The 72,089-nt window shown below is 42.9% G+C and overlaps 2 protein-coding genes across 2 annotated transcripts; one reads left to right on the top strand and one right to left on the bottom strand.

The window, feature by feature from the left end:
* Positions 1-22,233: 22,233 nt before the first annotated feature.
* CCNE1 (cyclin E1) lies at positions 22,234-34,482 on the bottom strand. The gene is made up of 10 exons (XM_082005887.1): positions 34,171-34,482; positions 33,860-33,928; positions 26,588-26,730; positions 26,374-26,509; positions 25,381-25,527; positions 24,460-24,555; positions 23,961-24,095; positions 23,757-23,868; positions 23,514-23,671; positions 22,234-22,733 (listed from the first exon to the last, which is right to left on the bottom strand). Exons 1-10 carry the CDS (start codon positions 34,204-34,206, stop codon positions 22,611-22,613), a joined length of 1,155 nt encoding a protein of 384 aa, XP_081862013.1. The 5' UTR covers positions 34,207-34,482; the 3' UTR covers positions 22,234-22,610.
* An 800-nt stretch (positions 34,483-35,282) lies between these two features.
* LOC309409585 (uncharacterized protein F13E9.13, mitochondrial-like) lies at positions 35,283-62,291 on the top strand (the record flags this gene model as incomplete). Its single annotated transcript, XM_082005755.1, has 6 exons — positions 35,283-35,355; positions 37,128-37,210; positions 44,246-44,426; positions 52,339-52,489; positions 55,858-55,985; positions 62,101-62,291. 6 exons carry the CDS (start codon positions 35,283-35,285, stop codon positions 62,289-62,291), a joined length of 807 nt encoding a protein of 268 aa, XP_081861881.1.
* Between the last annotated feature and the right edge of the window lie 9,798 nt (positions 62,292-72,089).

Here is a 72,089-nt window from a genome sequence, read left to right as displayed (position 1 = left end):
AATCAAGTGTGTTACGAGAAAGGAGGTGGATGAGTCCTCCACCCTGCTCCGTTCTAGCATTTAATTTCGGGCAAAGCATGGGCACAATGGCATTCTACTCCCGCCTTGGGTGGCAATACACCATTTTAAAAGACTGCAAGGAGCGGAGAAGTGAAAGGAATGAATATAGCTTGAGGTTATTGCTTGGGTGGGCAGGAGAACATGAAAATTCAAAACATCCCAGCAGCCTATGGATGTAGGCAAACTCCCGGCTGTTCAGGCAACTGATTGTTCATTGAATGCAAATGGACAAAGCAAAGCATCACTGAACTTGAGAGATAAAGGTCCTAGCAATAGAGGCATTTTACAGTGTAAGTCCAATTTTTTTGCCTGTTTATGTAAGTAAAACCCAATTTGAGCAACTGGAGCATCAGCTCTTTACAGTGAAAGATAATTTGGCTGGAACAGCCAGTAAGATCATGTAAGATCCTCTAAAGAAAGCCCAAAATATGAATGCTCGTTTCATTAATAAATGGCTTGAATCCAAGCATAAAAATGATGTGACTTTAATGGTTTCTCCAACTGGTAGCCACATTCCTTGTTAGCGAGAGATCCCACATGGGAACGTTAAAATAAGACATCCCCACACAGGCTGGGAGTGATGAAACACGACCTAGCAGCTTCAGCACGCATCAGAGGATGGAGCTTGGTAATAAAATATTCAAATAAGTAATTCAGCCCTAAATGTTTCTGTACCTGCTGGGTGTCCAGATTTTGAAATTGGGATTTAAAGATCTTTATATTTCCAAGTGCCAAGTTTCCATAAGTAAATATGAAACGGAACGTCAAAAGCTGATAATTATGACCCAGTTTGTAGCTGGAAGTCTAACTGGATAATTTAAACCTGTGTTTTGGCTCAGTTCAGGAAAACCAGCAAAATCTAGCATCTCTTTGTGAATAAATCTTTGTGAAGTTGGCATGCCACAGGTAGGAGAGAGACCACGTGGTATGGTAAGGTTCTAATTTTTTGCTTCAGTAGACTCATTTTTTATTGAATAGCAGAGTAAATATTTAAGCAAAACTCGTGTAAACTGCTGGCAGGTATGCCATGCTAAGTAGCAGTCAATTACTTTTAAATAATTAAAAGTCAATATACAAGCATAGCGTTCTTGTTGCAGTGTGGCATACGGTACTACCACTCTGCCTACGTGTCACTTCAGAGCCTGATTTACTAACAAAATGTTTGGCTCAGCTCATTTGGGAGGGGGAAAGAGGTTTTTAAAAAACAGCCCTCGCCATTGTCTATGATTGCAGGTATTTTGGCTACACAGACCCGGGTAAGGTTGAATCTGCATTACTTGTGGGGCTGATAAGGAAAGCCCTAATTTCCTTTGCATTATGCATAGTGGAAGTGTCAGGATGGCTCTGATGGCGTTTAATTAAATATTTGGCAGTGTTTAATTAATTAAATATTTAAACATTAAATACTAAATAGGATGTGATATCTGCTTAGTGGACATTATGTCTCAATAGCCATTAGTCATTAAATAGGACTCAAATTGGCCCTAGAAGACTCCCCTTAGCTAAGCGAGGTCTTAAGTACATGCACTTTTGGATCTTCATTAATAAGTAATGGAGGCCAATTCAGACCATGTAGCAACACAGAGATCCCTATTAACAGAAATGTTAATGTCTCTGTTTGAGACCAAGCTCTCCAGTCCAGACAGCAGATGAGATGCTCGGAGCGGAGGGGTGGGATGCGGCTCCTGGGGTGATATACGGGGCAGCGGCTGGGGTGGGAAGGCAGCAACGGGGGACGCCTGCCACGGCCACGGGGCGTCTGCCAGCACCTTCGTGGGGAAGGACAAGGGCATGGCGCTCGGATGCCTGTGGTCTACCAGCCCCATGATGTCTACATGGGACTATTTTGGGTTAACTTCAGGGGATTTTAAATTAATTACATGGTTTAGCGTTCGCACACACTTATGCTCGCTGCAAGAGCCCCGCTCGCCCGGGGAGCCGTGTACAGCCGCCTCAGCATAAATGAGAATCAGGCTCCGCACACCCACCCTCTGCCAGATTCCCACAAGCGTTGGCCATGGGCTGATCCAGCCAAACGTTACCACATGCCAGCGCTCTAGGCGTGTGCTCCTCCCATAGCATCAGCAGAATGGCTCGCATGCTGAAAACTAAACGCGTGCGCTAAGCACTTGGATGAAGCGAGGTCTATAAAAAAAAGGGGGACTGATGCTTTAAAGATTTTTCCGTAAGTTATTTTTAGCAGGGAAACAACATTTTACAGGCCCTTGTGGTTTTGAATTTGCTATTTCATTATTCTCTATTCCCTAGACAACTACTAGTGGCAAACACTTCATACTTTTCATCTCAGTGATATTTTTGGTAAGATTTATCATTTTTACCATTAAATCTGAATACCACACCCAAGTACGCATTCGCAGTTCCTTTCAGCACCACTCTCCTCAGCAGTGGTTTCGCAGCCAGCACAGGCTGTGCCCAAGGGACGCCAGCACGCCGGGGGGTGGGGTGTGAGCGACCTCGGCACCCACCCCACCAGCAGCCCAGGGCATTTCAGGGGCCGTAAACTGGTTGTAATTTGAAGCAACTCTGAGATTGTTTTAAAGGACGCTAAAGTCAAATTAAAACCCGGTTCCAGGTTCCTCTTCTTTGGGGATCTGCTGTAACATGCCATGTGCCATCAGTGGGGCTTCTGGAGGGGCAGCAGTGGCCAGCTCGCAGGACCCCTGCCTTGGGCTCAGCTTGCTCCTGCCCCACGCTTCTCCCCGGCTTCAGCGTTCATAGATCTTCTGCACCTCCCAGGCTGCATACACGCCGATAATCGGATTGCACTTCTGCCTAGTAGTTTTTACTTGAAATATCATTGAGTTAGCTCTTGAGGGATTTGTGTCTGGTGACATATATATTGGTATTGAAGTCAGAGGTCGCCTATTGCAGAGATCTTCTTGATAGGATGATTATGAAAAAAGCCGCACCGGTTAGAAGACCCTCTAACTAGATTTGGTCTTCCTTCAGCCTCACATTAGCAACTCCTGGTTTCTCTCTCGGTTTTAGTGATCCGATCTTTCTTCTTCTGAATTTCTCCCCTGGGAGCTTTCTACAGAGACATTTTAATATATCACGCTATTCTCTGCAGAAATCATTTGCTCAATAAAGAGACTGGATTTTTTTTTAATTGTAACATTAGCAGTGTTCAATAGCAGCCACGACGCCCACATCTACACCTGGCACAGGCTGGGAAGGGCTAGTCCTGGATCAGAGCTACCTTAGGAGCACGTCAGTCCTTTCACCTTCATGCTTCCACCGCACGCAGCTCCCGGGGCAGCTGGGACCAGCTTTGGAGGGGCAACGTGGCTGCCGGGAGCAGCGCTCTGCGGAAGACATTCCGCCACCATTTTGCTCTGTGCAAACTCCATCTGTGCCTTCTGTATGTTTTAAGAAATTGTCAGTGATGGGATAGGCACTATAAAGCAAGCACCCTATCAAATATTAAGCAGCACAGTCGCTCGCTGAATTACCAGCTAAGTGCCAAAGGCAGGTTTATTTTTCAGTTTTAATGCTTCTTGTTGTGCAGTGTCAAGTTGTCAGAAGACACTGTCTGCAGAACACAAAACAAATATCAGTGCCACACGTCCTCGTAATTCAGACAACCTGCTCAGTATCCTCTGCCCACGCCACCTTCCCAGGCGAAGCGAGGCGAGCCTGCCCGAGCTGCAGGCGCGCCGCTCGGCTCCCCGCGCTCGCTGCTCTCCCAGTTATTTCTCCTGGTAGCTTTGCATGCTTGTTGCGTGCTGTTAAAAGGCTTTTCATTTCCTGACAATTTATAAATATGTATTGGGCCTGAAGGATGAGGGTGAAGCAACTGCTGTTTCTTTTTTTAAAGAAAATTAAACATGACAAACTTCGTTATTCATGCAAACCATCCGCCTGTTATCTCTGATTATGCAGGATCCAAATGGAGAAGCTGAGTGAATGAGTGCATTCATCAAAGTGAACTGTCAGAGGCAGGAACACCGGTTTTAACCTACCCCTACCTATTCTCTGTTGTACTTACGTTTCCTCGTCTTCAACAGGCAGTGCAGTTGCTTGGTACCAGAGAGCACCTATTTCACTACTATCTAAGGGGATTAATTAGCCTCCAGAGAGCAGGGAAGAAACCCTGTGTGTAGCACTCTCACGCTTTAAAACATCCCTTTGTCGGGATATTTTAAGCTCACAGGCCAGAACATACGGTATTTCAGGAACAGACGCTGGAAGCACAGCGCACGTGTATTCCTTCACACAGCCAGCACGGACGGAGGTGAAGCGTTTTAGGCCTCGGCGTGCGTGCCTGTGTACGTGTGCGTAGGAGAAATAAGCAGAAATAAACTTCACACACTGAAAAGTGACAGATTTCTTTTCACCCATACCACAGATACTACCCTTGATCTTGTCCAAAAGGCCGAGAAGCGACCTCGAGACCGACCCATCCACCAGCCTGGCCCACAGCAACAGTGAGAACCTGGGATGCGTAAACTTGAGAAAACAAGGAAGAGCGTGTCATGCTCTCTGAAACTCATGGCACGCGCCACAGTTCGCTTGTCTGCTTTAGTCCAGAGAAGCTGCCTCAGACATCAGTTCTTACATGCCGGAACCGCTTTGCTGTATCTTCCGAGGAAGCTTCCTCCTGCCTGGCCCGGGGAGGAGGCTCCCGGCTTGGGGCCAGGCCCCCTCGCGAGGCGGCGGTGGCCACCGGGCCAGGGCTGCCTGCAGCGCGGCCCCAACCACGGGCGGCAGAAAGAGAGCTGTCCTCGCGGCGGCCACCACGGGAGAGCCACGGTGGTTCGGGGGGAACCTCCCCGCTGTCCCTCCAGGCAGGGCCTTGCATCCCCCCTCCTTCCGACGGGGCGTTACACGCCCCAACACTCGCCTCTTTCGTACCCAGCTGTGCCTGCCTGCTCAGCAGCTTGCTGGCTGCTTTCACAGGAGGAGCCTCGGGTGCAGGTAAAATCGTTCCGAGCAGGCTCGCGTCAAGCAGCTGACAGGGTAAAGGCAGCGTTTCGGCAGCACCGCGGTGCTCAGCACGGGCTCACGCCGAGAGGCCCGCGCAAGCCCGCTGCGCACACGTGACTCTCGGTAATGCTTTTTAGTCCCTTTTCCTGTCTCTCAGGTGCACATACACACTGGGAAGGGCCAGTTACTCTTTGATGTGGCACACTTGGATCGTCTGTGCATCATTTGCAAGGTAATTAATTGGCGACAAGTCTTTTCCTCTCCCCTCCAAAACCTTGTGTTGAATGGCACCTCCCGCCCGGATGATGCTCAGGAGACCACGGAGGCCCCCCCGCCTCCGTCCCGCACCCCCCTTCACCACCAATCCCGCACACGTTGGTGCAAGCCAAGGACCAGAACCTTGAGCTTTGGGTGGCACTGACAGCAGCCACCAGCCCTGCGTGCCATGCCGTGCCGTGCCGGGAGGGTCAAACTGAGCAGGGATTTTCAGGGTGAGCTGGAGGGCAAGGAGGGCTTCTTGTGACTTGCAATGCTTTCTGTGGTACGATATGATGCTTTAGCACCAGGAAGAAGCTACAGCACTCTCTCCACCGTGATTTACACTCTGGTTGAGTCAGTGTGACAGTAGGACTACTTAACGCTACCCTCCGCCCCCACTGTTAGAGTTATGACTTTAAACGCCGAATATGAATCAAGAATTTCCTTTCCATTGAAATCTTCCTTCTGCCCTTCTTATCTGACTCACTTCCAGGCTGCCCACTGACCTTCATGCTAATTGATCGTTACTAAGAGATAAGGGTAATGCAGCTTTTGAACTGTACTTACTGCGTGCTCTATACTTCTCCATCGGCACAGACTGCATTTTTTTGCATGGACTAAGATCATCTGAAATTAAATCAGAAGCCAGTGGACAATACTTTAAGAATACCACTGCACGCTGGAGTGAGCTGCCATGCTGCTACCTGTGTTCCCCGAAATGACTGGACAAGCCCACCCGCCATCAGAGGTGGGGGTTTGCAGGAGGGTGGGTGAGGGGGGACACAGGGCGGCTCTTCTCTAACGCCCGACACGGCATGCTTGGTGTCACCGAGCCCTCTTAGTGGCACCACCACCGCATCTCCCGGGAAGGTGCCCGTACTCGCTGCGTGGACCCTAAGCGCTCACTGGTCGCGCTCCCCGAAGGCTGGGGCATGGCGCGGGTGTTAGCTCGGGAAGCCATGCAGCACCCCGCGCATCAGCGAGCTGAGCGACGTCTGCCTTTGGATACGGTGAACTGCAAAGAATTTAAGTGAGTTGTCAGGAGTTATCGGGAGAGCCCGAGGCGCAGCTCAGAACAGAGTTGCTGCCCATAGCCTCCTCTGCAGCTATCATAACACCAACCCGCTGCAATGCACGAATACCAAAGAGAACATTTTATACACAAATGGATTACTACTGGAATCTTATAAAGCCATTCATCATCTGAGGCCCTTGGGAGTGTCAGTACTTAATACATATCGCAGCAGAAAGAGATACAAAGCACGCAATACAAAGACACAGAGAGAAGCACATACAGAAGTGTTGAAAGGGAGAGAAGAACCGGAGCAGAAAAGCAAATCTGCATGAGATACACAGTTCAGCAGGTGTGCAGACAAGTTGGCTGAATAACTCAGATCTCCAAGCACTTTCAAGTGAGGTCTTCAAAAGCACCAGCATGTGTTAAAGGCTTCAAACTCCAATGGTTTGGCCACCAATTTCCTTAAAAATGCTGTCAGCGATACAGCAATGCTTGGCCCTTATATCAGGTTTGCACGGGAGCAGCGGCAGGTGGAAGTGGGTGCTGGTGACCCAGGACACCCAGCCCACCGAGCCCAGGTGTTCCCACCTCAGCCCCTTTATCCAGCCACAGGGACAACAGTCAGAGAAGCAGCCCCGACACCCCGTTTTCACTGGCCTTCATACCCTGGTGATGAGCCCTTTAAGAGCCCATTTCAGGCAGAATAGAAAATTAGTGAGGGAATAAAAGAGGTTGAGTCACACATCTTACATCTCAAATATGCCTTGCACAAATCAGCCGTGATGAGTGGCTGTACGAAGTCTGGGTAAGGCTCCTGGCTGGTCAGAATACAGATAAAGCATGTATGGGCTTCTTACATGTTAAGCAGCGCTCATTAAGGGAAAGATGCTGTTTACCCTTTTAATTCTGACCACATCATTCACTCGTCATCTTATTTAGACCCTTCCCCAGACTGGCAGGTGATACGATTGCATTGGCCGTGATACAATTGCAGCTCACACTCTGCTCGACAATCCAGCAGCAGTGACCAGAGCTTTTGTGCCGGTGCAGCTGGGAGAGGAGCGTGCCTGCCCGCAGACATCCCACCCCATCAAAACCACGCGGCCGGCATAAAAACAAAACCAGGCAACTTTCAGCCCATGAATACACATCTCATTGAAAGCAAAAAGGAGGCTCTCCAGCAGCAATGCCAAACACGCAGATTAATGACAATGCTTTGCCTGTGAAAATGGCCTTGCTGAGTCCAAACACGTTCTCCTGAGATGCCAGATTTTTAAGTTAGCAAAAATGTTGAGCTGTCTGTTTGCTTTAAACAATTATGTCAGCTCCGCAAGTAAAATATGTTCCCTTGCCTGACCTCCCCATGCTGCTAGGTAGGGCGGCATTTGGCTGTCGCTTGCTTTAACACAGATATCAGAGGACAGCTGGAGAGTTTCCTCGGGAAAAGCAGGGCACAGCCAGCAAGGGGAGAGGCAGAGGGACCAGAAGTACTGATGGGTTCCCGCAGCAATGTGCTTTATCGCCTGCTGCATCACAGCGAAGCCCTAATGCCCCAACTTAGGTGCAAGCGCTGGTCAAGTGTGGGCTTAAGTCTTAAGTGCCAAGTAAAAACAGACCTGCTTTGGGAAGGCAGCCCTTTAAATGGATGTCTGGTGCCACACTTTATTAAAAATATAGCCCTAAAGCAGACAAGACAAAGGAGGCTATTATCGCTGCTCCCACCTCTCTCCCCAAAAGGGGGGTTGCTGCAGAAAGAGATTAAGTGATTTATCCCAGGTCACAGTAGAAGTCTGTGGCAGAACTGGGAACTGCAGAGGCTCCCCCGGGTGCCTACCCAGTACATTAGGCACAAACTCAACCTCCTCCTCCCCAGCACCAGGTCGGAGGCTGGGTCAGGCGTCCCCCGTGCCGGAGCGGCCTGTCAGCGCCTGGCACAGGGCTGCCGAGCAGAAAAACGCTCGCTGTCAATAGCGAGGGCAGAACAGCAATATTTATATTGGAGCTAATGGAGGCAAGCACCGATCACTTGCTAATGATTTACACCGCACACGCCACAGCCAAGTTCAGCCGGAGAAGCCAGTCCCTCTGCCACCTTTCCGAAGGATGCTTGGCCATGCCCAGGGGAGCTACGCCGGCACCTCGTACCGACGGAACCGGGCTAGAACCAGCCTGCCAGCGTATTTTCTCATGCGAGCAAGTGCGGACTTGGATTTTTGCGCTATTCAGTAAAACGAATCACACAAGTGTAGTTCACCCTACAGCTGATACTCGATGCGAGACCACACGAGGCTCCTAGCCTGGAGGGCGCGTGGGAGCACTGCTCAGGCCACCCCGGGCTAGATGGCAACAGTCCTGAGTGAACTGCGGCAGAGGTCAGGTTCGGGAAAGCCGAAACACTGGGGGTCGCGCTGAGACGCTTGATTACAACACAAGCCGATTTTGAACAAATGGGCGGGGGAAAAAAAGGAGAAAAAAACGGGTTCTTCAGTTTTGCCGCGGGGTTGGACAGCACATCTGGGAATCCCCAGGCCACGCGGCTCCTGGACACACCGGCGTCTCACATCGCGAACGCTCAGCCTGCCGTGCGGGTCTCTGTTCGCACAGAGCTGTCTGTCCTGTAGCAGGAACCCCCTGCGCCTTTCAGCTACTAACCCATGAAAGTAGCTTCTCAGGATGCAACTGCATATAAAGCAAATAGCCACCTTGGCTCACATGCTGCGAAAAAATATGTGCGTGAGAACACACAGTGGTTCTAGAAGGTATTTCCCACGTTGTTATCACGTGAAGAGAGAAGAAATCCACACGTGAAGTGTAACAAATCCAAAAGCTATGAAACTTTTGTCTCTGATGTTTCCACTTCCAAGCTAGCAGCAGGTGAGAGGACAACACAGCTTGCTCTCTCTAATATAATATTCAGATACAGAAAGATCAAAAAAAATCTTTCGGAGTGATCACAGTCCAGGAGAATACATCTAATTCCCTCTAAAATAATTTGGAGCTTCACTGGGTAGAAAATTGCTATTTCTGCTCCAATGCCAGAGAATTCAATTTTTAATTATAGAAATTTCTGTTATGCACAATTATAATATTCTTTCATATTCTCTCTCACTCTTAGTTCAAACATACTATTAGCTTTTTAAACTACTGCTATGCATCAAGCAGACACAGGTCACTCTTGCTGCAGAGGAATGCCAACGTTCATGCCTCTTGAATCAACTCAGCCTGAGTAACAGAGGATGAAGCATCGTTTTTGTTTGCTCCAGGACACATTATCCTAACAATCAATGATTTTTGGCAGCGACCTGTTTGGATACAGCCTTCAGTCAGACGAAATTAGAACAGAAAAAAATGTTAAACACCTTCTCCAGAGCATGGATATATGGACTGATAATGCCTTGTGGAGACGCACTGAACTAGGGACCAAATTCAGTAAGCAGGCTGAGAAAAGCCACATGAGAATCCACAGCAGAAGTCAGTGAAAAATGACAAACAACCCTTTGCTACTGTCTCTGTTTGCAGGATCAGGAAATAAAGGAATAAATTCTCAAGTCCCAAACTGACAAATACAAAATTATCTTTACACAATAATTAATCATCCTGCAGAATTAATCAGCTGAAGTACCAAAAGAAAAAAAATCAACCTGTTCCTGAAGAGATAGCTATTCAAGGGCAATGGTTGGAGATACACAGTTCAGATCTGTCCCAGTTGGATGAAATGAGAGACTCCAAACACACAGGAGCTGGTCCAGACCCACATCCTGAGAATTAGCGTTCGTAAAGATACAAAGATGATAAATCAGTTGCTTTAAGCCACAGCCGCATTAAACAGATTGTCTCTGTAAGTTTAGTACCTGCTTTTTCAGTTCCGACGGGAATTTAGTACCTTTGCTGATGGGAATCGATAACTTTAATTGGTAGTTTAGCGTTAGGTGCAAGGTGCATTGACAGTAATGAAAATTAGTTGCTTAATTCGCCGGCCGCGCAGGGGAGCGTGCCAGGGAAGGCGGTGGGAAAGCAGGGGCGAGCCGCCGCGCTCCGCGCCCCTTCCGCGGGTCACGGGGCTGGCGCCGGCCGGCCGCAGCAGGAGGCAGGCAGGGGAGGAGGCAGGGCTGCAGCTGCCTGCGCTGGGCAGCCGGGCAGCGCGCGCCCTGCTGCCGGGACGCGCACCCCGTCGCGCCAGCGACCACCTCTGCCGTCGGCTCTAACGGCGGCCTCCGCTCACCGGGCTGGGGCGGCCGTACGCATCGAAACGCGCGGTAGCTTCCAGTTAAGCTCTTTCGGTGTGGATCAAAATGAAGACGTCGTCACCGTGCGGGCACATGTGAAGCCCTCGCTCGCCAGCAGCTACAGGGTCCGGGCGGGCCCTGTCGCCTTTGAAGCATGCCTGCTGGCTGTAGGTGGCTGTAGTGCTCACTTGCAATTACAGCTCTTTTCAACTTCTCTCTCGCTATTTTTTTTTAATTTAAAGCAATTAAGAGGAATTAAAAAACCCTCATCAATCAGATTTATCAAATAAAACTGTAGAGGTAGGGCCAGCTGCAGCTACACTTGTCAAACTCCGCTGCAGATAGGAAAGGAAAGGCACGAGAACTAATCCGTAGTTAGGGTGCTCAGCTTTCTGAGGCTTGAGCAGCGAAGCTAATCCCATTGCGATATTCCTAAACCCACAGAGATGCCTTACCCTGAGCTAGGCAAGGGCCCCCCAGGGTGGGTGTCTGCACATACGGGTCGGCACTCTGCACCCCGTGGAAGGCGGTATCTGCGCTGCGCTTGCTGCCTGGGCACGCTCCTTCGCATCCTGCCGCAAGGGCCCCGCTCTTGGGGCTCATGAAGGACTCCGGAGTCATTCGGTTTCTTTCCTTGCCCTTTGCCCAACATCCGTGGCTGAGCAGCGTAGATACATCATTTTATCTAAGACAGTATATGCACAGGTTACTCCGGTCGTAAGAGTTCAAATTAAGTAAAAGAATAATGGCAAAACTTCTAATTGATTTACATGGGTTAGTGTTTTATCAGCATTATCAAGTTTTGCCTCACCAAGGTCTACTTTCTTGAATGCTGTTAGTAGAGTGACAATGCAGCCAAAAAAAAATCAAAAGCCAGTAACACTCCCAGATGCTCGCACAAGGATCTTCAGGGGTGGATGAGAGGTGCCTTAAGGGGAGCAGGAGCTGAAAATGATGACGTTGAGGAATAGCTGCCATAGGAACAAGGTCAGAGGTGGAGCAGTCTTCCCTCTTCTGCCTATAATTCCTGCTGATACCACGTAACGCCCCAAGTGCCGTGGTTCTGGGACACAAATGGTGCCCATGATTCTCCTGCAGGCCCTGCTGGCCACTGCTTTGTGCAAAGTCCCTGATCATGACCCTCCTCCTGCTCTGCAGAGGGTCAGGGGAGCATGCAGAAGCCACCGGGACCCTCCCCGCTCCCCGCGCTTCGCCACACTGCTGTCCGAATGGCCAACTCTGCGCGAAGAACGTCCCAGCGATCGCCGACACTTGCAAATAACAATCCTCTTCCTCTTAAAAACCCCAGGAAGTTCCAGGACAAAGGCATGTGTTTGTGCATAATGGGACATGCTCAGGGGTGCAAAAGCATGGAGATGCTTCATGATTTTCCTCATCATTATTTTAACAAAAAAGTTATCAAAACTAAGAGAAGGGATAAGGGGTTTTCCCAGCCCACTTGGGCTGTGTGCACACGAGCCTCACGCACGGGCTCTGCCCTGGGCTCCCGCCGCTGAGCGTCCATGGAGATGCTCTCCGGCGTGAAAGAGCACAGCCCGCCTTTAGACATAGGTCGCCGTGCTGAAAGGCGTCTTGCACAGAAAGAGAAGAGCATGGCATTGACTTTCCCTTCAGACCACCCCAGCAGCTTTGCCCGGGAGTGTGGCTGTGCCGCGGGGCGGCTCCCGGAGCCCTTTGCGCCCCAAACCCCTGACCCGCTCCGCCGGGCCGGGGATGCTCGCCCAGCCGGGCTACAGCTTCCACGGGGCCCGGGCCAGCGGCCGCGTTGGAGCACACCTGCCTGCAGCCCGGCGGACATCCTCGCTCCCGCGCTTCCATGCAGCTGAACGCAAAGCCGCTAACGCTGAAAAATACCAGTGGGCTGGGCTGAATCCGAAGCCTTTCGGTTTTTCCACCATCCAGCAGAAAGCGGCGGCGATGGTACAAGCCGTCTTTGACCGCTCCTAGCCAAATCCCTTCCACCAGGGGCACAGGATGCCATACCAACTCACCCGGGTTCCTGGCAAAGCTGCTTTCCCCAGACGCCGATGCTTCAGCCTCGACCAACTTCTTCAGCAGAGGTTTCCAGACTGAATCTCACGCGGTAAAGGCTTTCAGTCATCTCTCACTTGCGAAATCGCGCTGGCTTCTTCGGCTACTGCCAGGCCCTCCTGTCCTCCAACAGACTCCATCTGCTGGTTTTTTAGACAAGCAACTTCTGCAAGGACAAAATATATCGAGTTAAATAATATATACTTCATCTTCTGTTCCTCTCAGCAAAACTGGGCAATTTTGGAGATCTTTTGTAAATTCAGATTTATTATGATTATTTTTCATACTACGGCTACCACAGTGGCCATTGAGAATTTATTGAGGTAATAATGTATTCAAATAGCCAGTTTTCAAAAAAGTGGAACCATTGCAATGGATTAACATTCAAACCATTAATATTCAAACATATTAAGTCACTTAGAGGATTTTTGTGTGTGTACGCACATTTTGGGGTATATTCTCCTCATAATACGTGAGGAGAAGATATGCTTTACTCTTGACATTTAGCACATTTTCTTTATTGCTTTTCATTTCATTATGAGTAAAAGTGTTATTTGTCCACCCAGCCTTCCCTAGGACAACTGCCATCATTTCTGTTTGCAGAGGCAACCAAAAATTAAAGGAAATATTTTAGATGTCAACATTAAATGTCAAAAAATGATTTTAAGTAATTACTAATACCCTGGCACATATGCATTTTGTTCAGAAAATCCCTGTTAAAAATATCCATCCGGGGATATTCAAATTTATTATGTAGAACAACACAGCGCTAACGTGCTAGCTTCTATTTAACTCTTTGGTTCATAGCAACAAAGATACCAATAGGAAATCATTAAACAAATACGCAATTTTCGCAGCATAATAGGTCTGTGTTTGGTATCATTTGAAAAAAAACTCACCAAGCTCAAACAGACAGAAAAAAATGCAGTGATCAGGCAAAGTACAGCAACGTTATAAATGTTAACAGCTTTCAGAAGGTGATTTTATGTTAATTCAAACGTTACTGCTGTCCGAGGCTGCTGAAAGGCGCGCGGGGCTGCAGGAGGAGATAGACGTCGCCGGCGGGGGAGAGCGCAGGGCACACAAAGGGCCGCCTCTTGGTGTGGGTGGGGGAGTTTTATTAATTATATTTCCTTTAGAGCCTTAACAATAACATGTCAGTAATCTACACATTCTGTACTTAATTGACGTTAATGATTTGGCCGGGTCCTGGTCGCCACCGGCGAGCCTCCCCACGCCGTGAGAATCCCGGCCATCTTGCGTTCCTCCAGCCCCGCAGCGCAGCCCCAATTAAGTCAACGAGTGCGAGGACGCCGAGCTGCTCCCGCCACCTCCGCGGCCCCGCTCCCAGCCAGGTCCCTCCCGGACGCTCTCCAGCCCGCTCTCCGCACCCCTGAAGCAGCGCACGACCGCCGGCGCGGCCCCGCACAAAGGAGGCATTCATGCTCCCGCCAGCCTGCAAGACGACCGCCCGGCGCCCACGGCTGCCCAGCCGCCGCCGGCAGAGGCAGAAGAGGTCCCTCCGGTTCCCCTCTGACACCAAGAGCCAGGGATTTCTCCCTCTCGCTTGTGAGCGACGGGTCCCAAAACGCACACAGCCGTCCCAAACGCAGCGTCCCACATGCCTGCGGCTGCCCTCGAGGCGATGACCTAGCGGTAAGCGTGCGGCAAAGCCAGGTACGCGACTGTAAGTGGTGACCTGACGCCTCCCCCCGCCTGGGTTGCTCTAGCTTCTGCAGCACTTTCTCGGTGCCACTCGCAGCAGCGCGTCCCAGGCTCCCGTGATTTACCTTCTCCGGAATAGAACCTTTCCCTTGCGTCAGTCCCAGGAAACGGGGCGTCTGTACAGGCGGGCTGCTGCGGAGCAAAGTCCACTTGGCAGCAGGAGGATCCAAACCCCCTGCCCTGGTGCCACTGGCAGGCAGCCCTCAGAAACCCCAGGAGAGACCTGTAGTACTACCACACTTCAGGAGAACGTGCAAGTTACATCAGTGAGAAAACCAAGTTGTTCTGGGCAGACGCATTATGGCTTCTTGGTACGTTCAACCAATGCGTTTCTTGCATCGTCCCAGCGTGACGGTAGGTACAAAGTTAAGCAAATTTCTCCACAAACACAGGAGAAACAGACCTGCTCTCATGCACAACGTTCTCTCCCTCCTTGGAGCTACTCTCAGCCTCTAGTCAGCCCCTTCGAGGCCAGATGTACATCACAGCTGCCAGTGTTACACCCTCGATCCCTTCTTCCCCTCTTCCCTCTCTTGCTTCCCACCTTTCGTCCTGCCAGCACGGAGCCCCTGCTGTCACTCATCCAGGGGTCCAGCCGAGCACAGAGCATGGTGGCCGAGTCTGTGCCTCCCCTTCGCACGGGGGATCAGCAACCTGTCTGACTCCTTTTTCTTCTTACCTATATGAGCAGAAGTCAGATCTTCTTGAAGTCATCCAATGGAGGAAGTCAACAGACAGGGAGGAGGAGGAAAAAAAACCCAAACACCCAACCCACAAAAACCACCCATAAATCCAGTTTTGATAGGAAATCAAACTAAAAAATAAGAAATCAGCAGACTCACTGCAAGCAAATCCCATCCTCTATTAGGAGGTTTCAGGACCAGCATCCAGCAGGAGCACCTCTCCCACTTCCAGCAGAACAGGGTGGCCCAGGCAGTGAAACATTCAACAAATTGTTCTGTTGCCACTTCTCAGGGGAAAACATTTGCTTAAAAACAGTCAGATGAATTTGGAGTGATCTATAGGGCACTTTGTTATGTTAATGACTGTTACCAACTGTCTCTTCTTTATATTAAAGTGTTGACTCATTGTCAGTTGGGGCGAGACAAGACAGCTTGCTTGTGCCTTGCAGTCCTTTTGCACTCATCCAAACTACTCATGTGAAGACACTTTAATATGAAAAGACACTGTCTGTGGCCATTATTAATCTCCAGGCTGAAGCCCAGAATACTAATAAAACCACGCCGGATAAGCTAACCTTTCCTCGGTGCATTCTTCATTCTGCAAGATTTTGGCCAAAATTAAAACATTTTTCTTCAATCTCACGAGCCTGTGGGTGACAACCAGACTTCCCAAACCAAGATTTAAAAAGGTTTTCACTTGCCCTCTACTGCGCCCAGATAACACCACCATCATCATCATCATTCTGGCATAGGTGAGAGGGGATGCCTCCTGTGAGCCCAGAAGCATCGGCCCCACGAACGTCGGAAAGCAACGTTTTGCAGATCTGGCTGAGATGAGAGCGCAACTTGTTTATTCTCAGACCAGCCTTAAACTGAATTGTAGCAACCAAACCTCACTGTAGCTGCTGTACAGTCCAAATATTACACTGACATCTGGTAAATACTTGGAAGATGAATGTTGGGGTGAAAAAAAAAAAGGTTATATTTTAATTCTTGTCAAAGATTCCTAATATACAGAAAAACTGGGCTGAGGTGCTGAGCTGCAGAGGCTGGCATCTTGGTAGAGTACCCCCCTCAAAAAATCCAAACACCTTAGACAGAATTATAAAATAAAGCACCATATTACTCTCTTCTGTCTGTGGTGTTACTCTGGGATTCCATCCAAGAATGCTCAAACCATTGATCCTGTTACACGCAGGGCACACAATAGGTAAGTTCATGTAACTGGAGTCTGAACACGATAACCTGGCAAATCACAGCTGTCCCTGCTACTCCTTTTGCCTGGGGGCCGGGGGGGAAACTCAAACCCTTTCCTACACAGCTTTACATCATCTTTACTGTCATTGCAGTGAATGCCTAATTTCCAGCCAAGCCACTTATTTTTAGTTCTACATTCATATTTAAGAAAAAAAGTGACGATCCTCGATCCCAGGCGTGGCGGGGTGTGCCGCCTGCTCATGCTAACCAGCGGCGGTCTCGCCCTCCCAGCTTTAGCGGAGTTTGCATCCTTACGCCATCAGTGTGCACGGTGGTTTCTTTCTGAAAGCTCACATCTGTACACAAGTTACTCTGAGCCTGCTGAAAATAAAAGAATCTGCCTCCCATGAAGAAAATAAGACATACCAAGATATGCTTCTAGTACCAGGAAAATCATGTCTGTGGCATGGCCTTCAGCTGCAGGATTTTCCAGAAAATGTTTAGGCTTGTTGCTTTTCTCCGTCAGGAAAATTGTTTAGCTCGTTATTAAATTCAGTATCATTTCCCTTTCAAAGAATTTTACTGTGTGCAGTTCGTAAAAAAACAAACATTTGATCCTTTGATTTTGCCTTTATAGTTTAAAAGTTCATTAACATATGTGGCTGAATGCTTTTTAAAAAAAACCGCAAAGTGAAGACCGACTGCAATATTGCCAAAAAGACCGTAAGTGCACCTGGATTTAGAGAACCGTTTCCCCACCACAGCCACTGTCTGTAAATGCACTTGCTCCTTCTCTTTCCCATGCTCATGGAAGTTTAAGAGAGCAACTAAACCCTTGTTTCTCTAGCCAAGCCCAAGTCTGAAATGTAACATTTGAGAGTCATAATACATCACAGGAAAACGCGCTGATGAAGGAAATATTTCCCCCTCAAAGAGAAGGTCTTGTCGGGCGACTGCGGGCTCTTCTCCATCCCAGCAGAGGCTGGTGCACATGCCTTGGGGTACAGGCACCAGTCTGTAGAAGTCAGGCCTTAGTCTCACGCCGAGGACTAGGGGATTTTCACCCCCCTTATGTGTCAGTAGCAGTCACTTCGGTTCAACCAAGCCGGTATTTAACCGAAGTGCCTGGGAAGAGGAAGAAGAGGCCTGCTCAGCCAAGGTCTACTGGCAAAGGGAGGTTGGGGCGAGGCTCTGCACATAATTTTTCCTTGTGTCCCAGGCAACCACATATTCTAAGCCAAACAGAAATAGGCCTTTTGTATTTTTCCTCCTTGAATATTATTGCAGCCCTGCTGAAGCACCAAAAAGCAGTACATTATAAAATACATTCGCTTTCTTACTGTACTAGTTACACGAGAGTGTGTTCAGCTCGGTAAAACAAAACCAGTTTGCAAATAGATACGCAGTTCCAATAGACAGTCTGCTCCTCTGAACTGCCAGCGGCTGTCGGAGCAAAGCCCCTGGCATCAGAAAGGTTTTCCTTCCTTCCTTGAAAGCCATTTGAACTAATTTGCCCTCAAACACGCCAGTCTGCAGAGTTTTGAAAACCCTGGTTTTATTCAGTGTGCAAAGAATACTTTATTTATTTTTATAATCTCAAATTCACCGTAAACAGAATTTAGAAGCTTCATATACACACTTACCCTTTTGGGCTTGGCTTGAACTGATTATTCCAAGAGACTGAAAGGAGACAGATTACATAGTATTGCAGTATTCTACAGTCTTAATTAAATGTTCGATTAAGTATAAGTTGTGTCAGTAGCGGACAATCCAAAACTTGAGAAACAGGTTTTGTACTTCTAAGGTAAGATGCAGTGTGACTTGTCTGCAGGTAGCACAGCTGGAAGAGCCCTTCACCAAAATACTTACTGTTCAACAACCCAAGCCAAGTGACTTTTTTGATGGGGTCTTAACTTCAAAGCACAGAAGTTTCACAGATTGGCTAGAAATCAAGCGCTGTGATGGCAAAAAATGGACATTAAAGTCTTCTCCCCATTTGTATAGAGTCATCACCTCCTGCCATCTCACAGACCTGAAAAAATAAAAACCAAAACACCCCTCAGTTACTCCACCTTGACTGCCCAGCCCACCCTCGGCAGGTCTGCGCCCTGCGGCACAGGCGATGCCGGCCGGGGCGAGGGCGGGAGAGGAAGGAAGAGCCATGCTGCTTTCTGCCACACGCCTCACGCGGCAGAGCTGCACCCTCCACCTCCCGGCCACGTCTGAGCAGGAGATCTCCAGAGAGATTACAACAGTCCAGTCAAACTGATCTTAGCCTTGACAGCAAGGAGGAGCGGTGCTTAATCCCCAGCAAATTCAAGCCTAGACAAAGTCTGGGTTAACCTGCATTATTTCACAGTGTATGCTAGCATGTCCCTTTTTTGAGGGCAGAGGGTTGTGGGGGAGAAAGGTTTGGAAGATGAGGGTATGAGTAATCTGATGCTTTAAATGCACGTTGTTAAATACCTAGAGGCAGCACATTCCCAAAACAAGAGAAGCTTTATGCCAACAAACAGGGCAAAGTGAGTCCATCCAATGTCAACCTGTGCACTTGCCAATTCCCCCCGCTCCCGCCCCAGTACACGCTGGCCCCCTGACTATTTCCTAACACGCTTTACCTAACCTTGCAGTGCCCTGACGGGGCATTGCTCCCATTAACGTCTGGAGGAAAGCCAGTTGCAGCCTTTGGCAATTCCCAAGCTGAAGCCCAGCTGCCCTGACGCCACCGCCGAGAGGCGACGCTGCAGCGCGCCTTGTAGCCTGCACCAAGGTCCGACTTCGCAGCCTCGCCAAACGAAGAGCGTTTTACCCAGCCGCCTGAATTCAGGCTGCCGGTGCTGTGAGACGAGCCAGCTGCGCTGTACGGGAAGGAAACAGCACCCAGGAATCGAGGGAAACCGGAGCCAGGCTAAAGGAGCTCACAGGCTCCCGCGGGATGCCTGGCTGAGCGTGTGCGCAAGCGCTCCGCTGGGCTGGCGCCAGCTGCTTACCTCCACCTATGCGAGCCGGCGCGGAACAAGCCCCGCGAGCCGCAACTCCCCAGAACCAAGCGGAGATGCTGACCCGAGACCTAGAAACTGATAGCCACAGGCAGACCGTCCTACTGCTTTATGGGAGACGAGCTATGCAGAACGATTTCTGTGAACCGCTGTTAGGTAATTACAGCGTTGTCAACAGCTTAGCATCTGGCAGACTCACAGCGCGGACTCTGCGTCTTTCATCCCTCCTGCTCACCGGCGCGCCTCCTCCCCAAACCCAGCTCACAACTGCAGCCTCAACTCACTCGTTTGTGGCTATTTCCTTCAATACGGTCACGGCTACCACCAACTTTCCATTTTATAGCAGCAGTCATAGAAAATTAGCACTGGATTCATTTCTTTTGTTCAGTTGCTCCGATGCCCCCAGCTTTCAGACCAAGGTGAGGTTTTGACACATAGTTATGACAAACCTTTCAGGAGGAGGAAGATAATCATACGCCACCTGGCTTACTGCAGAATTCAATTTACTTTGCAGCGTGCTTTATGCTGGTCTGCAGCTATTAAAGGGCAAGACAGTTTCCAGTGGAGGAGCATGCAGCAATGCACAGCTAAATTGCTTTCGGAGCGCTCCCCAGCGCCCGCGAGCCCCCCGCACTCCCTGCCCCAGGGCCGTCCTGCCCTGGAGCCCTCTCCCCCGCTCAGGGTAACATGCTGGAAGTCAGAGACAGCTTGCAGGAACTTATTATTTGGTACTAGCTCATCTTTGTTGCACAAACTGCATCCCACTTGTAAACACACTAAATCTTTTTCTCTTATCTGGTCAGGCAGAATTGCCCATCCGCTTCCCTGCGCCTGCTGTGACTCTGTCCCCAGACTGATCCAGGACCAAAAGAGAATTTACAAGAATAGGATTTCAGGCAAAAAAGTATGGAGGGAACTCCTGCTTGGTTTTGTTTTGGGTTTTTTTCTGGTTTTGGTTGGTCCTTTTTTTTTTTTTTTTTTAAAATAGTGACAACTATCTTCCTTAAAATTAGCTGCACTGTTCCTCCCTAAAGTGGTTTTCAGCCTGTGGCAACCAGTGCATAATTTTTTCAAGCTACCCTAGAAAGCCAGCACACTCAAGACAGACGTTAAGTATCCACATGCGTTGCAAGACAATCGGAAACAAAGATTCTTAAAGCACGAGATAAAGGTGAGAAAGAAAATAGCTCTTAAGGTAAGTCACCCTGCAGGAAAGTACGGCGTCCCCGGTGACTGCATTCCTCCCTGGGAAGCTGCAAAGCTGGGATTCTCCATGCCCTGAACAGACTGTCTCCCGTCGAAATAAAGCAGGTTGACCTTTCAGGAAGGGGAAGGAAAAAAAAAGTTATAAAATTAGCAGGATTACCATCTAAAGCAGAGATCCAATTTAGAAAGAGGCCTGTTACCTGAACGGTTTCATTCATAGATAAATACGTCTCTCTCAGATACAGGTTTCCCACACAGCCGAGAACACATGGAACACCTGCATTCACTCTTGAGTAAGTATTAACCAGAAAGTTGTATTTAGCTTAAACTGAAAGTTAGAGTTCATCATATATGTAATGTTATTACAGAATATTTTCTTATACAGTTAAAAGTCATAAAAAATGCAATTCTCACCTATAAGGGGCCAGTTAAATACGATTTTTTAATTATTTTTTAATTTTCTTTTTTTCAGAAATAGATGAAATACATACTAAGCACTGCAAAGTAACAGCAAAAGGACTAGCACTGAAGCTTGGCTGGTGATTTAAGAATTAAGCCTAGTGACTGCCTTTCAGGAGGGTTATTGTTCCACCCACCCTGTTTTTGTGTTCTAAATTTAAGGACAAAGAACCAAAATGTGTCTTGACAATTCCTCCTAAGTTACAAAACTTTTTCAATAATAGGCAAATATAATATTCCTTTGTCTAGGATATGTAGTTCTCCGAGAAATTAAAACCCCTCCGAACTGGCACCAGCATACTTCTTCAGCTAACATTTCCACTTGTTTTGTTAGCTATTCATTGCAAGGGAAAAAAAGAAAAGCCAGCAGCACCAAATAATTTGCTTACCATTAGTTACTGTAGGTATTTTTATTACATTAAAGCTTTAACATTTGTCAGAATACTGGGTCAGGGAAAAGCAAAAGGGAGAATAACTTAAAGAAAATAATAAAAGCAGCCTTGTTGAGAACTAATGTTTAGAAAAAATTAACCAACAGCAGAGTAGGAGCTTTCTGAAATACAAGTGTTGTAGCATTTAAGCTATCTACAGGAGGACATGATGAATCCTGGTAGTCTCACAAGTTTTTAGTGTTGTTGAACAGTCCTTCATAGTGAACATCACAGGAAAAACAAGCAACCATTTTTTACATTTATTTCTCTATTTCCCTTTTCTCCAGAACCATGACTTTCCACAAAATGTCTTACTGCGACTTCTCAGTTTCTCAGACCTTGCAAAGGTCAAGAAGGACAACTCTTTCTGTAAAAAGGCACATACCATTCCAGAATTCAATTTTGCACAGAAGACTATTAGTTGTCAAAGACTACGCCAAAATCCCAAAGTTTAAATGATTACGCTTCAGGAAAAGGTAGGCTTTTCGTACTGATCGCTCTTGCTATTAAGCTTAACAATCCAGACAATCTGATTCAAGAATTTCCCAATACACTGATCATTAGAAAGTGTGTTGTGGAAAGATTCCCCATACACTTGTCATATTTATTATCCCCTCCCTAGCCACCTGCATCTGGCTAAGGGAAATCCAAGTAGCCCAACATGACAATTTATCTCAGTATCCAAAAAGGACATTTTAATTGATAAGCCAGCAGTGGTAAATAAATAAAGTGATAGCTACTACATTATTCATCCCCAACTCCCACACTACTAGTGGTCACAGTCTGAAAAACCTTAGCTGACCATAATTAAAAGAAAAATAGGAATATACATAAAACCAGCTGTCTTAGACAGCATTTTTATTAAAAATGGATACACAGAGACATAGCAGCATTTACAACAAAGAGATTTTTAAAAGGCATCAAGTTGTAAGCCAACCATTTGAAAAAGAGGCTTTGAAATACTGTCTTCCACAGCACTTTTTGCCTATTTGTCAACAGCGGACAGTGTGACTGCAGATTACCCAAAGGACAAACAGGTACAGTAACTAAACTTCAAGCCCTTTTTCTGAACAGTTGGTCACATCAAGCATCACCCTCCGTAGCAGCATCTGGAGCACTCTTCGGTGTTCTTTTAAGTGGCTGGTGTACTTGATCCATTTCTTTAAAATATTTTAATGTTCAATAAAAATATTTCAAATAGAAAAATTCTTCTGTCACAAAAAAAAGTAAGGTTTCCTTTTCAGATTCCATAAAAGCTTATGAACTTCAATGGCAGCATTTCTGTAATGGAGCATGAGTTAGAACCAGCAGAACAGGCACGTCAGCAAAACTGTCAACAGTTTCTATAGTCATATTGGCTTCAGTCCGGAAGACTGTTTCTTACTACTTTGTGGTGGTGTAAGGACACCAGTGGGGAAAGGTGAAGTCCTATTTTGCTCAGCCAATATGGCTTGTTTTGCTTGAGCTTTGTCCTGAAAGCACAGGAAAAGGAGAAAATAAAATAAAAAAAAAAATTACTTTGGTATATCTATGCAACAGATCAATATAATTCAGTGTTTTGTAACTTGATAAATTGCTAATCTGGAAATGCGTATCTGTATCTAACCCCTGTAACAGTAACTGATAAATCATGCGGTACATAACAGTTAGTGAATACAAACACCAAGAGATCAGTATTAACAGTTGGAATTTGATGATCAGCATTGTGGTACTTGTATATTCAAGAAAGCAAAACCCAATAGCTTAGCTTAACTACAATTTGTTGGACAAGATTTTGGTCCTCTGCAAATTTCTCATGCTAAAAGCCACTCTTGCTCAACTTCTGATCAACCACCACTGTCACACAACAGTCCCACAAGATCAGTCTCAAGTGATCAGTATTTTCTCTTTTTCATCAGACAAGGTTGTATTACATGTATTTCATATAGAGAAATGTCTAACATACCATGTTTTAAGTACCCCAAAGGGTAGAAATAGGCTTCCAATTTCTAGGGTAATTATTTGCTATTTGAGTTGAGAGGCTTAAGAAGGTGATTTTGACTTAAACTAAATACGGAACAAGTCAGTCCCAAGACAAGTCTCTGTCCCAAGAATTTTGGAGCTGGAGTGCAACCTTATGCCTTTTATCATGTGAATATACTCAGTCTTAATCTGATAATACTTCACTTAAGTTTACTGTATGTTCTAACCAAAGATGACACAAGATTTAGGAGATTTTACAGATAGGTTGTCTTCAGTATGCACATACATACCAGCAAATCCAAGCTGTTTATGTGCGTCTGTATATTGTGCAAGTCTTCAGGAGCTATACCTCTAAAGTGTTTGAGTTTGGAGCTTCCTACTTCCCTTATAGCCATTGCGAATGGAACCATCCATTTTACACATTCCTCTATCTCACACCATTCATAACCTGGAAGACAAGACATATGCTTATCTGCCTGAATGAAGACTTAATGTTTGTAAACACATTAGACTTAGTTTATAAATGCCAATACCTGAAACTTTCTGCATCAGCTCAGATGAGGAGAAATGATACAAAGCAGAAGCTGCAAGTACTCCATATGTATATTCCAAGCAGCCAATATCGAGCACACAGAGATCCAAGAGCTGCAAGACAGCAGATGTTTAGTAAGTCTATCACAAGAACACTTTTTTTTTCCCCAGGTGAAGTAGCATTTGAAGGAAGAAATCAGTCTTACCTCTGCTATTTGTACAAATATCTGCTGTGGATATTGTGGCAGCAATACCTCATAAAGCTCATTTAAATATGCAACTTGCATGTAAATGTTTAGCCATGATACAACTGTCAGTGGATTTAAGTTCCAATTAAGAGCCTGAAAGAGTAGACATGCACAAGACTTCAGTACTAATAAAGAGTTCTTAACTTAAACCATGTAACTTTATTTACTCCAGATCAGAAGCTGTAATTTCTGTTGGTCAAGGCATCTTTGAAACATGCAAATCTAATCCTCTCCTGTACCTCCTCCTGCTGATAGGGTGGGGGAACTATTAGTTTTGTTCATACGCACAGAATGGTGGATGCTTTAAATCACTTGTTACCTAGAGCACACCATGTTCTAATTAGAAACTGTGCCTCTTAGCAGCACATAAGATTAACTGAGGCTCTCTGCTTTTAGTCTGATCATACTACATGTTTTTAAAAACTGAAGTAGAACTAATTCCACTTTGAAATATCACCTTCATAATGATCAATTCCATACTGAGGATTTCATCTTCTGTACAAGCTCCATCTGTAACATAGGCAAACTGGTGCAACTTTGGTGGATAAATTTCCTGAAAGATAGCAGATTAAGTACTTAATTTGTGGAATAGGTTGTAACTAGTCTCATGCGCTCAAAAAAAAAAAAACCCAACAACACACCACTACTTCAGCATTTCAAAACAGAGGGTAAAAAAAGAAAAAAGAACCAACCAACAATTGTAACTTACGATATTCTCCTGTGCTTTTAATATACACAGATTTCTTGCTCCACCTTCCTGTTCATAGCCTTTACCTTTCACTTTTGATGGATCAGTACAACATGCATTATGTTTGGCTACAGTACCACTGAGACAGTATCATAATTGACATCAAGATTTTTTTATACATCCTAAAGGAAAGGCCTTTCATCCCTTGCTTGAGAAGAACAAATTGAAGAATAATAGCCCTCTTAGAAGACAAAACAGTAAGAACTTGAAGAGCACTATGTATTTTCATAGTTCAGTTTATTGCAGTAAATAAAGCATAGCTCAGAGTAGGATCCAGTAGGTACTCTGCTGACAACAGAATTGCAACAAGTGGCCTCTGTACACAGCGGCCAGCCAAAAACTCATTTAGCAACCGCAATTAAAAACTTTAGATTTATTCTAACACTGAAAAGACTACCCTTTTTAGATTAGGGAGATATACGGTGATGTTAGCTAGTCTTAATTTTATCCACTTCTTAAAAAAAAAAAAGGAGGAATTTTGAAAAGAGAAAGGGATCTTTTTTTCTGTCTCCCAGCTGAGAAGTCATAGCAACAAACTCCATAAAAACTGCCAAAATGCATCTAGTGTACAGTAAGTGTGCTGTCTGTCCATTCACATTTTTATGTTGAAGTACAGCTGAAGATACTTACCTCAAGCTTTGCTGCTATGAATAAAGAAGAGATACCAATAAGCTGCAATAGCGTTTTTACAACATTCTGTTGTGTTGCCATAAACCGATCAAAGAAATCTTGTGCTAAATAAAAAGTTTCTCTATGAAGCTTGTAGACTTCACAAACCTGGAGAGACATCAGAGATTACAAAAGTCAAGAACAGTGTTATAGAGTCAAAAACAGATGCTACAGATGTATTAAAAAAAAAGCAAGAGCTAGACATAAAATTCATATTGGCTTTCTGCTTCACTGCCATTGTGAAGTAACATGTTAACTAAGAGCATGAGTTAAACAGTTTCCTTTGACGCAAGATGACTGCCACTACAGTAACTCTACCCTCCAAAAAAAAAAAAAAAAAGAGAAGAGATCACAGTGAAAACCCTTTTAGGAAATGCAAGCACATGTTCTAACAATGTCAGAACATCAGTTCCTCATTTTTGCAAAGATACATCATTCCAACACCTCAGAAGAGAAAATTCTCACAAATACTTTAGAGTTAAGAACAAAGACTGTGCCATCAAGTCATCCAAACAGCAAAAAAGACTCACATACAGACAGAAGAGTTGTAATACATTCTATATGCCAATAACAGATAGAGAGGTTGAGATGCATCTGGTCTCTAAGCCACCACACCTTTCTTTTTACAGTGATTTCCATAATAATTTGTGCAACTTTTATCTGCAGTGTGACCTTAAAAAGCTTACATCATGGAGCTTTATGGACAAATTGATTATTATCCACTATCATCAAGCTAAATGAATATCAGAATATATTGTCAGTTTGTACACCATCAACTCAATCTATTATATATTTTTTTTTAAGTTTGGTGCCATTAATTGACAAACTTTAAGATGAAGACAAGTGACCAGTGCTAAACAGGTTATGCAAAGATCATGAAATGTACTCATGACAGTTATTAGTACACTTCAACAAAAGAACACCTGAAATACTCACAAGCACAGAAAAGCTTACCTCCATTAGCCAGTCTAGAAGGATTGTTCTCATTTTAGGTTGCAGGAGAGGATGCCTTTGCATATAAAGTTTATCCCTCACATACATCTCTTCTTTGTTTATCATGTTTTTCCATACGTCATCTTTGTTTGCCCAGCTACGAAAGATCAATGTTTAGTCTCAAATCATAAGATAAAAGAAAGGCAGACAAGCAGCAGCAAAATGGCACACTTACCCTAGAACTGGTAATGGTGAAGCTCTAGTCGGAACAACACTTAGATGTATAAAGTGAGAATAATCAACACCAACTGGATCATCATCCTTATCTGGAGTAGGAATCAGCATATGGGCATTTTTGTGAACATTGTTCCAGGATGGCTGTTAAATGAAATACAAGATTTTACACTATTATTTTTTACACACTGTGCCTTTTTAAATAATCATTTTAGCTGTAAATAGAAAAAAACTATGACAGAAACTACGATTACCTCTTTAAACTGCACAGAATCATTGAGATGGGAAGGGACCTCTGTAGGTCATTTTGTCAAACCCCTCCCTGCTCAAGCAGGGCCACCTAGAGCCAGTGGCACAAGAACACATCCAGATGGCTTTTGAGTATCTCTAAGGATGGAGGCTCCACAACCTCTCTGGGGAACATTTGCCAGTGCTTAGTCACCCTCATACTAAAAAACAAGTGTTTCCTGATGTTCAGAGGGAACCTGCTATGCTTTCAGTGATCTCCTCTTGACCCATCACTGGGCATCACTAAAAAGAGCCTGGCTCCATCTTTTTACATCCTCCCTTCAGGTGCGATCTCCTTGAGCCTTCTTTTCTCCAGGCTGAACAGTCCCAGCTCCCTCAGCCTTTCCTTATAAGAGAGGTGCTCTGATCCCTTAATTGTCTTACTGCACCTTTGCTGGCCTCTTCCCAGCATGTTCAAGTCTCTCTGGTACTGGGGAGCCCAGAACCGGACACAGTTCTCCAGGTATGGCCTCACCAATGCTGAGTAGAGAAGCGTTGCTTATTTTCACAGTAGAGAAAGTTTGCTACTAAAGTTGAAGAACATTTACCCTGTTCTCCTTTTGGAGGACCACAACTATTTCACGGAAGAATAGCCAAGTCAGAGTTTCCTATTACAGAATCACAGCATTATTAAGGTTGGAAAAGATCTTTAAGATCATCAGTCCAACCATCAACCCAACATCACCATGCTCCCTAAACCATGTCCCCAGGTGCCACATCTACACGTTTTTTTTGACATTTCCAGTGATGGTGACTCTACGATCTCCCTGGGCAGCCTGTTCCATGTTTGACCACTCTCTCAGTAAAGACATTTTTCCTAATATCTAGTCTAAACCTCCCCTGGCACAACTTGAGGCCGTTTCCTCTCGTTCTATTGCTAGTTAGTTGGGAGAAGAGACCAACACCCACCTCACCACAACCCCCTTTCAGGTAGTTGTAGAGAGCGATAAGGTCTCCCCTCAGCCTCCTCTTCTCCAGACTAAACAACCCCAGTTCCCTCAGCTGCTCCTAAGACTTGTGCTCCAGCCCCCTCACCAGTTTCGTTGCCCTTCTCTGGACACGCTCCAGCACCTCAGCGTCCTTCTTGTAGTGAGGGGCCCAAAACTGAACACAGGATTTGAGGTGCGGCCTCACCAGTGCCGAGTACAGGGGCACAATCACTTCCCTACTCCTGCTGGCCACGCTATTTCTGATACAGGCATGTATCAGAAATACATATGTCATGTTGCATTTTGTTTTCACCAAAAATATTTTGCACAAAAGCAAGGCACTTGCCTTCAGGTAAAGAATAAGCAGACAGAACTTTAAAACCCAATTTGTGATTATAATTATACAAATACAACGTCAGGATTTCTGGTAAGGAATATGTAGACTCAACACCTGAAATCATGGTTCCATGCAAAGCAACGCTGACAATAAACACAGCAAAATTAGTAGTTTATAGAATTTTTCTTACTCATTCATCTTGCAGTGCTAAGATGAAAAAAACCAAAGCACTTACAATCCAATTGTTTTCAGAATAAAGCACGTACATGTTAAGCAACTGCCACTAAAGTATCAACTTAATCATTCATATACAGAATTTTGCCAAGGTCTGCAAACACCAGACATCTGAGATTTTACCCATCATATCCTTTCACTTTTATTTGGACCAGAACTTAAACTCAGGTTTACTTTTCTCCTGGCTAAACAAGATCTTGGCGTTTGCTTCACACAGTTCCCCAGGAAAATACTACTTATTTTATTTTGCAGTAGAATACAAAGCTATCCCACGTCATCATTTCTATGCAAATTAAAATTTGGCATTTCTGAACAGTGAATTCAGCCATCTTGCTCTAAACAGATCTTTCTTTGCAGCCCTAAAAGGACAGAACTCCCTAACAAGATTCATAGTATGCTCCAAAAAGAAAATTAAAAAAAAATCCAAACAAAAGGAAGAATCATTACATCCTAACAAGTAAAATGTTGTACATGGAATTTTGCCTCTCACAAAGAAGCTTCCACACCTGATTTTTGGCCTGTCCTTGCTACAAATGACATCATTTTCCAGCAAAATGGCTACTTCCCAGCACCAGCTTCAGAAACAGAAACCACTGACTTGATGAAACAAAAACCACATTTCACAGTTCCCTCACAGCTAAGACTGCTTTGTCCTTTGAGTTACTGACACACAGATGGGTAGTTTTTCTTCTTGGAGTTCTACATGCAAATCTAGCATACCTACATGCCTAGCCATGCCACTATTTAATTTGGGTGGGGAAAGGCAAAAAGAGGGAATGGTATCTTTATCTTAAAAATTACAGATTCCTTATGAACTGAAAGTTTGAATAAAAGTGTTGCGTCAGCATTGCTTTTAAGTTAATTTTTGTCCTCCCTCAAAACTAGACTTTAGTCACACTTTGTCCTCCAAACTGCATGGCAAGCCCAGCTGCCAACAGCCTTTGGAGAAGTGCTGCCTTATCAGTTAATCAGCAAACCAACAGAAAAGCAGATTATATAATATCTATTTAAAGGTGCCTACCTCACCAGCAGCTTATGAAGGACAAGGGATCTGCTCCCCAGCGCTCTCAACCGAAGCAGATACCTCACATACTACATAGCAGCAACAATGACAATTAATCTGGGAGATTTCACTGCCCCCAATATTCTATAAGGAAATATAAAGCAGGGATCAAGAGCCTCTTCAGTGTTTTGAGAAGTGAAACAAAGTTTTGGACTAGATAATGTCCAAAAGACGACTGGAGGAAAGATGGAAGCAACAAGAAAAGCATATAGCTTAGCTAGAGGCAAGAAGGAAGCAAATGTGTGGTTGCCCTCAAAAGCAAGAAGCTACTGGGAAGGGAGAGAGGAGTCTAAATTAGCCTAAGTGAGGGAACACCATAGCTCTGTCATGGATTTTGGTTAACAGAATGAGCATATTTATCAGACTCTTGAGTCTTTAAAGCAGATTTAGCAAGACATTCAACCAAAACAGAAAAAACATCAAGAAACTGCATTAAATCATACTGTAACTGTAAGGAAATGGGAGCCACCACGAAGAAAAAAAAAACAGTTTAAGGTGGGGCAGGTGTGAGGAAACCATGAAGAGCTTCCTTTGGGCTTACACAGAACCAAGCTGAAAGGAGGGAGCTGCCAAAAAGTGACAGATGTTACAGAGAATCTGCGCAGCCTAACAGAGGAAACCCTACAGTCCTGGGCTTACTTCTGAGGCAAACAGGAGCTGAGTAGGATGCAAGCCAAAAATCAACCGGGAAAATGGCCTCTTCAAATCTATATGGAGCCCAGCAAGAAAGCTTGGTGGTACCCACAGTAATATTCCAGATACAGGAATAGAACAATTGATGAGAGGTACAGATCTGTATCTCAGACCTGAGGACTAGATACAGATTGGAGAAATTGAACTGAGGACATGAGAAGGCTCATTAGAAGGAGCACCAAGAAGGGCAGAAGGTAGGTGACCAAAGAAGTCCCTCAGAGCAGCCAGGTCCATACAGCTTCAAAAAAATAAACCCCACGAGTTCAAAGGTGGGTTTTTTTTAAAGCTCAAGCATTACCACACCTCAGTTTTCTGCAACGTGTTGTCATTCACTGATGTATCAAACGTTCATTTAAACAGATCTATCGGACATCCTTCAGGCATATAGGCCAGACACAAAAGGGAGCAGGTAGCAACCACTGGCGTTACTGGTTACAGGCAGAGACTTCAGTGAAGCAGCCACACCTAAGAACACAAGCTGCTGAGACACTCCTACATCTCAACATGACTGGGAGCCAGCAGAACAAGCTTCCGCAGACCGTGGCAAGGAGGACAGCAGGAAAGCGGAGGAAGACGGTGACTCAGAACTGCATTCAAACAGCAAGGTCAGAGGATTTTCAGCATAGAAATTGAAGGCAGAGGAACAGGAGGGGGACAGGCGTGTTTGTCTCACCCTAAAAAGCAGCACCTCTTAACAGGAGACATCAATATCAACTACTAGACTGCAGCCTTAGTTTCCCCATCAGAAATAGTAAGACCTATAATTCTAGCCACTTTTTACTCACAGGATGCATTAGTTTGAAGTACAGCGTTTCTCTTTGCCATCAGAAAGGGATTCCAGAATTAATAAATAGGAGAGAGAAGAGCAACTCCCATTATTAATTTGTTCCAATTCTTTCTGAATAGCATAGAAGCTTCTACTACTTTTAATTTTCTAAAGAGTCTGAACATTGTCCTGACCCAGATTTGGGCCAAGTCAAGCTCTCAACATGGACACAGTTTACATTCTTTATCTGTTTGTCTGAAGACTTGTAACTTGGTTTGGAGGGCTTTGTTTTGTTTTTTAAATTGGATCTTCTAAAGATAACCTAGACTAAAGAAACTTTTTGGAGGGTATTTTCAAGTCAGTTAGATGGAACATTTTGACAACAGTAAGGCCAGATTCTGGAAAAACGTCTAGTGATAAATAGATCAAATCTATTTTCTCAGAATTTACTCCCATCTTCTTCTCACCTGAAAACATTAGCTAGTTTCACCTAAAGAAACTAACTTCCAGCTTAAATTCTCCACTCTAGATGGAGGTGGCCATGTAATTTGTATCACAATTGCATGGATGACTCTAATCTAGTTAGATGAATTTTGTTTTACACGGAGCCTTGGAAGTGTATCTGTCCACAGATAGCAGCCAGAATTAATATGAGAATTGCTAGCAGAATTACAGCAGTGCCAGTTCTCTAAAATCAAACACAGAATTTATGCAATATTCTGCTGTCACAAACCTGATGATATAGCCACCCTTTCATCACATAAAGGGTAACGGCATCCTAATTAAGAACTCAGGCCTTATGTTCAACAGAAGCAAACTAATGAATTGACTATGAAGATGCCGTAAAGTGGGATGTGACTATGATATTTTGCCTTGTGCATAAACTAGTGTCAGTAAACAATTTATTTAATGTAGAAGTCATGTGGTATAGGCTGCAGTGGATTTATAGCTACTTGCATTTTAGAATTGTTGTGCCTCAACAGAATAACTATCGCACTGGCTATCATACAAGCCTGCTATACTGCTGCTGGAACCGTAAACATATTCTCATTAGCGGCCCATGGCAATTTATATCAGAGAATAGCTTGTGTCACACCATAGACTGAAGAGCTGCTGCTGTGCAGCCAAATGTTAGCTTTTTTAAACAGATCTGTAACAATCTGGCTACTTTATCACAACAAAAAACCTTCTCTTTGTAGGGACAGATACAAGGGTACCCATTTTATTTATGGCTTACAGAATCAAAGGGCCAAATCCCACCAGTATCCTGAGTTTAACCTGAAAAATTCCCAATTAAATATTTTGGATGCCTACTGCCTAAATTATCCAAATTTTTTTTTACCTATCATTCCTGAAGTAACATTGAATGGCTACCAGGCCAGGAACACAAACAAGAACAAAAAACGGGTAGTCTTTATCCACTTTCAAAGTTGAAGGTCAATGTATGCAAAGTGTGTTTCAAGTTTCTTTCCACTGTCTTTCTGGACGAAGGTAAAATTGGGTCCCTGTTGAGGGTTTTTTAACAATACCTTACTATTATGCAATAAACATGCACAAGAAGCCCTTGCGCAGCTCAAACAGAATGAATCTTTTGGTGGAGAGAGCTGTGGTGAAGGACAGGCAGCTCTTCCTTGTCAGAAGTGAGAAATTAGTTTAATATACTGCACAAAAGACAGACAGAAGGGAAGGAGAGATCCCCTCATTAAATGCTCACCATTTGAGCCCTGCTTAATATGTTGACTGATAACTAGTATACGCAGTTGCAACAAGCAGAGGCCATTCCAAACAATGATGCCCATCTGTTATGGTCGCACTTTAGTCTTAGAACTTCCAGCTGCCACTTCTGGTTAGATGTGCCACATTATGCATAGCCTTGCGTACCAAATGAGTACGGTCTGTACTCCCTGATCATGACTTTTGTAGCTTCAGTATCATCCTGCATGTGCATTAACAGGCTGAAGTGACTAAGCAGGCACGTGTGTGCAGGTAGAACAAAAAAAAAAAGAGGCGAATAAACCTATTTCAGATAACAGGCTACCCTCCGTTTTATTTAGAGCGAGCATCTCAATGTACAAAAGCATCATGCTTGCAACCATATACCAACATAACATCCAATATAGATACCAGTAGCATCTCAGGTTTAAAGATTATAGGAAGGGCATTAAGGGAGCAAGAGGACACTACTAAAGTTAGTTTTGACATTGTAACTCAGATCTTTCTAAATGTCTTACTGAGAAAACCAGCAATGGTCACCACTAACCTCCACTGCAGGCCTGAACTCCGTAGCCAAGTGGACTTTACTGAAATTATCCCTTTGTTCTGGAGAGACATGAAGCCTATTTTACTACCACGTTAGCACCTAGTATAAACCTCAAAGTCCTAATCGGGAACCTCGTATTCTCTGCCAGTCTGATAATGACACTTGTCAACAGGAATGGAGCTGATGGTGGAAGGAAGAGGGTATCTTTCCTCTCTCCCAGGTGATATGCAAGTAGAGACATGACTGCAAAGAAAATCATCTCAAAAGATGATTCTGTTCATATGCTTAAGTGCCTTGTGCTTTGGCCTGCAAGGTAGAGCATGTAAGCACATGACTGTACTCTTGCAACTACCTAGAGAAGCCAAAGCAGAGTCCCTCCATGTAGGCCTAAACACATATTGAGGCTTTTGTAAGGTGCACCCTTGCAACGTCAGGACAGTTGGATATGCTGAAGTATTAACGTAGTGTTTCAGACCAACACAGGCTTCGTCTCTTGCAAAGACTCCAAAACAACCTGTATGAACTGAAGCGTTTTGCACTCTTCATCAGCCAGGGCTGAGAGTCCCCCTCGCCCATTGCTAAACAGCACCTGGTAGCTGTGTATCTGTTGCACTATGTTTGCAATAATAATGAGGTACTGCAAAAGAATAATGATAGAGTTAAGTAAGATTACGGGAGCATGATCTAAAGCCAAATCGGTTACCTGGTTTTCATATTGCTTTTTTTTAGTCATCTCCATTTTGGCAATTTCTTCATCAGGATCCTGCAAGAACTACAAGAAAGAATATATGATTTCAGGAGGGACAAGCAAATGTGGGCCACTGTGACGTGCACCCGCTCCCTCAGGGTCACAGCCCCACAGCAGACCACCGCCCGCCCAACACCCACAGCACCACATGGCCCCCAGCCACCAACAAAAGGAGGCGAGGGCCCGGAGGCCAAGCCCGGCGGCGGGGCAGGCGCTGGCCTGCGGGCACCCGGGCGGGCCGCCGCGCCGGCCGGGCCCGCACTCACCGTGGCCACATCGGCTTTCCTCTTGCGGGCTCGCATGGCGCACTCCGCGACCCCGTCCCCCTTGGTGGGAGCCTTCTCCTCCGCGCAGTCGCTGCCAAGAGAGGAGAAGCTGAGGGAGCCCCGGCCGCGGGGAGCCTCCGCAGGGGTGCCTGCCGGAGACCTCGGCCTACAGGGCCCCGCGCACGGCGGGGCCGGCGGACTCACCTCTCCCGGCGCATGGTGCCCGCCTGGGCCGCGTCAGGGCGAGCGAGGCGCCGTGCGGGGAGCGGCCGAGCAGGCCCGGGCCCCAGCCCCCACAAAGGGCCGCGGAGGCGCGGGCGCACGGTGCGGAAAGGGCGGCCGCAGCCCCGGGCCGGCCCCGCCGGCTCCCCCCGCCCCGCGGCCGGGCACCCCGGGAAGCAGCAGGGGCGCCCGCCGCCCCCTGTCCGCGCACTCGCTCACTCACCGCCGCGCCGGCCGCGCCGGACCTTTCCGGGCGAGAGCGGTAGATGGGTGTCCGCCCGGCGGCGGCGTTGGCGGGCGCAGGGGCAGGGCGGGAGCGCGGCGCGGGCGGGCTCCGCTGGGCGCCTCCTGCCTCACGGCGCGGCCGCTCCCGTCCCTGCGCACAGCGCGGCCCGCGCCGAGCGGGACATTTAAACGCGCGGCGCGGGGCCGCCTCCCCGCCCGCCCGCACACGTGGCCCCGCGCGCAGCGCCGGAGGCCGGCGCCCGGCCGGGGCGGGGTCTGCGGGGGGCGCGGCGGGGCGCCGCCGGCCGCCGGCGGGCCCCGGGGGAGCGGCGCAGGGCGCCGGGGGGCGCGGGATCCCGCGCCGAGGCCGGCGGGGCGGGGCCGGGGCCGGGCCGGGGGCGGGGCCGGCAGCGCCCACGCGGAAGCGGCAGCAGCAAGCAGCGCGCGCGGTCGCCGCAGGTGGATACGGGCGGGGTGAGGTGAGGGAAGCGCAGCCGAGGGGCCGGGCCGGGCCGGGCCGCCTCGCCTCGCCCGCGGGAACGGGCCCGGGCCCGGGCCCGTCCTCGTCCTGTCCGTGGCGGCAGGCGGGCCGCCGCAGTGGCCGGCCGGGGCCTGCCCGCCCCGCTGACCGGACCGGCTCCCCTCCGTCCCCTCTCCCGCAGGGCATGCGGCTGCCCAGGCTCTTCGGGCGGCTGAAGGCGGCGGTCGTCGGGGTGGTGCACGTGGGAGCGCTGCCAGGTAAGCGGCGGCCGGGAGGCCCGCCGAGCGCGGCCGCATGGCCCGTTAGCCCAGCGGCGGGCCCAGGGCAGAGCCCGCTCCTCCGGGAGCTTGTCCCTGCGACCGCCGCTGCCGGCCCCTCACGCAGTGCCACAGGTTCGGGCATCTCTCGGCTTTCTAGAGGCAAAAGAGGCAGGAGCCACCCCCATGCAGGGAGCTAGACTGAGAAAAGGGGTTGGTCTCGGTGAGCTCTCTGCTGCTGTGTGTTAAGAGGCAGTGGTTATGAAATAACACCAGTGAGCGCTGGGAGAGGGTAGATGCTGGCAAGCGCTCTCGCAGGCCCCGACACACGACAGGCAGGGTTTGTTCCACCCTGGCCTCCTCATCCACCTCTCCTGGGGCTGAGAGTAAGCAGAGCTGATCACAGCTGCTGACCTTCCCCTTGAGAGGCCCATGCCCGCAGCTCACCAAGCTCCATGTTCTCCCAAAAGCAGCCTCCAGGCATTATGGCCAACTTTCCTCACGCTGTGAAGTCAGACCATCTAACAAAGTTGTCAGAGGGCTCTTCACAGTTCCCATTTCAGACTCTCAGTGCCTGGCTTTAGGAGCCCAAATATCAGAAAAGACTTTGGAGTTGATCTTAAGGGAAATTCATTGAACTCCAACAAAATCCATGTGTGAAACACTTACACTGAAGATCAGATACAATCAACCTTGCAGACTTTAAGATAGCTTTAACTCATTTTAAATTGACTGGTGTTTAGCATAGGTATTCTGCAGACCTAGAGGTCAATCTTGCCATAGGTTGTATTGCACGGAACATCACTAATGCAGGATAAGCTATAGTAAGTATAGGAATAACAGCCAAGAACAGACCTGGTGCATTAAGAGATTATCATAGAATAGTTTGGGTTGGAAGGGACCTTTAAAGGTCATCTAGTCCAATCCACCTGCAATGAGCAGGGATATCTTCAACTAGATCAGGTTGCTCAGAGCTCCATCCAGCCTGACCTTGAATGTTTCCAGGGATGGGGCATCTACCACCTCTGAAAAACCTGTGCTAGTGTTTCACTACCCTCATGGTGAAAAATTTCTTCCTTATATCTAGTATAAATCTACCCTCTTTCAGTTTAAAACCATTATCCCTTGTCAAATCACAACAGCCTGCTAAGAAGTTTGTCCCAATCTTTCTTATAAGCCCCCTCAAGTACTGAAAGACTACAATAAGGTCTCCCTCTCCAAGGCTGAACAACCCCAAATCTCTCAGCTGGTCCCCACAGGAGAGGTGTTCCATCCCTCTGATCATTTTGGTGGCCTCCTCTGGACCTACTCCAACAGGTCCATGTCTTTCCTGTGCAGAGTACTCTAAACAGTACTCCAGGTGGGGTCTCAGCAGAGCTGAGTAGAGGGGCAGAATCCCCTCCCTCGGCCTACTGGCTATGCTTCTTTGGATGCAGCCCAGGATACAGTTGGCCTTCTGGGCTGTGAGTGGACATTGCCAGCTCATGTCCAACTTTTCATCTATACCAGTACCCCCACGTATATATATTATGTATATATTATAGCGGTTATTCCTCAAGTTTGTGAATTATATCTAGGAGCTGAATGGTTACAGTTAAGGAAAAAGGTGCTACTAAGGCATGTCACAATGAGATACAGCAGCCTTTTAGCAAATTTACCCTGTTTCTCCCTGTTTCGGTATGCCAATCCCTATAGTTATCTTACCTGAAGGCTGTTGCTGTACGTGGGTTTGGTTTGTGTGTACCCTGGGGTAAGCAGCATTATTCTTGCAGGGACACCAAGAAGTTCTCTTCCATTGACCCAGATCATTGATCAAGCTTGTCAGGAGGCAGAAGCTTACAAGGATGCTGGAGTTGTAAGTTTTGGTTTCCTTCTTCCTATGGCAGCATTTACACAAGGCTGTTTCTGCATAGCAAATATTTTAAATTGAGTCTGTAATTCATCAAAAGCATCTTAAACCATACAGTTTGGGAAGATGTTTAAATCCACATCTTTTATTTCAACATAGTAAGTAGGCCTTCTAGATTGCAAAACCCAAAATAAGCATCACATACACCCAAAGCAATTGAAAAAGCTTAGATTCAAATTGTACAATTCACGTTGCTTAAGTTGGATTACCATCAACTTCTAAGAATCAAGTCAATTTAAGAGGGGGGAGAAAAACACAGATAGGAAGTTGACTGCAACATGGATGGTTGCTTGCATTCTAAGTATTTGGCTGTAGGATGCTTCATCATCCACTCTGACAAGCCACTGTATTTTTAGCTCTGTACAGTACTTTGATTTCATGAAGTCATGGAGGAATGCCATGTGCACAGCCAAGGCACTGTGTACCTCAGTTACTTGTAGGCTGCAGGGTTGCCCCACATTTGTGTTTATACCAAAAGAGCACAGATTATTCAGGGACTAAAAAAGCTTAGGTCCTTTTCTACCCTCTTTAACCCTTCTATCCTAGACCCCGGGCAGCAAGCATGCTTGCTTTGTGCATCTAGAGGAGAAGGCCCAAAAGGCCAGTCTCAGCTAGAGGCAAGAAGAGGCAGGTACTGCTGACTGAATTGCTGTTGGAGCTGAAGTGGTGTAGTAACCTTCATAGGTCAGTAGATTTTAACAGGGTATATGTCCTTTTGAAAGGTCAGATATGTTTTAAACATTTCACTGCACCTTGTCTTTAGGTGTTGATGTGCTTTTTCTTTGACCTGCTTACTGTGTTATGTACATTTGCTGGCATGGCAAGGTGGTGTCCTAATGTCCAAGGTTTTCAAATGTCTTAAATGAACAAGTAGTCACTGCTCTGAGCTGCTGTTTTCTGCAAAACTCAGTAACAAGCCAGTTGAAACCTTTTTAATGGCATAAATTAGAATGATACTTTACAGACTGAACAAAATTGGATATAAGAGCTAAATTACAGAAGATCAAGGTCAAAATGCAAGACAAGTCACACAAAACAGGTTACAGGCAGAGCGCTAGTAAGGCTAAATTAGGAAAAAACAGTGCAGAAGAATGAAGTTTACATAGGCAGGCCTATGAACAAGATGGGCATGTGCAAGATGTCCACCCACTTAGAATAATGTCTAACTGCAAGTTGTACAGAATGAGTAAGTTCCCTTCCTTTTCATGCCTGTTGAAAGAACAGATGTGCAACAGCTCTGTATTCTGTACTGTGACTTTATATTTTGTCTTTACAGTTACAGTGTCAACATGAGATATAATGTGATTTGATCTACATCAGAAGAGTGGCAAGTACTAGTCTCCGTCTTCCTGTGTTAGAGGAAGTGGTTGCACAAGTGATCTGTAACTCTTAAAGTCATTGCCCCACATTCCAGTGCTTGTTTACCCATTTCCCTTACATGCTAATTGCACATTGAAACCTTTAGCAGCAGGGAGAAAACACGAAGTATACCTAAAGTTAAGGGAGGGTACAGAAGCAGTTACTTTCACTGCTGACATGCACAAGGCTGGAACAGTTTTAAGACAAGCTTGAAAAATCAGTACTAACCCAAAATTTTGAATTGGGTTTTATACAGTTCTAATAAATTCTGCTATTCCAGGTCTAACTGATTTACCTTTTCTCTTATTGCATTGCAGTCTCTGAACTTGAATATATTTTTAAACCTACCTCTCAGATAGGCAGGTGAGGCGAATGCAGTCATTGCTCTACAGATTTGGACAAATTCAGGGCTTAAAGTTGTCACTTCTACAGGAAATAGACTAAGCATAAGAACATACATTCCACACCAGTCTTCATTCTGAAGGTCTGTACACCGTAGCATTACAGCAATATGACAAACAAATCCTTTATTAATGCCATAAAGGTCAGAGAGAATCACAAGAATTTCCATAAATATCAGTAGGGTTGCCTAACAGTTTCTGCAATTCACTTGTCCAGTTTTTCCTGGTACTTTAAGAGTAACGCAAGTTTTCATGACAGCTACTTCAAGAGCTTCCCAGTCTTCCAAACTAGCTGTTCTGCTTCTGTAATGGGAATATATTTGGGTTTTTCCCTCAGTACTCCAAGTGAATGATGAAGCTGTCTGTTTTTCTTGTGGAAAAAGAGCTAAAAACTTAAAGTTTTTTTCCACAGATGTTTCTACTGACAGTATTTCCAAATACTGCCTACAGTAGCCTTTAAGAAGATACATAACCATCTTGCTGCTACTAGGTGTTTACATATTAACACCAGTTAAAGCAACTTGAGACAACATTTAAAAAGCAAGTATATGGTCTTGCTCACTCAATATGCATTGCACTTGGGAGTAAATCCTAGTATATTCAGAAAAAGGTGACTTGTCTGGCACATTAACAGCTTAACATAATAAATATGAAAGATTTGTGATATTAGAGCACAGTAATGAAAACAAGTGAGTGCTCAGTTAGGAAGCCATCTGTGCTCAAAATGTATATGCTTTGTACTTGTGTGTTGTTAAACAATGAAATTCCCTAGACAAGATTTTATAAGCAGCAAGCTCTGAGGCATTATGATCCCTCCAGTTTGTATCTGCTTTTGTTTAAGCAAAAAGTAAAATATGTATTCAGGTTAACTTTTACTCATTCCAATCAGCCTGGGTGAAGCTTTCTTTACAGCCAGAAAATAGACCACAAGTTCCCTCTAATTTCATTGATATCTATTACTTTACTACTAATTGCTGTTATCTAGCTGTAGCTCTTTGAGTAGCTAACAGTTAGAGATACATAAGTAAAACTATTTCCATTTTAAAAAATCCCAAAAGCATAAAGCTACATTGAGTTGCAAATATTATCATACTTCTTACTGCACAAAATCTTAGGTTTTCTTCTTTTACCAATGATGTTTCTGGAGATGCATTCATTGCTATTCTGATCCTCCTGACCCTTCTTTTGCCTCTGTACCTGGAAGGGTAGTTGCTAGTATGTATTTTATGTTGATGTTTTTAAAAAGTGAAACATTTCAAGCCTATTACTCTTACAACTACAGTAATAGTTAGAATTCAAATTACTTAGAGTTTAATAACAGTTGAGACAGAATAAACTAGTATTTCCACATAGAAACATGTAGGTAGTTACCAATTAGATTACAGAGGTTAGCATTTCAAATCTTAGCTATATTGCAGTAGAATAAAATAGCAGACAAACCTCCTATGGTATATGCAGGAAAACAGAAGATATCTACTTACCTATATTAAGGCAGTAATCTCTTGCTCTGGAAATAGAGTGTTTAAAGGAATTGCTAGGAAGCTTGGCTAGGCACAGCAAATAAATGGTCTACAAAGGCACCTGATTTCCTTTATAAAGAGCACATGACTGCAGTGGTGGGAAAGGCTGTGAATGTCTTAGTACAAATCTGAGTGTATATAATAATGAGTATAGTGTAGAAGCCCCTTTTTCTCCTCTGGGAAAGAGTAGTTCTTTTAAGCTTTCAAAGGTTTCTATTAGTATGTATGTGTTTGTAGGTAAAGCTTTTCTCTTAGCAGAAACACTGGGGTTAAAGTTGCCCTAGGTAATAGTTACATTAGGTCGATGTAGAGTTAAAGGTTGTATAATTGTTATACCTGTTGTGGCTTATAGTATTGTGACTATTTTTTGAGACTTTTCTGCTGTGATATGTGTGTGTGGCTGAAGTGTTCTAAGAGGTCATTGCTGTAAGTGGAATAAAGCTAAGGAAATTATTTTTCTATATAATCAGAGACCTATTTAAATGATGTATTTTCCAGTAGCTAACTGTGATACAAGAGGCATTTTGCACACACGTAGCACTTCAGAAGTCATTCAAAGTAAAAAGGAAATATATTGTTTGATAATTACTTATAATAAGGCTATTATATATAAGCAACACTTCAATCATCATAATATTCAATGGAAAAGGAACACAAAAGGTATTTGCTAGAGTTCTATCTTGTACTATCCAAATAAATTCTGCTCTGGAGGGTGTAACAGAGTAGCTGTTCCCATAGACTTCTGAGCTATAAGCTTAAGTTCCAGGAACTTTAATTCAGCATAACTGTTTTCTTTCCACCATTTTAATTAGCAGTCTGATAGTACTGAAGTCTGTTTTATGTACATATCAATTCAGTAAACACAGAAATCTGTGGTGTTATATTTTTGTATAAAATATGAAAGAAAGCTTTGAGTTAATGCATCTGTAATTCAGCTCTCTGTATTGCAGAACATATGTTGTTCTTTTTTTTTCATATCATGTCTTGTTTAATTAAAACATAGTCTATCGGATGGTACCAAAAGAATAACACATTATTAAAGTAATACCAAAAATATTCACTGTAACTGTGAACCTTGAGGCCATAGGAAGAGAAAACTGCTGAGAAGTGAATATAGTAAGTTTAAGACAGAAGAGAAAAATGTTGGGATCTTCCCATATGCCTGCATTTTGAACTAGAATTTTGAACTAGGTACTTTTTATGCACAATAGAGTAGCTAGGGTTTTAAATTAATTTTGAAATTAATTCATTAATGTAGCTAACGGAATAATTTGCTGTATGCAAATCCTGACCTGTCAAAGTAGTAGCAACTCACAGAAAGTTCAGTTTCACTGCAGTGTTCCTGTGGAATTCTGCCAGCCTGTTCTCCTGCTTTTTTGGCTACTAGTGTGGCTCTTCAGGAGCCGAGTATCTGAAACCCTATTCCCAGATGCCTTTTTCCTGTGTGTCATATTGAGGTTGATTCTTGACTGCCTGAAAGCCTGTGTCTTCTTATTTACAGATCCTAGCTCCTTGCCATTATGATAAGCTTGGATTTTCCCAGTTATCCAAGTTTTGGTGAAATCTGCCAAGTAGAGTATTCTTGAGCCAAGGACTAAGAGCTTCCAGGTTTTGTGTTTAAACCTGGAATTACCTGGTTTGAAGGTTTGTTTTGTTCTTTGCGCTTGGTTTGGTTTGTTAAAATATTATAGTCCTACATTAATCCTTTTGCCACATACTACTACTGACCAACTTTGCATTCTTGCATAGACTGACCTAATATATTTATGTGTACAGAGGGCGAAAGGCTAAGGGATTTATCTTTCTGTTGGTACCACAAAGGATTCAGTATTTGTGCCTGAGGTAGAAGACCATTGGGTCAATTCAGGTTTATTGGAACAGTCCTGACCTCATTCTAGAGAAACTGACTCAAAGTTTGTGATTTTTTTGTTCTCATTTCTGAAAATGCTGTGGGTTTTCTGAGGACTGGTTGTCATTGTTGTCATGTGGCGACCTCCCACCACAGGTAGAGAAGTGTGAATGTTAAATTATACGTTTAATTGGCCATAGGAACAAAATCAAGGACAGAAGTTTTGGTTAGTTGTCATAGCTGGTTTTCCTTTGGCTAGTTGAGGTTTTCTTAGACTGGAATTCTGTAATTAAATAAGCTGATGAATGGCACCAAGTAGTGTGCAGGTCTAACAATGGCTGCTCATAATATCAGATCACTTTTTCCATTAATAGGTTATGTTGTTTTGTTTTTAAGGTAGCCTGTACTTTGTGTATTTAAGTACTCAGCTGTAAGTTATACAGTAAAGGCTGTTGTACCTTGGTGCACTGAGCGTTATGTGGGTCGTGTGCTTGGACTGACCATATTGTTCCACTGGATTATTTCCTTTTTCAGCTTTCCCCATCTTCCATGTTAGGTGATCATTTATGATGTCTGTGGCTTAGCCTGTAATTCAGCCATTAAATGCTGACTGCATTTTATATACTGTCTCACCTTTTACTGCCGGAAGGGCTTCTACATACAACAAAGATTAAAGAAGCGTTACATAGGAAAGACTTTAGAAAAGGAAACCTTTTTTTTCCCCCTTCCTGATTCTCTGTGTTGTTACTATTAACCAAACTTCTTTGTTTAATCTCTAGTTGTTTGTTGGGTGGTTTGTTGGGGTTTTTTTTCCCCCAAATGTTGTTCTTTCTATTCTGGTTCAGTTAGAATGTCTTTGAAATGTAAAGCCCTCATTTTAAAGGATTAAGATATATGGCAAACCTCCCAAGAGAGTGGAATTTATTTTCTATAGATACAATTAATTTGTCTGTTAAACGTTTTGTATTTTAGATTGAAGCAGATGAGAAATTTCTAGCTTCCTTTAACATTCTCACTGCAAATGCAAAATATCAGGCTGGAAATAGGCTTCAAGGCTATACTTTTACTCTTGTTATTAGTCCTTGACAAAATTATATATGATTTGCAGTTGTTGGAAACTTCCAGGTATATACTATGCAACAACTGGAAAAGTAGAAGGTATGAGATAATGTACAAAGATTTTTCAATAAATTGCATAAATTATATCAGCAGAGTATTTTATCATCACTCCAGAGTATGTCTGTGTGGAGTGGGAGGTATAGTAGATAATAAATAGCAATATCTTCCTGCAAGTAATTCTGAATCCAGAATGGGAGAAATACCAATACTTAATGCTATGGTGTTAGGCACACTGCAAATAGGCACAATAATAGTCAGACAAAAAATTCCTTTATTTATCCAAAATAATACTTATTTTCTGACATTAATTGAATTGAAAATTGCCTTGATTATCTCTAAATCCTGTTATCCAAACATACTCAATATCCTATATTCCACTTGGATAATTGAAGTTTGACTCTACGCTATTTTTAATGAGGTATAAGATTTAACTCATTCGCCTATAGTTCACATTTTAAGATGGATCAAAGGAAACCCAATTGATGAACGTATAATTAAAATCACATTTATTTCTCTTCATGATTTCCCTGCAAATACCATGCTGTTGATTAAAGCACTTTTGTAAGTGGTTGCATGCATCAACGCAGTTTACTGTAGATAATCCTTCCTTTGAAGGAAAACCTTTAAACCTGTGTGCCTTTTAATACAAAACAGCGTGCTGGTAAACTAGCCATGTTTTTTAAGTTCTTTTTTTTCCCGGTTTAAGCATATTTATTTATAATAATCTCCACAGGATGGCTTGATCATAGAAAACATGCACGACCTTCCTTACACAGTGTGTCCTGGGCCTGAAGTCACAGCGGCAATGACAGTCATCAGCGCTGCAGTGAGACAAACCTGCCCCCGTCTTGCGCTGGGTGTCCAGGTCCTGTGTGCGGCAAATCAACAGGCGGTCGCGGTCGCTCTTGCTGCAGGTAATAGAAATGACTCGTCAGTTAGTACTGTTGCTTGCTATGGCATTTACTCTCTGCAAATTGTGCATTGTACTAACATAGATACCATGAAAAATGAGACATGAAAAGCTCACTGTACCCTGAAAAAGCAGAAATTAGATTTTGAGAAAGATGCCTGCTTGATTATAACAGATGATACTTGCGCACTGCTTCAGTTGGAGGCAGCTAAAAATCCCAAGGCCGCTGCCGCAGCTTTCTAGGTGAAACCTGTCTGAATATAATGATTAGTTTAAACCTACTCATGTCTAAAAGCCACCTTTGGTGTAACTCTATTTACTTCAGTTAAATTATATTTGAGGATCAATTTAACCCACTGTGGTTAAGCATCCTGTTTCAGCATCTAATTATATGTTGTTGCTACTACCGTTATCCATTAAAACTAAGTTTTCATTGCCTTTTTTAATGAATGGATGGAATGAAGCTTTTTATATAATAACAAAAAATTGAGTGTACAGCTAGCCAAACTACTTAAAATTAAATTGCATTTGAGGGAATTAAATATAAATTAATCTATCTTTATTGCATGAATCCTAGATTTGCCAACCTTTCCTACTGCTTGCTGAAGCAATTTTAGTTTTTCATATGTAACATTTCAGGATTTAAAGATGGAGGCTGGTTTAATATGGAAGGCTTGTACTTCTTAAATACTTCATAAATTGAGGGTTAATGCCTGTTTTTGCCCAAATTACATATGTGATTACAATAAGGTTGAACGTTTTTGAATGTACAAGTTTTATAAACAGGCAGAATTTTGTACATGCATTGGTAAGATGCTGGTGTTAACTGAAAACCATACTTCAGGTAAAATAACGTAGGCTAGCTTATCTGCAGTGGCAGTTTTAATTATGTTGGATATGTTCTAAAAGTCTTAAAATCCTTTTTTTCTTGGGGGAATTCTTATTAGTAGATGTGTTTTGAACTTAGATTTGAGTGCTTTAAAATCAGAAGGTGCCATTTTCAAGGTATCTAGCTACTTGACAAACTGACAAAACCTAACTTCTATTGCTGCAGTAGAACCTATATGAAAACCTAAAATAAAAGTGCTAACAGAATCCAATTTTAGTTTTTAGGGATTGCATTCACGTAGGATACTTGAGGTACATAGGCATTTGCAAAAAATATTTACACATCTTATTTTTACAAGCAATAGTCAAACAGTGAGATATGCATCCTCTTAGGAGCAAAACTGATCACTAAATAAGGCTTATTGGGAACAATGTATTTCTCAGCAATTTTTAATGAGGGAGAGAATTCCTGGAGGACTTGGGTTTTGCTCAGCTCTACTACTGTTCTGCACTATTTGCTCTGTAACTGGAGAACACCAGCTAGGAAGGGCCTGTGTTTAATGCATTTCATTGCACTTCTCTAAAAATGATTGTCTCAAGTTCACTGAACAGGAAAGCAAAAAGAAAAGAAAATCACTTTAAGCAAAACTATAGTAAAGTGAGTGCTACTTTGTAGGTAGCAAATCTTGTAGGTAGCAAACCTTTGAGTAGTTTTTCTGTAGCGACTTTAACGTCAGTACAATTTTAATAGGTGGCTATTAATAAAGCAAGTCCTGTATGCTTTCACTGCAAAAAATACTTGCTGAAGTTATTTTAGCTGAAACGCATAGGTAGCATCTCCTGCTAACATGCAGTCATTTCATTTTCCCCGTGGAAACTCCTATCTTTGGTAGAAATAACCATTCTGAAGAGAACTGCACAGGGAAATTGTAAGTGGTCTCTAGATGAAGGTAATGATTATATTTTCTAAAGGGGGAGAGAAAGTCAGCAGGTTTACAGTGTGACAAGAAAGAGCTCAACATCAGCAACATGTGGTTATACTAATAAACATGTTGTGGGTAGCCGAATAGTAACAGATGAAATTACTGAATTTTCCTAGCATATTGACAAGGTATTGGATAAATCTGAAAATAACAGTAATAAATCAGGCGATGAGGCACCTGAGAAGGTCAAGAATATTTTTTTAAATTTATTTTGGTTCTTTAGGGAACATTTTATTTATTCAATTAGGCACCTAAAGGAAGGAATGCCAGCAAAAATGGTTTGTGCTGGGTGCTTCAGCAAAGGTATGAGACAGTGGTAGGAAAGCAGTGGGGGATCTTGAGGAAAAAGTGAACCGCTGTGTCTCCATTCTTCTGACAGAAACAAGCAGTTCCTCATGTTACCAAAAAAACAACAGTTGAACCCAAACAGTTGGTGCCAACATCCTCCCAGCTCCAAAAGGTCATTGCAGAGCGTTACACCAGTGCCGAATGCTCTTGGTTCAGCACACCGATGCATCCGCCATGGGGGGCTGAGGGAGGCGGTTGCCCGAGGGCTCCCATCTGGCAGCCCATGGCGTCCTCCTGCCCTGGGCCTTGCTGCAGGGCCCATGTTCTTCCTCCCTCTGCCCCACAAACCAGTGTCGCTGTGCCTGATCTTTTGCTTTCGCTGTTGACTTCAGGAGGTTATGTTGAAAGCTGCCAGGATTTCCCTCTGTTCCTGAGGGCAGATATGGCAATGTTAGACGGCTCAAAAATTAGTGTCATTATATACAGATTGTGGGGGAGATTGATGTCACACCTTTCCTAATATTAAAGTCCTCTGCTGCTCAATTTTTATACTCTTCTAATGTAGGCATTTTAATTTAAAATACAGTAGTGTCTTAAGGGACCGTAGACCACAAAACACGGAGACAATACAGAATAGTACAGTTTTGTATTTATATTTTTGACTGGAAGCCATCTTAATGTCAAATACTTATTCTCAGAAAAACAACCCTTCTTAATAGTTCATTTTAATGGCATCCTCCAAAGGTTGTATTATCTTCCAATGCCTTTTGTGGAGAAGCAAGTCAGAATTTGTTTGCTAGAGTTACTTTTCAGTTGCTTCATTATTAACAGGTGTACCATGTGTTTTTTAGAGGTGTATAATTTCCTGTTTGTAGTTTCTGATTTAATTAACTACATCTGCTTGAGGTTGAAACAGAGTGATGTATATAAGCAAGTTCTATGAGCATTTGTAGAGGAGATAAAAATACAAATGCTCCCTTATTTATTTTTGTTTAGCAAATATTACTGGTTATCATTTCTCAGTGCTCAGGAATGTCCACAATATGTTCACTAAGTCTGGGTCAGATTTAGGCATAGTTTTTGGTTTTCCTTATTTATCCATGTGCCTTGTTTTCTGAAGTTAACCGTTGTGCTAATTTCATGTACTCATGTTGTTTGTTGATCCACTTCCAAATTACATGGCTTTTCTTTTATTGAAAGATTGCTAATTATGAAGCACTATTCATATTGGAGGGGACTGTTGTGTCTAAAGGAATTGCCCAAAAGCCTTTAGCTCCTATTTGTTTTTCCTTGCAGTAGTAAGCTGTTCTGCGTGGCTGTCATCTATCAGTGTAGGACTTTGCAGAGGAGATGGAGCCTTTATAATACAGGGAGTATATGCTGGTGATAGTCCCTTTATTTTGCACATTCTGCATGCTCTCTGTTACCAACATGTAGCAGTGATTGAGAAAAAACTAATAACTGGCTCATCATTAGACTAATGGACACAAGTTAATGGTGAAAGGAAGGGTTTCAAGAAATCTTGCCTTTGTGGAATATTGGCCTGGCCATCTGCTGATCTTCAAGGCATAAAACAGTCCTCATAGCTGTATCTCTGTAGTGATGCATGGGAACACTTCTGGTATTCCAAGTACTCCTCCCTGTTGTATCTTGACTCCATAGGGTGGAAAACCCAGGCACATGGGCCAGAGGCAAGTTATGCTCTTATGTTCTGGCCAGAGTTTCAGTTTGGGTGCCTGGGAGCAAGGACTGTAGGGTCTACTGTAGAGTGCAGCTTTCCCTACACCTGGGTGAGCCTGTGTTACACTCGTCATGAATCAGGGCTCAGTTTTTAAGTTTATCTTCTCTCATCTCATAAATTTAGAATAGAATAATTCAGTTGGAAAGGACTTAAAATAATTGTCTAGTCCAACTGCATCTCCACCTGACTGTGAAACTGCCTTTTTTTTTTTTTCCTTTAAGGATCATGTTACTGAAATCCCATTTCTGAATTAGTCATCATTAATGATAATGACACAGTTGGTAGCTGATTAAGTGAGTCTTCATATCAGAAGATATCCCAGGTACCCAGATATCTCCATGTCTTTTATAAATACAGCTCTGCTGTCTGAGACCGTTCCTTTCCCTCACCCACCAGCAGAGATATCCTCCACAGGAATTCACTTGCTACAGCCCATGATACTGTTTAAGGTGGGATGGAATTGGGCAGAATTGTATACTACTTTGGTTTTTCTTTTTAGCTGCCACCGTATTAATGCTGTGGTGGGGGGAGGCAGCTAGGCTGAGCAGCAGGGGTGTCCATGCCTTGGCAGCACCCGCAGGTGCTGTGGAGCAGGGCAGTGAGTGCTGTGGCCTCTGCTGTGAGCCCTGCTGGAGACACTTCTCCCAGGCCTGCAATTCATGCTGAGCATGGAAGGAGCTGCTGCAAGACAATGTCCTGAGTAGTAAAGGGTCTTCGCAGCCTGGGGACTGTATACCTCTAGCATCAGTAGCAGGCAAAGTCGATACTCCTCTGAGTTTTCATTTTCAGCACAAAATCAGTCTTTCAGATTCATTCTGAACTAGGAAGGCAAGAAGAGCCAGGAGCCAAGATTTACTGTGCATATAAAACAAGATACCACCAGTAAAGTTACCTGCAGCATCTTGCCTTTGTGTAAAGGCAAAGATTTTTGCCTGAAGGCCTGCAATTCATGCTGAGCATGGAAGGAGCTGCTGCAAGACAATGTCCTGAGTAGTAAAGGGTCTTCGCAGCCTGGGGACTGTATACCTCTAGCATCAGTAGCAGGCAAAGTCGATACTCCTCTGAGTTTTCATTTTCAGCACAAAATCAGTCTTTCAGATTCATTCTGAACTAGGAAGGCAAGAAGAGCCAGGAGCCAAGATTTACTGTGCATATAAAACAAGATACCACCAGTAAAGTTACCTGCAGCATCTTGCCTTTGTGTAAAGGCAAAGATTTTTGCCTGAAGTCCAAAATTCAGCAGCAACCAGGAGCTGTTGCCTTGCAGAGGCCAGATCCCATTTCTGTGAGAGCAGTAAATCCTAGCTCCCAGCTCCTTTTGACTTTAACTCAAGGAATGACCATACCTAAGAAAGGGCTTCTCAATGATTGCATCCGATTCACTGTTTTGTGGTGTTAAAATGCAGTGATATGCACATTTGCAGCATTTAAGATTAATAAAGTAAAAGTACTATTTCCTCCATCAACTCAGTCTTGCAGTATTTTCTCACCCAACAAAAGAAGTGTTTCGATCTGTCATATTTTTCCTTTTAATCATAAATTATCATGGTAACGAAGGAAAAAAAATAAAGCTTCTCTCTACAATTGATAGACTTCCACAGCTGTTTAGGTAAAGCTGTTTAAATAGGATTAAAGTAAGTGGAGTAACACTAACTTTTTCAAAAGAGACAAGCTCTGTTCAAGGAACTAGGCCCTGCAGCAGCTGGTTACTTGATTCCATGTTCTTAATACAGTCTTGAAGTTCTGTTTATTAGGTTTCATTGGAAATTTCCTGTTCCCGTTTTCCAGTGAGATTACAAAATTTTTTTGTTCATATATGAAGTCAGAAATGGGACTGCCTATTAAGTATTCAATGGCTATTACTTTTCAACTTGCCAAATGTGAAAGTAAGCAATATTATCATTCTCACAATTTTATGAGCGTAAAAATGAATTCATTAGCGGAATCTGATTATGACTTCATAAAACAGAGGGGTAATGATTTGGTGCCTGCACCTATTACAGTTGGTTAAAATTTGTATTTTCATAGCCACCAAAAACCCAGATAGAGAGTGCAGCCTTGTTAAACTAAGTACAATCTTAATGTTTAGCAGAAAGTCTTAAATTACTAAGTTAAGGAAACACAAACCAAACATCAATAAACAACATGTAAGCAGTGACTTCAATAAATGAAATTACTCAATGAATACCCCCTGTCCTGAGTTAGACATTATGATTGCTGTGAAATTTTAGCATATCTCTGGACTCATCAATAGTCTTACGATTAGAGGAGAAGTAATTTTTCTTATTTAACTCTGAATTGTACTGTCAACTTGGGTGATTTAAATAGAACCTATAACTTCTGTTCCTAGATGCAGAAATCTCAGTCTAGCTATTTGCACTGTGTTTATTACCCAATGTTTTCTAGCACCTGTAGCTATACTTATGGCACGCTCTTGTCTTTAGATCCTGAGAATACTCTATGCTTTTCACCCTTTAATCTCAAGACACAGGACAGTTCACATGTGATTTGGCATCCATCTGTGATGTTTCTTGTTAGCTGGAGTCTGTGTTGCTAAGCAATACAGGCTCTTCTCTATCAGGCATAAGCTTCTGTTTCTGCAACTTCAGGGCTTTTGGAACAAAACTGAAATTTTAAAATAAACAGGCACCTTGTCGTTTGGTAAATACATTTTAAAGATCGTTTATATTTGAAATGTGTTGAGGTGCTCTGTTGTCTAAGCAGTTCTCTGGTGGGTGGGATTGCATCCATGATGGCCGCTTTCACTTGCATGGGTTTCCTTGCTATGAGGTCAGCTCTAATTAAATGTGCAGCTGACTCCAAAGCTGGAGCAGGAGCAGAGCTTCAGAAGGGCCTGAAAGAGACCTCGAAAGCAAACTGGAAGAACATCAAAAGCTGCACAAGATGAATGCAGAGCTTTTACACGTATGTTAAGTGACAGGTGAAATAAACTTCAAGGCTATGAAAGACTGAAGAGGGGAAGGCAATAAGGGAGTCAGAATTCAATTTTGTGCCTCACAGCTGTGGGCTTATTACACCATGGCCCAAGGCTTCAGTATTTCAACACAACAAGGCTGTGTAGGGGTTCCTCTGAGAGTAGATGAATGGCCTGTGTGAACTTACTGCTATTCCTAATCTTCCTCTTAAGTATCCGTCCCACAAAACCTTCCTAGTGCAAAAAGTGAATTAATATGGTAGCAACTGTGTTGCTAAGATGTAGTAGAGTTGATGGTCAGAGTAAGTTTGGAGTAGAGTGGAAAATGTTTTGCTCTTCCCAAACCTTACCTTTTTGTACCTTCGGCATAGCTCTAGAAGTAAGTTGTTGATGTGGTGCTGTGTAGAAAACACAAGCTCCATTCAGATGGAGAGTCAAACAGATTGTATATAATGTGTTACAGACTAATTTTGTCTGAAGGCTAAATGTCACAGTTCCTTGCCTAATTTCCTAAAGAGAGAAGACTTAATGCTATTCCTCTGTCTGTGTCCATGTCCTTGATGCTTTTTGACCTGATGGCCAACTCCAGGCTTATTTAGCAGGGGAATAGATGTTGGGAAAGAAATAATACAATGAAGAGTATCTGGAAAGAGGAGAGAGACCCAAGTTAGTGACCCTTTTTGGAGAGAAGACACATTGTTTGGACAAAGGAGCTGTGTTTTGACCTACCTGCTCCTCTGTCAGCATATGCCCACTGCCATGTCATGGCAAGAGGCAAGGCAGGGTGTACAGACGCCTGTTCCAAACCACATAGGAACAAACTGATAGGGTCTGAGAAAGAGAAGGGAACCATGGGAGGTTTTTTTTTTTTCTCTCCATAGGGAGAAAACTGGTGGGCTTATGAGAGAGATGGGAGTTGAAGGTAGTAAGGTGGAAAGAAGTCTGACAGAATATGGGTGAAAATAAAGAACGTAAAACTTAACTATGTGGAAAAGTAAGGTTGGTTAGTCCTAGAGCATATAGAGCAACTTGTGTTTGGATCAAATAAGAGGGACAGTAAGGTGGGGTTTTGTTTGGTTTTAGTATTTCTGGTTTTCAGTCTTCAGTTTTAGCTCAGATATTGCTATTTACTTTTTTTCAGGTCTTGATTTTATCCGGGCTGAAGGGTTTGTGTTTTCTCATGTTGCTGATGAAGGGATTATAAATGCCTGTGCAGGTAACCTGCTACGATATAGAAAACAAGTTGGAGCAGAGAACGTTCAGATTTTCGCTGATATTAAAAAGAAACATAGGTAAATACAAGCAATATTTTATCTAAATATGAATGTAATAATGATCTCATATTTTTATGCATTTTCTGTTTTTTAATGACTATTTAGTGTCAGGAAAGTTAATGATATAGGGAGAAATTTATTGTTCAAGCAAGGTCTTGCAGTGCTGTTACAGGATATGTTTAAAAATAAATTTGCACCTGTAAGCTGCAGGTTGCTGCATCTGTGAAGTTTGCAGTTGTTCAACCTTTGGGATTTATAAATGCAGACTGTAAAAGTTTTGCATCTGGTGTCAGGTGAGATTTTGTATAATTCTGTATATGCCTGTTGTGTTTAAAGAAATTTTGTTTCTGGAAGCTAGGCATCCAAGGTTATTTTTAGTTATGCAAGCAGTTGCCATATAAAAGCATCTAAATCGTAATATTTTGGCATTTTAAAAAGCTATTCTCTTTTTTTTTTTTCCTTCTTGCCAATAATACTGGTTTCTTTTATTTAAATCATTACTGTCTATGTACGGATTATGTTCTATGATTATCAAACAGAAGGAACTTATGACAGATAAATCCATTTTCTTTTCTGCTGATACTTTATCATAACTGTCATATGGTACTTTCAGCTATTTAGATGTCACTCTTTGGGTTTGTTTTTTCCCCAGAAGAACTGCTCAAGTGTTATGTATTATACATGCTAAATAACCTAATTAAAATGTTCTTGTGTAGTATGTGGGTAATCATGAGAATTACCAAGTCTGGAAGATCTTAAATACCTCATAAACAGGTAATATATTTCAAAATAGAAAGAAAGCAATGCAGTGTTATCAAATAGGCTTTTAAGGTCCCTTCAGAGTGGTTTCTTTCTATATATATATATGTATATAAAAATAAAAATACACTGCATTACACTTTTTTGGTAAAAAAAAAGATTGCATCCTGTGATTATTTTCTTCCTTTGCCTTGACAATTGATGAATTGATACTGGGATTGTATTTCCTGTTGTTCAAAAGGTGTGCTTTTTAAGAAAGTGTATTGGGTTTGTGTGGCCGGGTTTTGGTAGCGGGGGTGGCTGCAGGGGCGGCTTCTGTGAGAAGTTGCTAGAAGCTTCCCATGTGTCCAACAGAGCCAACGCCAGCCGGCTCCAGGATGGACCCGCTGCTGGCCAAGGCCGAGCCCATCAGCCATGGTGGCAGTGCTTCTGGGGGAACAGAGTTAAGAACTGGAAAAAAAAGGCACACAGCATTTGCAGCCGGAGAGAGGAGTGAGAATGTGCAAAAACAGCCCTGCTGTCAGAGCAGCAGGAGGGGCAGGAGGGCTCCAGGCGCCGGAGCAGAGGTTCCCCGGCAGCCCCCGGGGAAGCCCCCGGGGAAGCCGGCTGTGCCCCTGTGGCCATGGAGCTCCACGGGGGAGCAGATCTGCACCCGCACCCGGGGAGGGCCCCACGCCGGAGCAGGGGGATGCCCGAAGGAGGCCGTGACCCCGTGGGCAGCCCGCGCTGGGGCCGGCTCCTGGCAGGGCCTGTGGCCCCATGGGGAGAGAGAGGAGCCCCGGCTGGAGCAGGTTTGCTGGCAGGGCCTGGGACCCTGCAGGGGCCAGGCTGGAGCAGCCTGTTCCTGAAGGACGGCACCCGTGGGGGGACCTGGGCTTGGAGCAGCCTGTTCCTGAAGGACGGCACCCGTGGGGGACCCAGGCTGGAGCAGCCTGTTCCTGAAGCACGGCACCCGTGGGGGACCAAGGCTGGAGCAGTTCGTGAAGAACTGCAGCCTGTGGGAAGGACTCACGTTGGAGAATTTCATGGAGGACTGTCATCCATGGGAGGGACCACAGGCTGGAGCAGGGGAAGTGTGTGAGTCCTCCCCCTGAGGAGAAAGGAGTGGCAGAGACAATGTGTGATGAACTGACCACAGCCCCCATTCCCCATCCCCCTGTGCCTCTCGGGGCAGGTAGTACAAAATCAGGAGTGAAGTTGAGCCTGGGAAGAAGAGAGGGATGGGGGGAAGGTGTTTTAAGATTTGGATTTAGTTCTCATTATCCTACTCTGATTTTGATTGGCAATAAATTAAATTAATTTCCCCAAGATGAGTCCATTTTGCCTGTGATGGGGATTGGTGAATGATCTCTCCCTGTTCTTACTTTGACCCACAAGCTTCTTGCTATATTTTCTCTCCCCTGTCCAGCTGAGGAGGGGGAGTGATAGAGTGGCTTTGGGCACCTGGTGTCCAGCCAGGGTCAACCCACCACAGAAAGGAAGAGAGGTTTTTGTTTCAGGCAGGTTCGTCAGCTGAGAAGGAAATGTTAAAGGACTTGTTCGTTGTTTTTTTTAATGTAGAAAAATATGCCTGCCACTGAGAGCTGCTAGCCTCCTGTTCTCTACATGGGGAGAAACTATTTTTGTAGTCTACTTGCTGTGTCATGGCTACCCTCCATGTGCTAGTTTTAGGGTCCCTATGACTCTTAAGCCCCATTTCAACCTCACTGTATATATGATGTACTTAGGCCTGCCTTTCTCCAGCTGCAGAAAGCGAGTTTGTGTACTTCCTTTTGCTTCCATCGCCATGAGCGGAACACACTGCACACATGTGCTGCCTCTGAATATGGGCCAGAGTATGGCCCCCTCCTGCCCTCCAGGAGTGTTGTCCATCCAGGCTGATTCAGGAGGGAGGTTGGCTCCGTCACCACTCATCAGTTCAACATGTTGGCCACAGCCATTGTTTTCTAGTTAACTGGAGATACGGAAACAACAAAGTTGGATGTTGAACTAGCAATGGCTGGAATTCTTTCAAAGTTCAGAACCGTTTAAAAGTTGCTATTGCTATAGGTTTCAGACAAAGTGCGTCACCCATCTACCAAAGACTGCTGTTGAAAAGCTAGGTTGCAGGTAATTGATGTTTGTAACTATGTAAGGCAAATCCTGTGATTATATCATAGGTAATAACTATACTTTCTGTTAGTGGACTTCATGAATTGGAGGGTGTTAATTCTGTTCTAGGCAACAGAATCTTTTTTATGAATGGGTGCGCATCCACAACTCCCACTTGAAGTCAGAGCGCTGTGTGTGCTCAACCTTTTTGAAATACAAGCGTTCAACATGTAAGCAGCTGTCTCAGTTGATGCTTGGTAGTCCACACTTAGCAATCACTCTTTAGAGACAGGAGACCCAGAGCAATAGACTCGATCAATTACAGTTCCCTCGTGGAAAACGTTGGGTTTTCCTCTTGTTCATACTGCAATTTTACTTCCCATTTTAAAACAGGACACTTACCCTCTCTCATAAAGCCTCCCTTTGGTTGTTCTGCCAGTAGGGAAGACTGAGAAATGCAGTCTAAACATTCAACGAGATGGATAACCAGCGTGTGCACCGACAGTAACCACAGGGTATGTTCCTGCTGTTTACAGTGCTCACGCCCTGACGGCAGACGTCAGTGTGGCTGAGACAGCTTTGGCTGCCGAGCTCTTCCTGGCTGATGGGGTTGTACTGACTGGCACAGCTACTGGATTGCCCGCAGATCCTCAGGAGCTGAAAGGTGAGAGCTGTCGTACGGAGGTCAGACAACAGGCAGTGAATCATCTTCTGAATTAATGTAGAAAGAAATCTATATACCCACTGTTCCTTAAGGAAAAAAGGAGGGAAGATAAGAAGCTCTCACTGTAGGGTTTGATTTGATGCAGCAGAACTAATGTGACTGAGGTGCTATTCAGATTGTCTGTCATACGTTTCTAAACAACAATTTGGCAGGACAAAAATGAAAATTATTTGAAGCTTTTACAACAGTGATGTTGTGGCTTAAATAAAAAAAAGTTAAAAATATATGTAAAATATGTAAAAACCAAAACAAAACCCTGTTCCATTTCTAAAAAGTCTTAATATAAGAAAAAGCTACTTTATAGCCTTATTAGAAAACTAACTAACTATAAATCTTTCCATTGAGGAGTTAAGCATTTTCATCTTTCACAATGAAGATGGAAGTCCTGCAAGAAAAGAGGCATTTTGATAAGGCAACATTCCAAACAGCAGTATCAGGGAAAATACTATTTAGAGGATTTTCAGAAAGAATACAAGTTCTTTGGTAGATAGAGAGATATTGCAACAAAATAATTTTTAAATGATGTGAACTTTTTATCCACGGAGAGTCATTTGACCTATGAGCTCTGACCTTTGCAAAAGTTTTATATGATTCTTTATATTTTTATATTGGTGTAAGTTTGGGCTGTCTTCATGAAAATGGATTGCTCCCATGATAGAATTAAAGTTCTGTCATGGGGGCATTTGATTTTCATCAAATTTAGATTAATGGCTTGAATTTGAGGGTCTCACTACATAAAATAGAATGTGTATTTTTTTAGGTTTTATTTTTGCTCCCATGCTTAAACTGGCATGTTTTGAAGTTCCAATGCAGAGTGAATTGTAAAAACAAACATACTTCGCTTGCCATAGATACCTGGACCTCAAACATCTTTTGAAATAATAGGAAATCATTCAGTGTTTTCAGCGTTTTACCTATATCATACATGCTTAACAGCATTTAAAATAAATGTTGAACTTGTCAAAATGGGTTTTTATTTCATACATATTAAACTTTTTACCAAATAGTTTATAAATTACTATGCTTTAATCACAAATGTTAAAAAGAAAATGATGGTTTGGTGTGAATATTGAACTCTTAAATTAGTTGGGTCTTTTGGTACATTAAACTGTAAATGATACTTGGGACAGGGGACTAGGAAAGCTAGGCATATTTTCAAGGCTACAGAATTTCGTTAATCTAGAGCTCCGTCCCTGCCTGCAATTAATGTCTCCACCATCCTTAATGCAGATTAAATAATAATAAAAGGATTTGATGAGTCTTAGGGCAAAATTCTAGGTTAAATTCTGCTTTCACATATGCACGTGCAACCTCCGTTGATTCCCTGCATCAGACAGCTAAACCTGACCTCTAGGCCCATAAGTTTTTATCACAGGACTCCAACCAGACAGCACCGTACCCTGGCTTCTGCTTTTCTTTCATGTGAACAAACATGTCAGTCTCCATCTTGTTCTCTTTCTGGGTCCAAAGAACAAAATGAATCAGAGTTGGCAGCTGTAATGAAGTACACACATTAAGTTTGTGTTTAGATTTCTGCTATGAAAACAAGAATCTGTGGATCATGGATTTATTTTACTTAAGTCACAGGATTTTGGATGTTAGCCGGCCCTCTTATAAGCAGCATGTTGGCTTAAAACAGTTAAGAGAAGAACTCACAAATCAATATTCCAGGGTATAAAGAAATGACAAATTAGGCATATCTATGTCAGCAGATTCTTAAAAGGAATCGGATATACAATCTACAAAGTTGGTGTTGATGTGAGTGAAATTTTGCATTTCACGAATTTATGCAGCCCTGGAAGTGCTGTATTACGATGATACACACAATTGGGCACCTTTCATCACGCTGCAAAGCATATCTTGAAAGCAGAACCAGGAGACAGATGAGATTTTTGTCATGTCTTTTTTCAGCTTTGTTGTGCAGTAAGACAGAAGTGGTTTTGCCTTTGTGTCTCTGTGTTGAATTGACTGATTTGTGATGGGATGTGGGAAGTGAGTGTTTCCCTGTCAAGCCAGAGAACTGGTGAGTAGGGTTTTTTTGTAGTTTGTCGCTGCCTTCTCGTAGGCAACCATCAGCATCGCTCCTCACAGCGGCTGGCAGGCTTTGCTCTGGGGCTGTCTGGGTGTACCAGGCACCAGTGGTCGACAGAGCACAGGGTCTACAAATCAGATTTCAGGTTATTAAGGAGCTGAGCATTTTGAATTACGCTTAATTTAATAAACCATATTTTCATTTAAGAGGTTATGGAAGTTTGTTCCAGTTTGCTACATTGTGAAATGTTCTTTGGTTGGAGAGTAAATCTATCAAGTTTTCTCTTTGGCTGAAATACCTACTTCACATCCAGGCTGTATTTTAAGTGATCAAAGCTTTGTATAATGATTCCTTAGTTACCTGTGTGAACAAAGCAAATGGCCTCAGCTGAGTAACCAGTGGAAAATGCGCTACATCATCAAACTCAACAGCCGGCTGTGACTGTCATCTCCTTAGTTTTTGTTCATAAAAGGGGCGTCAAGACTGATTCACCCTCTCACTTCTTGATAGTACATTTAGGTCAAAATAGAGGCTGCTGCCTTTGCGGTACCCTCGTAGAGATAAACAGGAGATGTGAGTCTCTGATCTGTACTTTCTGTAAGCCCTAGATTTAATGACAGAAAAAGTCCTTTCAATTAAAAAAACTAAAATGTGTTACAGTGGAGTATTACCATAAACATAGTGTTGTATACGGTACTGCACACTGCAGTGATTACTGGTTATGAACAGGCTCTTAAAGAAGAGTAGTCGACCAAGTTATTGGCACAGTGGTGCTTATTTTTACGCTGCTCTTTGCCATTGTTTTCAAGCTAGGAGCATTTGGCCTTTATTTCATATAACTTGTGCATACCATAGTTCAAATGCTTTCATTGTGCTTTGCAACCAAGCACTATTTCATTTGATTTTATTAAAGACATGTCTGCAGATGTACTGTCACAAGAAAGAGCACAGTGCCCTCTAGTTACAGTTTATTGAAATAGAGAAATGTGCAAGTTGTGTAAACTTTAGGATCTTGTTACCGTAACATCACAAAATTGCCATCTTTTCTCTTTGTGGCCAAAATAAAAAAAAAATCAGAAGAAGAAAGCCAAGAAAGCTGAGAGAGATTTGAAGCAAAGCTCTAAACAGAGAGACATCTTGATGGTGACTGAACATTGCCATGCAAAAGCATATCTCACTGCTGTTGCTTTGTTTTCTTTTACAAATTAGAATTTGTATTAACACAGCCAATAGAAAAATCACCTTCTAATCAATTTTAGGCCTTGGTGTGCTTGGAAATGACTTGAAAGTAGCATCTGTAGCGTATTTAAGTAGGTAACTCAGTCTTATTGCAGATGGAGCACTCCTATTGCCATTCTTCACATTGTCAATCTGAATAAATCCCCAGCACTGGAGATGTGTGTGGACTCCATGTTTCATGTATGGATCACAGCAGGAGTTGGATACCTTGCTTCTTTGGAAAGCTTTGGGGTTTTTTTTTATAGTTTCACAGCATTCCCAGGTTTCACTGGTTTTCACTCTTTGCCTAGTAGGGCTAAGCCATTGTCTTACACCCATGTGATCATGCTCCGTTTAACTATTTGTCTCTTCGTTTGTCCTGCTGATATGAAATAATTGTAAACCAACTACCTGCTAATGTGCCTTATGCACTTGTCATAAAAACAAATATTGACTTGGAACGCAGTTCCTCTGGGAATACAGTAAAGTACTGTTGCACAAATCTCCGGTCAGTTGTAGCACCTTAATTATGCATTGGTATCTATGTAAAGCAGATATATTTCTAAGAGCATGTAGATACTATATAAATAAAATTCTGATTTTTCTGGAACAGGATTTCAGTAATAACGTTATAAATAACTAAAAATGAATTATTTTGTTGCTGTAAGCAGGATTACTACAAGAATATAAAATATGCATAGAAATAACTGTAGTTTTAACCATATATGCATAATCCATCTGATTTGTTTAAAATTTTCAATAAGGACTGTGTGGAATGGTTTTGTTTTTGTGTTAAAATGTTTGTAAGAAGGAGTTATTGTTCCTAGATGGAAAAATGGTAGTTCATGTGACCTAAAAAGAGATTCAAGAGCATTTTAATTGATCCTCTTTCTTCAGTGAAGTAGGAAGGTGATAAATAATTAGTCTTCCCTGAAGCATAATTAATAAGTTAGGCTTCTGATGAAACTTCATTTAAACAAACAGTGTTTTGAAGCAGACTTTTATATGTTTCATATATGCTTTCCCTACTTACTTAAAGCTCTAACCATCTTACATCAGCTTATCACCAGTTAAAGCAATTTATATGTTTTTAAACGTCAGAAATAATGCCGAGCAACATTTGTCTAAGTAAGGGATGAAGCATCCAGGCCTATGAGAGATTCTTAGGATGCTCAGTTTTAAATGAAAGGATGAGAAGAATGCTTAGTAATTCTTGAACTGGGATTTTTAATTTTTTTTTCCCCCCAGAGCGAGTACTGACCCAGGTTCTGCAGAAAATACTCTAATAACCTTTTATTTATCTATGGGGAACCTTTCCATGGTCAAAACAGGCATCCTCTTTTGTTTTTATTCTAAAAAATGTGAACTACGGTAACTGAACCATAGATGAGTTTCTGCACAGTCAGGTCTGTCAGAATGCATACATTTCACAGTGAACATGATCACCTGAACCATGGGCTGAAATCCACCCCTATGCATGAGAGATGAAATGCATCTGTAATGTTTTGAGCCTTGTTTTGATATTTTGTCTATTTCTCCTTTTGGAACCAGGTCAGATAATTAAGTAACACATACTGTATATAGAAAAAATAATTGGCTTTTTTGTTCCATTGCCATTCATAGAAAGAGAAGTAGTCTTTATCAATATTGTCTTTTGCTTTCTGATAAACTAGCTGGAGCTATCAATGTAGTCTGTATGACCACCACTTGCTTTCCTGCTTCCAAGTTCCTGAAATTTATCATGGAGTAGAGACCACACTCCTTTTCCATTCCCTGTGAATAAGGCCTTTCTTTTTTCTTCACCGAAGATCATCTACTAGTTGTCAACACAACATAAATTCAGCAAGGCAGAAATACACACCAGTCCAACTACCATGACTGTGATTTAAAATGATGACTGAAGAATTGTAATGAGCACAGCTCTGCTGAATAGTTCTGCCACTGTAATGATCTCACCAGACCTGCAAAAAAGAATCTGAGCTGATACAATGAATGGAAACAAGACTGGCATGTTATTCTTGTAGCTGTATTTTGGTTGCTTCATGGAAAGATCTGGGGAGGTGATTATTCATGTATTAAGGGGAGGGGAATTGAGAACACAGTTAAGACTCCATATGGGGCATGGGAACCCACATGGTCACTCCAGCATCAGTAAATCCTTTGTCAAGGCAATGGACCTGGTTTGCCTGGAATCTATACTGGGTGCTACTGCAACACAGTAGTAAATAATAGCTCCTTTCCATGTATGCGTAGTACCTCAAGCACAACGGAGCCTCTAAGTGTGATGGTAACAGTCACAATAAGTAAAACAGTCTGGTCCTGCTGTGCAAAAACTTCCTGCATCCAGCATCTCTTCTTACCAGGGATGTGGAATAAAAATTAATTTATGACGAAATATAGTAAAATACAGTACTTTCTCTGCCAGCCAGTTCAACTTAATGTTGCTTAAATCTTTTTCCTTGAGAATAAAGAGGGGTACAGGTATGGCACCAAGACCCAACTTTTGTATCTTCCACAGCACTGAAACCATCCTTTAATATGTGGCCAGGAATGTTCTTCTGCAGTGTTTCATACAACAACAAAATGCAAAATAAAATAAAAGTGAGATTTTTTTTAACAGCTCTTCAGAGCTAAAGGTGTGGGTTTTTTCTAGAGAAATTGTTTCTTAGTTTCTGTAGTAGAAGTAAGAAATACTGTGACCGTGAGTTTCTTGATACCTTTATTGTTGAAAAACAACACAAATTAGAGTCTTAGTAGAGTTTCAAAGATGGGACTTAACCCTAATTTTGTTTTTCTTCTCTTCAGAGGTTAAATATGCTGTGAAGATTCCTGTGTTGATTGGGTCTGGAGTGACTCTGGAGAATGTCAGGAATTACTTGGATGCAAATGCTCTAATAATTGGTTCGTATTTCAAGAAAGAAGGTTATTGGGCAAATGGTGTTGATCCTGACAGAGTAAAGAAGTTTATGGAACACATAAGTAAACTGAGAGAATGAGTTTGTCAGCAAACAGTATTTTGTGTGTGTGTGTAAGTGCAGTATGATACATTGTACAGAATTAATGCACACATGTGTGCTTGAATGGCTAATAACATTAAATGAAAATGCACATCATCTCCATAACTAGCTAGGAAACACGGTGACACTGTACAATAAACCGGTGCTGTGATGTTTGTTTCTAGGCAGCTCATTTCTATGGCACTCAAAGCCATCACCGATGCAAAACCAACTCTCCGAAGGCTTGTGTAATACATTCTCTCCTATAAGTAAAATGCTTATGAAGTTTAAGAATTTGTAGTAAATATTCATCACAGGTGAGCTGAGTTTTGTTTTGCCTGTGAGTACAATAGGATACCCTAAGTTTACAGCTAAGAGTATTGTAAATTGGACAAGTTAATTAGCCTTTCAGTTTCCCCATCTGTAAAATTATGATAATAGTACCTACATCACACGGGGGTTGTAAGACATAATAAATGAATGAATGTACACCACTTTCATCTCCTCAAATGAAGGGCTCAATTAAAGTTCAAGATCATTATTTTTTCATTAGAATTGTGCATTTATTACAAAAATGTAGTCATTGTATACCATACAAAAATTTAAGATAATTGGGAAATTTATTTACTTAAAATACTTAGAGAATGAATGTAAGTATTTAATTACAGTTTAAGTAGAGTTGGAATTTAGTCAAAATGTTTTTGCAAAAATTGGAAATTTTAATAAAGGTTTATTGTTACTTTTCAGCAAGCTCCTACAGTGTTGTACCTCTCCAGATTAGTATTAGTGATGTTAAAAACTGCCAGGTTCCTTCCAATACATAAGGTGTAATTATGATGGAAACCTTTCCACCAAAGTTGACAGGTAAACACAGATTTTCATTTTTCCTGTAAAACGTAGAGGGAAAATATAACAGTCTCACTGGGTATGTTGTTGAATTCGATCTTTTAGCTCTAAGGAAGTTTAAAATAACCCAAAGAATACCTGTTACGTCATGGCTGTATAAAATGTGGGCATATGCTTTCATTCCTTGGGACTGGGAGCTAAGTTTGTCCTCTGGGATCTCTCTCTCCTTGACATCTATCATCAGTAGCAGCAGAAGCCTGATGCAAAGTTATACTGTAGATATCAAAGCAAGTATACAAACACATTTTTTTGTGTCACCTGGCAGAGTGCCCGTGCTTCTCTGAACACAAGATACATTCTCCTTCCAAAGGCAAAAAGATTTTCAAGAAATTTACTTTCATTAACATAATGGTGACTTCAGATTAAGTCTTCTCCTCAGGTTTCTTTTTTCTGGACTAGTCTGTCTCCCACATGACTCCCATCAAAAGCAGTGAAATATCTTTGGTGTGCTGACCTCCTGGAAAAGAGATTCTTTAGACCCTATAATAACCTTCGCATTCTTCTGCTTTTCTCCCGTATCCTCCTAAATGTGCTGACGAAGTTTCAATGCACAGAAATCCTTTCAGGTGCCTGTCTATTGTGGCTGGTACTACTTTGTCAAAGTCCACATTTACACAGGCATTTTAATCTGCTCTGTGTTTGGACTTCCATCAAAACCAACAGTTCTGTCCCAACCACTTGTCCCCACCCTTTCTCTTGTGCCAGCAGGACCATTCATGTGGCCTCAGGGATCAGGAATTTGATTCTAGCTGGAAGCTAACCCAGTCTTGTACCAGCCACACTCAGGGGCGGGAAATGTAGGTCATCTTCCTCATTCCTTGCATCTGCAGCTCTATAACTCCAAGGTGCTGGTATAGGCAGTGCAGAATTATTTGATGATCATGAAGATGCTTTCTAAGTCTGTCTTCCACACTCTCATCCACCCACAACATATTTGCCAGGTAAAAAGCATTGTGTCAGAAATAGCGTGGCCAGCAGGAGTAGGGAAGCGATCGTGCCCCTGGACTCAGCACTGGTGAGGCCGCACCTCAAGTACTGTGTTCAGTTCTGGGCCCCTCACTACAAGAAGGACATTGAATTGCTGGATCGTGTCCGGAAAAGGGCAACGAAGCTGGCGAAGGGTTTAGAGCACAAGTCTTACAAGGAGCGGCTGAGGGGACTGGGATTTTTAGCCTGGAGAAAAGGAGGCTGAGGGGAGAGCTTATCACTCTCTACAACTACCTGAAAGGAGGCTGTAACAAGGTGTTGGTCTGTTTTCCCAGGTAACAAGTGATAGAACGAGAGGAAATGGCCTCAAGTTGTGCCAGGGGAGGTTTAGAAGGGATATTAGGAAAAATTTCTTCGCTGAAAGGGTTGTCAAGCATTGGAACAGGCTGCCCAGGGAAGTGGTTGTCTCACCATCCCTGGAGGTATTTTAAAGATGTGTAGACGTGGTGCTTAGGGACATGTTTTAGTGGTGGACTTGGCAGTGCTAGGTTAATAGTTTGACTTGATGATCTTAAAGGTCTTTTCCAAGCTAAATGATTCTATGATCTGATTTAGTCTTTAAGCTCTTATCCTGAGTAATGAGTTCCATCTTATGTCTTCTTTATTGTGAAAAACACCACATTAAATAAAAAAGAATTAATTTAGATATCAGTAATATTAGTGTGCTTAAATCAGTACGTGTTTTTCACTTTTGTGTGTTTGGGATTGTTTTCAGGCCTTTCACAAGTTGCATGTTTCCATACGTCATTGCACAGAAGATTTAATGATGGTTGTCCAAACAGATATTTTTCCAATAGAATTGTTACCAACTTTGAAACTTATTTTCAGTAAACCTGTAAGCTAGAAAACTGACATATGAGCAATGCTGTAGTGCTGTAAGAAGAGTAAACGCCTTCAAGTAGTCATCCGAAAACTACAACCAATACAGTGATAAGGATTGTTTAGTGGTTATAATTATTTTAAAAGAAACTAATTACAGTTGCCAAAACTCACATTCATCATTGACTGTGAAAATATAATGTGTTACCAGCAAGTTTCTTGAATTGGTTTTAACTTATTCACATCCTAAAAATTCAAAAGTGTCTGGGACTCAGATGGGTTTTTTTCTGAATAAAAGGGGTGGTAAGTGAGAACTACTTCAATGCTGTATGCAAAGTCTAAATGAAGTAATGTCATACGTAGTAGTCTTTGTAAGACAAAACTCTAGTGAGTTGGTGTAATACTCATAACATGCAATGAATACTGTAGACAGTACTTTCACTGTCAGGATTTCATTTAACATACCACTGTGTAACACTTAAGAAAGGAACAGACCATAATTTGGATCTGTATTGTTACATATGAATGGTAAGTGCAGAATTTAGGGAACAGAAGTAAAAGAAAGCTGGTTTTAAAGCCTGGAAATGTGACTGATAGCCCGCTCTTTACCATTCTTCGTGCCGAAAGTATTTGTCTAGCAGCATTAAGCATCTGCTTGCCTGTTTCACACAGATGCTGTAAGTAGAATTTGACCTTTTGTTCAGAAAGTGTTTGAATATTTAATGTAAAAATATTAAGTTATCAGAAAGGCTGTCTCTTTTGGGAAGAGTGTTCAATTTTTATACAGCCCAAGTTGTTAAAGTACTTTGGAGCATGAACAACTTCAGAGCAGAACAAAGCAGGCAGTGCTAATGTGTAGAAACTCCAGAAGTAAATAACAGCTGTTCAAGAAGACTTCTATTAAATATGTATTAATTAATTTGAAGTGCATCACTTAAATATGTGAAGAGATTATCTTGTGTTAATTTACATTAAAACACACAGCACTTATTAGCCTCATTACAGTATCCTAAGTATATCCTAAGCTATCACCTCATCCTACATTGAGCATTTTGTTGGGTGTTGATTGCTTTCAGTTTGCCCTTTTAAAATGTCAGATAGTGGCCTCCCTTTCTTGTTGGATCTCTTTCTCTCAGGTTTTGCTTTTGCATAGTTACTGTACTTACTTGTGTCTGTTCTGTGCTGAGCAGAAAAAACTTTAAAATAGATTGTGAAAATATAACAGTAATTGCCCACAGCTCAGCTCCCTAATGTGCCCACCTGAGATTCATGTGTCGTTCTCGCTGTTAACTTATGAACCAGCAGAGAGAATGTAAGTGTCCACTTGTGTAGAAAAATGATTTTACATGAAGATTCAGTATCACCTTTAATACAGGAAATATACTTAGTAAAATGGGGGTCTCTCTAGTGAAATTATAGATAAATAAAACCCACCGGTAGTAATAGATGTGGTGGTCTAATTCAGTGTATAAATCTTAACAAACTCTCATTCCATTCATAAAACTTAAATATTTTTGTCTGGACCTAATAAGACAAATAGTTTTTTTACCTATTTCAGTGCTGAAAATATGTAACCGTGTAAGATTTACGGATAATTTTCAGAGATTTTCTTCCCTGTGTCATTTTGGCAGCTGATTCAGCTGCTAGGCTGTTTTCATCCCATTATTTTGACTCTGCAGACTCCCTGATTACAAGTTGGGGTCCAGTTCTTGTTTATTGCACCTTGGAGTCCAGTTCTTGTTTCTTGCACCTATTCCAACAAACTCCTCACTGGGAGAAAACTGAGGAATATAAAGGACTTTGCAGGCAGGTCCTGGCAGAGCAGGAAGGGGGAGGGAGACCAAAATATTTGGCTTTAGCAAAATTTCTGTGTCCATGACGAGTTGCTATGCTGCTTGGTTCTCTCGAGAGGAGTGAGTGGGGATGTTTTGCTGTAGTTTCAGGTTGTTTGCAGCCTCTTCGGTTAAGACTTCGTCAGTTCACACCTAGGTTGTTTCCAAGATCATCTCTGCTGGTATGTATGCTTAGAGAGATATTTTTTCCTAAATGAAAGCTGAAGTTTTGCAGGATACTTATGGCAATAACGGGTGATATCTGTGGTAAAATCCAGGCTTGGAATTCACAGCTCCTTGGTTTAAGAGCAGATTTAGATGTACGTGTCTTCAAAAAGAAAACATTAATGGTTTGCATTACAAAAACTTCACTTCCTGCGCCTTTGCTCTGGCAGCCAGTCAGTGTTTGCTGTGCTGAGGAACTTAGAAGTTGCATTTAGGGACAGAACTGCCTGTGGCTTTTTTATGGCACATTTGCAGTGCTTACCTATGCAACCTAAATGATACGTTGTTTAGAAAAGGTGGAGAATTGAGTGTGAGATTCTTTTTGTGGGCTAACGTGCCATGGCGTGTAGTAGAATTGACCCTCCACTCTACTGTCCCCGCTGCAGAAATACCATCAGAACTTAAAAATCTTTCAGAGACAGACAGAGCTGGATTCCTGTCTTAGAGATGTCAGGGAAACCTACACAGTTAGCTCCTTGCTTTTATAAGAACCAATGGGGCTTGCAAGAAATTGTTCATGTTGAGGCATTATGGAACTTTCCTCCATGTTTTTCTCTACTCTTAACTATTGTTTGAATCTTAGTCACAAGGATTATTTGATCCTATGAACACTTCTCTTAGGGATAAAAAGTGCATTTCCCTCAGGATGACTGTTAAAGACCTGTGTTAGGACTAATAACTTCAGTCACATTGTTCTCATGGTGACTGGTTAGGAGTCTTCTATTGAAAAATCCATGCTTGGTCAATATTAAGTTGAAAATGTTGCATAGTTTCCTGACTGCATTCATATTCTTGACTTCATATGTCAGAAAGACTTTGACACTCACTCAGGTCCAGACAGACCTATTAAATACTTTCCCTGGATTGTTCTTCAGCTGGCAAAGTTAACTACTTGCCTACTCACTATCTCAGTCTGATGCCTTTGGGGCACTGAAGTATTCCAGCCTTCATAGATGAGTTCCTTTCTCCCCTGTGCTTCGCCTACAGACAGAGAACCATCGCTCCTTCCCATCAGCCTCTGTAGATCTGCAGCAAATAGAGGAAACGGAGGCAGCAGCTGAAGTCAAAGTAAGGCCAGACAGTTTCTAGTGAAATCGTGAGAGTTATAGATGCTTTGTCACTCCAATCTTTACACGCACAGATAATTTTAGGGGGGGAAAAGTCTTTCTGCAATGTGAATAGGAAAGCCTCTCACAGGAAGCAAAAAGGTTGCAATTCACAACATACTGTGTTTCTTTGACTACAGTTGGAAGCTTTAGAAGTAGTAAAATAAGGAGAGCTTAAGATGTTTCTTGTTAAATGCTTAAGGATAGGAAAATATGTGTGAGGGTAGTTATCTTGATGTAAAAAATCTGTTCATCTTATTAACAGGTATGCTTCTTTAAGATGTCAAAAAGGAATTTTGCTGATTTGGGCTGAAACTACTACTCTCCGTCTAGGTTTAACTTCCTTCTGTCCTGTTACTGTCCAATTTTCATTGTTTCACAAAGTAAATTCAGTGTCAGACAGCAAGTGTTAGTGTTTTGTAATTTCTTTTTCCAGAAGATGTCACTCTCCTTGAAATGAATAGGACAGAGATTTGGTTGTGTGGATCGCTGGGTTATTGAGTGTTCCTCTGCTAATAGATGCATTCTGCTGTAGGCATTTAATTGTTCTTGAAAACAACATCTATCCTTCTAGAAGCAGAATGAGGAACAAGTGAAAATTAAAAAAAAAAAGGTGTTAATGTCAAGGGAGCACATGGTCCACGTTTGTTAAACAGGTTAGAATTAGTACCAGGTTAAACAGAGGCAACCCCCGTTTTGCTTATTAACTTTAATTCTTGAATCTTTGTCCATCTTTGATTTCCCTTTTGTATATTAAAATGCAGCTTCTACTTCTGTCCTACTACCTGTGCAAAGGGAGATGGAATATCCAGTGTAGCTGGTAGGAGCTGATGAATCAGTGGGTATTTAGAATGTTTTTATTACTTAGCAAACAACATTAAGTGTAAAAGTGTAAGCTAAGTGTACAAGAAATTTTAAATATCTACATTTGCCAAATCTGATATGAAATTAAGTGTTCAAGCTAGTAGTTAAACTCAGAATTGTTTGACTTTGTGCCGCAGTCACTGTATTAGCTGTGCCATGTCATACCGCTATCAGAATGAGGTCACAAAACAGAGGACATTGAAATCATGTCTCATACTAACGTAGGAGGAGCCCCAAATTCAGCAGTAGATAGGGTGAAAAGGCACCACATTAAGGGCAAGAAAAGATGCTTAAGTTTCCCACAGTTCCTGCCTCATTGTTTATTCCAGCTTTCTGCTTTTTCAGTTTGCCTCTCAAGCCTTTCTTGTGCACATACATAGATTATAGTATGCAGAAGGCTAAGAATAAGCTGAAGGCAGAAACTGACTTAATGAAGACATTCTTGTGATAGAGAAAAGATTTTGTTGTCCACAGATGCGCAAAGAAAAATAGACAAGCAGCTGCCCTTAGAAATGGAGTAAATGTAGAGATGAGTGCCACGTCATGATGCATTAGTCAAAATCTGATGTGTTGAAAGTCTTTGAGAAGATCTGTATAGTTGTACGGGGATATAACCAAGAGGAGAAACAATAAGCTGCTGCTGGAAAAATACTGCAAATATCATGTCTTAGATACTGTCCTGAATAGTGTTGACTTTTTGTCAACTTTCAGCTGGAGAATAAGGATAAAAGGAAATAGCTTTCAACCATTCTGTTATGGATGACAATAATAAGTTTTGTGTCAAAAACTTCTGTTTCCTTAAGACCAAGCTATAGAGGTATAGTTGTGTGCAGAGGAAGGTTCTGAAGGGCAGAGGTCCTCAACTCATTAGTTTCCATCTCTCCTCTGTGGGTAGTTAGTTTGTCTTTTCTGAAAGCATTTGTGGGCAGAGACAGCATAAAGTTGATGGAAGAAATTTATGTGGCAAGTGGGTGGGTAGATGAAATGAAGTGGAGCTGAGGTACAGCAATCAAGTGAAGGCTTTCTGGGTCACCTGGCCTGCAAAGTTAAGAAACTAGGAGTGTAGTTGGTCAGTAACAAGTTATTAAATTTACAAAATATCTGCACTACACCCATGAGGTGGTGAGCACTGGAGTTTTGTTGAACTGGGATGGCTTATTTTATTCCTTACACTATCTCTTTAAAGTATAAGCTGAAGCATTTATGAGAACAAATGTAGCTGGTGGCATTTGGGCTGTGGAAATTACAGTTTGTAATACTTTTCTAGCTTTCTAACTTTCTCTACTTTTCTTTTTCAAATAGAAATTTGAAAGCTTAAAGAATTATATGACTAATATTTCAATCGAGCACTGAAAACCTTCAAGTTTCAGGATTTTTAAATTTTTTTTTTTTACACAGCCTTGATCAAATAGCCAAAACTATTATAGGATTCCTCTGAAGCATTAGCCATGGCTGCAGCAACATACCCAGTGAAATAGATCAGTGGTCCAACCTGCTTTGACAACTCCTATGTAACTAAAAATAGGAGAAATAGAAGAGAAAATTTGTGGGGCTGGTAGTGGCTTGTATTTTTCAATAATTTATCAAGATTCAAGAGCACAGATTTCCTTTGGGAAATATTAGTTCTTAGGTTTACAAAGTGCCTCAGTTGTAAATACCCATAAAAATGACAATTTGGTAGGTCATATTTATTCTTAAGCGGGTCAAAGGACATTAGCGTATTCCTACTATATAAATCTGTCAAGTACAGAATTTCTTTATGCTCCCAAATCACAAAAGCGCCTCTTACAGTCAAGGAGAAAATGTCGCATTATTGCCAATCAAGGACAACAAGCAAGCATATCGATCTCTACCCAATAACTTTTGCCCTGCTCGCTAAGTTTTTATCACTGAAACTGGACACATCAAGGGATTGGATTTAATATATACATATAGTGCTGATTTATTACAATAGGAGAAATACAGTCTGACCTTACTTCTAGATCAATATTTTAACACTTATTTTATTCCTTGCATGGAAGCTTGCAATGACTTTTTCTATAGACGAAGTGTGTAACTTTCAGATATCCCTTTATGTGCACACATCTTCAGCTCACATAGGTATACACTGTTATATGTGTACGTGCATCTTACATTTGGTGGTCTTACAGTCTTGAGTCTTGATTTTGAGGGTTTACATACGTGGAAGTCTGCAACAGGGTTGCTCTTGGTTTCAGAGAGGCGTATCTAAAGATAAGCTCGGGGGCATTGGAGGCGTACAGGCACAAAAGGTCTGCATGCTGCTTGCTGAGCTTGGTCTGAAGATGCATTGGCTTTAATCTCATTTGTGGAGCTGTGTATGTAAAGCCTTATGTATAAGGGCTGTTTACTGGTCACAGATACTGGAATGCAGCAGAGGGCTAGCATTGTCCTTTTTGGTCTTTGTGTTTTCTCTCTTATTGGTGAAACTTCATATTTTTTGGTCTTTTTTTTTTGTTTTTGTTGATCACTGCAGAGGATTTGGCCTGCTTCACAAACACAGAATCTTTGAATTCTGTGTATGCAGTGGTAATCATGAGGTATGATCAATGAATTACTTCTTGGAAGGCAAGTGCATCTACAAAACTGGAGGGAAAGATCTTCATCACAGAATTACAGAACAGTGGAGGTTGGAAGGAGCATCATCTAGTCCAACCCCCCAGCTCAAATCAGGTCAACTAGAACAGGTTGCTCAGGATCTTGTGCAGACAAGTTTTGAATATCTGCAAGGATGGAGTTTCCACAACCTCTCTGGGTAACCTGTTCTAGTATTTCATTGTTCAAGAATAAGCTGCTGTGTTAAAAACACAGGAGTGTTTTTAAGTCAGCAGGAGCAGATATCTGCTAATTTTGTTATGATAAATGTATGAAGTGAGTATCCCAGAGAGCAGCCAGCTCTCTGTTATAGTACAATTGTAAGTCTGGCTGTTTTTTCTACCTATCTGGGCAAAAGATGAGAGTTTTGATTGCTCTTTGGCTTCTTAAGAGCTGGGCAACCCTTCCATAGAATAAATGGATGCAGAAGCAGCTGATGGATTTGC

The sequence above is a fragment of the Phaethon aethereus genome, assembly GCF_964289735.1.
Source record: "Phaethon aethereus genome assembly, chromosome: 13".
Lineage (NCBI taxonomy): Eukaryota > Metazoa > Chordata > Aves > Phaethontiformes > Phaethontidae > Phaethon > Phaethon aethereus.
This window is presented reverse-complemented; position numbering and strand designations above follow the sequence as displayed.

Excerpts from the sequence above, each read along its gene's own strand:
- CCNE1 (XM_082005887.1), bottom strand. The coding sequence starts at position 34,206 with ATGCGAGCCCGCAAGAGGAAAGCCGATGTGGCCACG. Across the intron at positions 33,929-34,170 it reads GGAAAGCCGATGTGGCCACG|TTCTTGCAGGATCCTGATGA; the intron begins GTGAGTGCGGGC and ends TCTTTCTTGTAG. Across the intron at positions 25,528-26,373 it reads TTCTAGACTGGCTAATGGAG|GTTTGTGAAGTCTACAAGCT; the intron begins GTAAGCTTTTCT and ends ATGTCTCTCCAG.